This window comes from Xenopus tropicalis, chromosome 5 (genome assembly GCF_000004195.4).
Source record: "Xenopus tropicalis strain Nigerian chromosome 5, UCB_Xtro_10.0, whole genome shotgun sequence".
Classification (NCBI taxonomy): domain Eukaryota; kingdom Metazoa; phylum Chordata; class Amphibia; order Anura; family Pipidae; genus Xenopus; species Xenopus tropicalis.
Window position 1 is genome coordinate 55,712,814 of NC_030681.2, and position 62,199 is coordinate 55,775,012.

Sequence of the window (62,199 nt, forward strand, 5' to 3'; positions counted from 1 at the left end):
GGTAAACCTATACATATTGGGCATCAAACTGTTTAGTGGACCCCTGGCGTTCAAATTCAGGGTGTTTTATCTTGGTACCTAATGCTATGTGGGAGATAAGATGCTTCAAAGTGGAAGCTTTGAGGGGATTTTTGGAAATGTCATCAAAATTGCTAACTTTAGAAAAGCTGTGCGGCTTGGTACTTTGGAGTAGAAAGACATAGGTACCCATTTTAGATTCGGGGGAATGTGTACTTTCCAAAAATATATGACTTTCTGGGGTGAGCATACTTTTTACTAGCTTTATCCCACATATAATGATGTAAATGTGTTGATTTTGCAGAAGCTGAAATGACAGAAATGACAGTATATATGGGGGTATGTTCACATTCGGGCCCCTACATGCCACATACTTGGGTAAACCTATACATATTGGGCATCAAACTGTTCAGTGGACCCCTGGTGTTCAAATTCAGGGTGTTTTATCTTGGTACCTAATGCTATGTGGGAGATAAGATGCTTCAAATTGGAAGCTTTGAGGGGATTTTTGGAAATGTCATCAAAATTGCTAACTTTATAAAAGCTGTGCGGCTTGGTACTTTGGAGTAGAAAGACATGGGTACCCATTTTAGATTCGGGGGAATGTGTACTTTCCAAAAATATATGACTTTCTGGGGTGAGCGTACTTTTTTGTAGCTTTATCCCACATATAATAATGTAAATGTGTTGATTTTGCAGGAGCTGAAATGACAGAAATGACAGTTCATATGGGGGTATGTTCACATTGGGGCCCCTACATGCCACATACTTAGGTAAACCTATACATATTGGGCATCAAACTGTTCAGTGGACCCCTGGCGTTCAAATTCAGGGTGTTTTATCTTGGTACCTAATGCTATGTGGGAGATAAGATGCTTCAAAGTGGAAGCTTTGAGGGGATTTTTGGAAATGTCATCAAAATTGCTAACTTTAGAAAAGCTGTGCGGCTTGGTACTTTGGAGTAGAAAGACATGGGTACCCATTTTAGATTCGGGGGAATGTGTACTTTCCAAAAATATATGACTTTCTGGGGTGAGCGTACTTTTTACTAGCTTCATCCCACATATAATGATGTAAATGTGTTGATTTTGCAGAAGCTGAAATGACAGAAATGACAGTTCATATGGGGTATGTTCACATTGGGGCCCCTACATGCCACATACTTAGGTAAACCTATACATATTGGGCATCAAACTGTTCAGTGGACCCCAGGCATTCATATTTAGGGTGTTTTATTTGGTTACTTTATGACCTGTAGGAGATAAGATACTATAGACTAGAAGCTTTGAAGCGATTTTTAAAAAAAATCACAAATTTTGATAAAAACCAATAACTTTAGGAAAGCATTGCGACTTGATAGTTTGGAGTAGACAGACAGTTGTGCCTATTCTGTATTCCCCAGAATCTGTTCTTTCCAAAAATGTACAATTTTCTGGGATAAACCTTCTGTTAGTGGAATTTTGGCCTTGAAATCCAAAGTATGCAGTTTTTTTGGAGCAGTGCTTTGGGAATTTGGTAGTGTACTGCTGGGAGTTTTTGACCTATACAAGTGAGAAATCTCCATAAAACTATATATATTTGGTATTGGCACGTTCAGGAGACATGGGACTTTCCAAATCAGTTGTATATTCGTGCATAAAATAATTTTTGTTTCTAGTATGTGTGATTATATTATGGAAAATTTGATTTTTTTTGCATTTTTAGACATTTAGAAGCCTATATCTTGTTACAGAATTGGAATTACACAAAAATTCTACCATATTTTGAAAGCTTAGGTTGTTCTGAAAAAAACGATATATTGTTTTCCTTGGTAAACTAAAAGTCCCCCCGAGGAAAGGCCCCTAAAGTGAAACAGTGCAAAATGTTCAAAAACTGTCTGGCAATACAAGTTCCGCTTTGACCAAAATGGCTGGCAGTAAAAGGGTTAAATAATATAAAAGTATCATTAGTCAATATTGGTGGAAAGACTATTGGGTTTATTTCATTTTTAAATATTTTTTTAGTAGACATAGGGGCCTATTTATTGAAGTACGACAGGTACGAAATACTAATAATAAAACGTAAGTCAGCTTTTAATTATATAATTGCCTGATTTTACATACATTATATTTATGCAAAACAGGGAGTGAGCATTTAAGAAGAATTCAAGATATGATGCAATTTGTTGGCTTTCTTGGCTAGCTCCTAGAGTTTACAGGACCTATCTAGTGCATTTTAAACTTTAGTAAATGCCCTACATGATGTTCTCATGTTTAAGGGTGAAGACACACGAAGCTACTTAGTAGCAGCTACTTTTTCACTGCCACTAAACTCCAGAAAATCCCCTGCCATAGACAATACTGCGAATTGCCTCTGCTAAAACACATGTAGAGACAATTATCAGTAAATGATCTGCATTGTCTGTTTTAGTAGCTGTGACATGTAGCTGCTACTAGTAGCTCCATGTGTCTTCACTCTAAATCATACCTCCCAACATTTGAAAAATGAAAAGAGGGACAAAAAGATTTGGCGCGCATGAAGCGAAGGCAAATTTTTTGGCCATGCCCCAATTACCACACCCCATTTTTTTCAAAAATACTCCTTTTATATAGATGAAATGGCGGGATCAGATGCAAATGTGCTATTCCCTCATACTGTACTACCTAAGGAAAACAATATAGCAACTCCTACATATAAAATACAAATATAGAGAGAAGGCAGTCAGTTATAAGTGAGTTATAACTATGTATCAGTTTTGCACCCCATACACAGTAGCCCCCATACACAGGTGCCCCCCCATACACAGGTGCCCCCCCATACACAGTAGCCCCCCCCATACACAGTGTCCTCCATACACAGGTGCCCCCCCCATACACAGTGTTCCCCCCATACACAGGTGCCCCCATACACAGGTGCCCATACACAGGTGCCCCCCATACACAGGTGCCCCCCCATACACAGTAGCCCCCCATACACAGTAGCCCCCCCACACAGTGTCCCCCCATACACATTAGCCCCCCCCCACACAGTGTCCCCCATACACAGTGCCTCCATACATGCTGCTGCTTCTGCTTCTTCTTCAGCGTCTCCTCTCTATATGCGGCTCCTTGTTCGGAGGAGCCAGGCCCTGTTATAAGGTTGCGCTTGTGCGTGCGTGTGACGTCAATACGCACGGGTGCAACCTTATAAAAGGGCCTGGCTCCGCCGAACAAGGAGCCGCATATAGAGAGGAGCAACTGAAGAAGAGGAACGCCTGACAGTCCAGGTTTCCGCAGCGCATCCCGCTGTCAGGGATAGTACCATGAATGTCCCGCATTACGGAAATGCGGGACATTCATGGAACTATCAGGGACAGCGGGATGCGCTGCGGAAAGCTGGACTGTCCCGCGGAAAGCGGGACAGTTGGGCGGTATGCTAAATAGTGATTATACTATGGCATAAGTAGATATTACTAGTGTAAACTGGGGGTGGATTGTTTCCAAAGAAAATGAAAAAATTATGTTGTGAAGATTACTGCACATTCATTGTGTTATATTGTGTGCTTGTGCATTTCTTTTTAGTTCTCTCTCCCCTGCTCTAGTTTCCAGTTGCTGACAAATTTATTTTAGCATATATATATATAGTCATATTTTTTTCATCTTTGTCCTATTCATCCAACAGTGTCTTATACAGTGTCATGGCATGGTTGCAGGGTCACTTACCAACACAGCCAGGAAAAGTAACACTAAAAATTTTTAAGTAAAAAATCTATTCAACCCAGCCCAAATAATTGCCCTATCCTGCACACCATTTAGTATTTTGAATGCTTTATTAGAAAATAATAATAATAAATGGTGTGCAGGATAGGGCAATTATTGGGGCAGGGTAGAATACTTAAAACATTTTAGTGTTACTTTGCCTTTAAAAGCCTAAACAAGAATATACATACAAAAAGATAGATATATTGCTAATTAACTAAAACTGCACTTTGGCTGAATGTCTCTCAAGTTTGGTTTTTGGCTCCTGTGCTGAACTTCCAGGTACATGTAACATTGAGCTATTCAAGAATGGTACTCCTGCAGTTTCCAGGTTGGTCAATGACTGCCCACACTAATGTATTAAATAATATGTGATCACTTTGACAAGTATTTTCCTTTTAGGTGATCATGCACCAGTATTTTTAGGACAAAGGTATTAACTGAAATGGTGCGGTCGTGTTAAAAAGGTGTGGCCAAATAAAAGAAAAGAAATGGTCGTGTAAAAATTGGTGCAGTTGCATAAAAAAGAATTTTCATCACTAACAAAGACTAGAGATTCTCTGCACACTCCCATTATCAATGTATTAAGCCTTTTTAGTAGCTAAATGCACAAAATGTCTTAATGTCCTTAATGTATTGATAACGGGAACGTGCAGATGATTTCTTGTCTGTAAAATTGCAGAAGTACGTGACATATTCAACTATATTCCTCCCAAATATTCTAACATAATACCTTCTAAAGAAAATTAATGTTAATATGTAGGGTATTTAGAATGTGGATGCTGCTGGAGAACCTGATGCACAAGGTCTCAGTAAAGTGACCCTGTTAATAAGGCTTCTAGTTGGTGGAAGGATAGCTTCTTTTATAGCACACTCTAGGAACTTGAGATTGTACATTGGGGTGGCTCTCCAGGTAAAATCCTGCAGAATGAAAGGATTCCTGAGGTTAGTAACCAGAGTGGGGTATAAAGTCCCTTTTAGGCAACACTGAGAGATATGGTACACTGGGGGCAGACACCTGGAGGTGTCCATAATACCCATATCTAACTACTGTGGTGTGGTGGTCTTCCACAAACATTCAATGTTCAGTTTGCACTTCACATTTAGATGTACTTCAATAAATATACTGTTTCTGTTTAAGAACCATTGGAGTGCAGGAATAGTGTTATAGTACAGCCGGAAAAGCATCAGGAGTTAACATACCCCCACATCCATAGTACTAAGAATATATTAAGATATCATGTTTTTAATGCTAAAATGTACCGAAATACTTGGTAGAATGCTGTGGTTTATTTTTTAGTTCTTAAAACTGCAATAAACATATCAGTTTTTGGCAGTACAAGAAAGAACAGTATTTCTTGGTGAGTTTCCAACTTAGTGTTGATGTCTTCTTTACATGTTCCAAAAAAAGAAATGTTCAAGGTCATAGCTATTTCTCAGCAGTACTTCTGCAATGTGGATTTAAATCACTTTAGCATGCATAATTTTTATTATTGTATAAGTAGCAAGACTTTTGGGTTAACCATTAGAGAGATGTTTTATCTTTCAAACCAAGGATCTATTTAGTCCTTACAGATCTGTGACGTGTGCTTCCTTACTTATCTATATTTGGCATTGAACTTTTTCAAGGGTAATCAGTGTCTCAGTGTGCATCCATCATTATGGTGTTTTAAGCCAGTGGTCTGAACTCTAAATAAATTGCTTAACACCATCTACTTCCCAGAGATAATTCTCCTTCTTTGACTGATCTTCACAGAACAGAACTGAGTAGGACTGGGTGCTTAAGCAGGGCTTCTATTTATTAGAAGTGACATTTACCTGAAAATTGAATTTTACTATGATGTCAACAGTACTCATTGGTTAACCAAGCAAGGAATTATATGCTCAGCAATCCAGCAATCGTGCTGCATCTAAGCAGATTTCTTGGCCATCACTCCTTCTAGAAACCTTTTGGCAAAAGTTCGGAGAGACAGCCATTAAAAATGGTTTCACGAGTTGCAAAGCTTCTGGATAGGCATAGGGAATGCATTAATCAGGAACAGCAAAAGGATCTTAGGTGATCAGTACAATTAAATGAAGTGTTCCAAGTGGTGGGGCCACTGAATTTAGTAAGCAGTTTTCTGCATCTAAGCAGATTTCTTGGCCATCACTCCTTCTAGAAACCTTTTGGCAAAAGTTCGGAGAGACAGCCATTAAAAATGGTTTCACGAGTTGCAAAGCTTCTGGATAGGCATAGGGAATGCATTAATCAGGAACAGCAAAAGGATCTTAGGTGATCAGTACAATTAAATGAAGTGTTCCAAGTGGTGGGGCCACTGAATTTAGTAAGCAGTTTTCTGCATCTAAGCAGATTTCTTGGCCATCACTCCTTCTAGAAACCTTTTGGCAACAGTTCGGAGAGACAGCCATTAAAAATGGTTTCATGAGTTGCAAAGCTTCTGGATAGGCATAGGGAATGCATTAATCAGGAACAGCAAAAGGATCTTAGGTGATCAGTACAATTAAATGAAGTGTTCCAAGTGGTGGGGCCACTGAATTTAGTAAGCAGTTTTCTGCATCTAAGCAGATTTCTTGGCCATCACTCCTTCTAGAAACCTTTTGGCAAAAGTTCGGAGAGACAGCCATTAAAAATGGTTTCACGAGTTGCAAAGCTTCTGGATAGGCATAGGGAATGCATTAATCAGGAACAGCAAAAGGATCTTAGGTGATCAGTACAATTAAATGAAGTGTTCCAAGTGGTGGGGCCACTGAATTTAGTAAGCAGTTTTCTGCATCTAAGCAGATTTCTTGGCCATCACTCCTTCTAGAAACCTTTTGGCAACAGTTCGGAGAGACAGCCATTAAAAATGGTTTCATGAGTTGCAAAGCTTCTGGATAGGCATAGGGAATGCATTAATCAGGATCTTAGGTGATCAACAGAATTAAATGAAGTGTTCCAAGTGGTGGGGCCACTGAATTTAGTAAGCAGTAGAGATGTAGCGAACTGTTCGCTGGCGTTAAGCGATGTTCGCAATTTTGGGTTCGCCTTAGCTGGAGCCAAATTTTGACCTCTCACCCCAGAGCCAGCAGATACATGGCAGCCAATCAGGCAGCTCTCCCTCCTGGACCCCCCCCCCCCCCGGACCACTCCCTTCCACATATAAACCGAAGCCCAGCAGCCATTTTACATTCTGTCTGTGTGTGCTTGATAAGTTAGCATAGGGAGAGAGCTGTGCAGGGGTTTGAGGGACAGTTTAGGTAGCTTTGCTGACTAGTAATCTACTTTCTACTGCTCTGTATGTAGCTGCTGTGGGCATTTGTCCTGCTGATCTCATCTGCTGTAACCCAATAGTCCTTGTAAGGACTGCTTTTATTTTCTGATTACTGTTACTCTCCTTTTCATTGTGTACTGCAGCTCCGTCTGTGTGTGTTGGAGACAGGTGTGCTGGTCATAGTTGTGCACCAGCACCAACCACACATTCACATCATTTTTTTTTATTTGTGTTTTTTTACTTTGCTACTGTAATTTATAGAGCCCAGTGCTATTAGTCTAGCTGTGTTAGGGACTGGTGTGCTGCTCCTAGTAGTTCACCACCAGCACCAACCAGAGATCTTTTTTTTTTTTTCTTTTTTTTTCTTTATCTTACTGTTCTTTAACATGTCCAGTGCTGTTAGAAATGTAGTGTGATTTCTGCCCTTTACAGCACAAAACACAACGCTGTGTCAACAACGTATTTTTCAGAGAAATTTTTGCCCTTGATCCCCCTCCTGCATGCCACTGTCCAGGTCGTGGCACCCTTTAAACAACTTTAAAATCAGTTTTCTGGCCAGAAATGGCTTTTCTAGGTTTTAAAGTTTGCCTTCTCATTGAAGTCTATGGGGTTCGCAAAGTTTGCAAAAGTTCGCACTTTTTTTTTGTGAGGTTCGCTACATCTCTAGTAAGCAGTTTTTATAGTTAGCATAAAATTACCTCCTTGGATACTTCTCCTTTGTCCTTTATGTCTGTCTGATTTGAATGTGGTTTAGGCTAATGCCACACAAAGCATATGGTGCATACAACTATAAGTTTGTAAAGATAGTTTGTCATATTTCGTATGGGGCTGCCATCAGAAACTTTGGGGCTCTGTACAAGTTATTTATATGAAGCCCACACAGTAACAAATTTTTTTAGTGCAACATAAACAGTTGATGTTACCCTATAATAAGCAGTTCATATAAAGTGTTACATTAATGAGTGCACTAAGTAACAGTCAGTTTATTGGGGGTCAGTGGAGTTTGCCCTAACTTTAAACCCTACACTCTGTCCTGCCTCTGCTCTGTGCTGTCATTGCTTGACATGGAAGTTAAGTAAATTTTTTTAATAAGTTATGTTAACTGCATAAGTTTAGGGGAGCAATAATCTTGCTGTGGGATCCAATAACTAGTCAGTAGTTTATATATTTAAGTAGTAAAATTAATTAATATGCTAATAAGTCTTTTAATTGGGGGTCAGTGGAGTTTATACTTAAGTTATGTAAGTTTCTTTGAAAGTAACATAAGTTTTTGCATAAGTTACATAAATGGTGTATGTGTAGGGGCCCAGTGATCTTGCTGTGGGGTCCAATAACAAGTCAGTAGAAGTTTATATAAAAAGTAAAAGTCATTCTTTTAATCGGGGGTCAGTGGAGTTTACACGTAAGTTACACAAGTTTTATTAAAAGAAATATGTACGTTTTTGCATATGTTACATAAATTGAATAAATGTAGGGGTCATTCTACTGCTGAAAAGTTCATGTAGGAGATGCAAATAATTTAGTAAATAGATCTGAATATAAACACCTAATGTTACTCTATAATAAGCAGTATATATAAATAGTTAAAATGAATACTTAATGTGCTAGTAAGTGAAGTTAGTCAATTGAGGTGAGTGGAATTTACCTTAAGTTTTTTAATGCATTGGTGGTCAGTGGAGTTTGCCCCTGTCTGCTCCTGTCAAGCTTCTCTGCATTGTCTTTTGTTTGATATGCAAGTTTTGTAAGTGTCCATTTACGTTTTGTAAGATTCTGAGCAGTTTTTGCAGAAGTTACACAATTTGAGAAACTTTTACAACGTTGCTGGGTCCCCATTCTAAAGATTTCACCTCCCCGTTACCCTCTCTCCAGTGGCGATACCGAAAACAAGCCGGGCCCCCACCCACTCTTAAATGTGTGCCCTCTGCAAATATTAAGCATAGGGCGTTCATAACTTCGGCTGCAAGAATGGCTATAGAGGAAGTAGACCCCAGTTTACTGGGGTTTGTTAAATTAAGCCCAAGATTTGATACAAAGATGTAATACACATTAAAGGGGTTGTTCAATGTGCAAATCATACAAAACCATCCATGTGTTAGAAAACCTGTTTTTCTTACAAATAAATAAATAAATAAATAAATAAAGACTGATTTTTATACCATATAAATTAGTCCTTTACCGGTCTCTCTGATCAGATTGATGCTTACATCACCACTCCCAGGCTTTGCCTTTACTTGTTTCCTACTGGACATTGTTACTTCCCTACCCTGGTAATTCATTAGGTGAGCACCTTAACTAACTGCATAAGTTCAATGGTCATTGCTTGATTTCTACCTTTCATTTGCTCTTGTGTGCATTACTGTCTTATACATAGATTCAGAATTTCTCAAATCTAATATCTTTTTACTTTGCATTTCCTTTGAAACTTTTTTTTATATAAAAAATATGCAACTTTTTCTGAATACATGACCCCATGACAAGCCAGCAACCCCCCCCCCCCACACACACCATGCCCAAAAGTGACCAACTTTTCCCTCTGAATAATGCCATTCACCTGCACCCCACATGCCAAAAAATTACAGTTCTCTTCTCACAAACCCTCCATTGTACATATCTAGTATAAATAAATCTAAAGCAACTGGACTTGTTAAGTATTCATTGAAGACGTTTCACTACTCATCCGAGCAGCTTTTTCAGTTCAACTGACTGGTATGGGAAGTCATCAGCATATATACACATGTATTTACACCTCGAGTTTCAGATGTCACCTTTCTGAAGAGTTACAAAGTGCCATTGTGATTGGATTAGTGGAAGAGTATATATGCTGAGGACTTCACATACCAGTCAGTTGAACTGAAGAAGCTGCTCGGATGAGTAGTGAAACGTCTTCAATGATTACTTAACAAGTCCAGTTGCTTCAGATTTATTTATACTAGATATACCAGGATGAATGGAAATCTTTATAGTCATACCTCCATTATACAGCCTCCGACAAGACAGACTTTTCTTAACAAGTGACAGACCTCCTTCAACCCAGCTCTAACTTCATCATTCACAAACCCCTGTGAATCACGGACTTCTCCCTTCTCACATAGCAGCTCCCTGCCTTCTCCCCTCTCAAATCAAATCAAATGAGCTTTATTGGCAGGACCAAATACATTTACCATTTCCAAAGCAGGTAGAGGGTGTAATGGGTGGAGTTAGGGGGTCAGTATATGGGAATAGGGGGGGGGGAGGTTTTAAGAAGAAGGAAAGGCTAAGTCACTTGGGGGTGCCAAAATGTTAGGCACCCCCAAGTGACTTAGATCACTTACCTTCTACCCCGGGATGGTGCCCCTGTATGGAGAAAAAGCACCAGCCCGGGGTAGCAGCGATCGCTTCCTCCTTCCTCTCTCGCTGCGCGCGCATGCGCAGTAGAGTGAAAAGCCGAACTTTAACAGAGAAGTCGGCTTTTTCACTCTACTGCGCATGCGCCGGACTCGGAGTCTAGGGGAAAGGAAGGCGGAAGGAGGAAGCAAATCGCCCCAGGTGCCCCGGGCTGGTGCGGTTTTCTCCTAATAGGGGCACCAGCCCGGGGTACGAGGTAAGTGATTCAAGTCACTTGGGGGTGCTTAACATTTTAGCACCCCCAAGTGACTTAGCCTTTCCTTCCCCTTTAAGGGGGTGGGGATATGGGGTCAGTATATGGGGACAGGGGAAAGTCCTGTCTCTCGCAGTCTATGACAGTCTGTTATGTATTGTGCTGCCATTGTTACTGTCGGTGCCTCTTCTCCCAGTAGGATGCAGAGTTTTCTCTCTTCTTCTATAGATGGGAAGTCTGGGATGTGATGGGAGAGTCTCTGGCAGTGGGTGTCTCTCAGTGCTGAGTATTTGGGGCAGTGTAGCAGGAAGTGGGTCTCATCCTCTACTGCCCCCTGGTCACATCGCTGGCACAGCCTGCTCTCCAGGCTGTGGGCACTCAGTCTGTACTGGCTCAGGATCTGTCTGTCTTTGGGGTTCTGTACTCTTTCCAAGTATGGGGCCAGTCTGTATTCCCTCCCTAGTAATTGGTAGATAGTAAGCTTCTGGGAGTTTGCTATCTCATCCCTGTAATCAGAGATATATTACTCTTTAGACTGATTTATTGTTTGTGTTACTTGGCCTTTTGTCAGTGGGTGGGAGGCTTGGGTGGGCAGGGTACTGATGAGTTGTTTTAGGGCACAGGGCTTTCCCTGGGTCTCATTGTGCAACAAGGCTTTATGATGGTAGGTCATGGGGTTACTGTTGTGTAGGTGTGCCCAGTATGAGAGTGCCCTCTCCTGTATGGCAAACAGTAGGGGGAATCTGCCCAACTGGCACTTTTTGGGGTGCTGCGGTGGACCTGGAGGAGGTGCAAATTCCAGATGGAATATTTCTGTTGGGCTAGAGTCCCATTTGTGTCAGTCTGGGTAGGTGATCAGACCCCACACTTCGCTGCCGTAGAGAAGGATTGGGGCAATGACACTGTCGAAGATTTTAAGCCAGACTCTTACTGGGGGTTTAAGGTGGTACAGGTGTCTCCTGATGGCATAGAAGGTTCTGCACGCCTTGTCTTTTAGAGCAGCTACTGCTGGTTTAAAGCTTCCTGATTGGTTGATTTCTAGGCCAAGGTATGTATACCTGCCATACCCTTTTTCTTAAGCAGACAGAAGCCCCTCCACCCCCACCCCCCAATTCCCCACATGAAAATAACAGGCTGCTGTCTTCTCACATGCAGCCCCACATACACAGCAATACATGAACAAAAAAAAGTAATAAACTTTTCCTTCCACCTCGATCAAGTCACATAAAACCCTACAGATAATAGACGTCTACCATAAAGCATGCTGGCACACCAGGCCCCGAAAAGCAACAGATCTTTCTCTCCTCACATGCTAGCTCCCCCCCCCCCCCCCCCCCCCTCCTGAAAGCTGGGACTATGCAAATTAACCACCCTCACAGAACATGCTGAAGCATATGAGGGATCAGAGGCAGATTGACATGATATGTAGCCAATCAGAGTTAAGCAGAGTTTCTGCCAGCACTATGTGTAACATCATACAAGGAAGTACAGTGGTACAAGAAATTACAAAGGTGAACAACCCCTTTGATGTGTGATTAAAAATGCTTCATAAAATGTGTATAAAGTTCATTCTTTTATGTATTTTAAACTCAATAAGAGCATAAAATGTTATATAGTTAGGTTATGTTATGTTAGGTTATGTTAGGTTAGGTTATGTTATAACAATAGTTATATTGTTAGGTTAATGTTACACTTCTTGGATTAATGCCTGCTACTTGTAGGTTTCATTTTTTTTCCTATAGGTCCATAATGTTTTTAAATACACACACAAAACACTTTGCTCCAGCTAGTGATCTCATTAACCTTATATAACCTTTGCTCCAGTTTCAATTCTGTTACAAAAATATTTTAATTAAAAGAAAGTTGCACATTGCTGAATCTCTGTTATTTTGTGATTGCAGACAGTTTTCAATGTTAAATAGCAAGAGGAAAAAGCTAAGTGAATATGTGTAATTTTTGCTGGCATTTCAGTTTAGGTCTAAGCTGCTTAATTAACAACAGGCAAAGAAACCTCTAGTATTTTTGAAGGAGACTTAATAAGGGTTTTTACATTTCCAATGTGTATATATTTGTGCATGTGTGTACCCACAACCCTTAGGAATTACATTTGTTTTCTTATTTTCTACTGGTATTCATTTAGATTTGCAGAACAAATGGTTTCACTTTCTCCATGTAGTTTTTTTTATTTCAGAAATGGAGGGTTGAAACCTTTCAATTTTTCCATTTAATTTTTCCCTAGCAAACCATTTTTATCTTCCAGCTGGATTAGGATTCATTAAAGAGGGTGAGTAGCGGGATGAAAAATTGTCCAAACTCCAAAAAAGACAAGCCTAATGCAGGAACTTGTGATTTGGCTCACCTTGTGTAATTTGAATCACAATACCTTAAAGCAGGGGTCCCCAACCTTTTTTTCACCACGGACCGGTTGCAAGCTGAAATTCATTTGCACGTTCATGTGTGCCTTCTATCTGTGTCTCTATACGTGTCTTTATATACGCGAAGCGTAACTTTGAACTCACAGCGCTTTATTTTGTGGCTTTATATGTGCGCCACTTTGTGTCGCCTGCATTTTTACTGCGGGCAGGAACAGAGACGGCCCACGTGAAAGCTGTCCACGGCCCGGCAGTTGGGGACCCCCTGCCTTAAAGAATAAGTTAACTTTTTTTTTTTCTATCAGTAAAATTACTCTAAAAAGCCTTCAGAATTACCTACCTTTGTCCCAGCATTCTCTCTGACCTGGTTCCTCAGTTAGACGTTAATCCTTTCCTTTGCTTCCTTGTGCAGAGTGAAGCCCTGCCCCCACTTCCTGTTCAGTTCTCTCTTCAATTTGACAACCTGTTGTCAGAGTGGAGAGCCTTCTGTGCATGCCTGGAGGCACCAGGAGCTAGTCTGTGCATTAGCAGGGTTTTTGGTTTTTTTTTTTATGAGAGACCTGAACAGGAAATGGGGGCGGGGCTTCACTCTGCACAAGGAAGCAAAGGAAAGGATTAACATCTAACTGAGGAACCAGGTCAGATAGAATGATGGGACAAAGGTAGGTAAATTCTGGAGGCTGTTTAGAGTAATTTTACTGATAGAAAAAAGGTTTACTTATTCTTTAAGTCTACTAAAAAATAATTTAAATATTAATGAAACCCAATAAGATTGTTTTACCTCAAAGAAAGATTAATTATCTTAGTTGAGATCAAGTACAAGGTACAGTTTTATTATTACAGAGAAAGGTTTTAGATTTGCTTGCAATAGAGTCCATGGAAAATTGGTGTCCTGTAATTCAGAGCTTCCTGGATAACAGATCCCATACCTATACAATCAATTAAAAATTCCATGCCATTTTTTAAATGAACAATTTACTGTTAATCTTTGTCAGTTAGATAAAATACATTGGTGTGCCATACAGTAATGTGATAATAAAACAGCACCTTGTACTTGATCCCAACTAATTTATAATTAATCCTTATTGGAGCCAAATTAAACCCAACAAGCCTATTGGTTTTAATTACTGTTTAAATATTTTTTTTTTAGCAGACAAGGAGATCTGAATAACAGAAAGACCCCTTATCCGGAAGCATTCTGGATAACAGGTCCCATATCAGTACTTTTAATTCTTCAGGTGAAGGTGACTACCACAGATCCAGCATCAAGCTTTTCTATACTACTCTTTTTATATAGCTGTAAAAATAGTTGTGTATATATGGAGCCGTTTTTTGCTTGAGAAATACTGCATAGCTTGGTTTCAGTTCATCAGACTTTTTGTTGCTGCTGTAGTGCAGCTATGCCATATCTTTTAGAATTCTGAAAACTGCATATTCATCTTTGATATTTGTTTTGTTCTCAGAATCAATCTGCTAGGGCAGATATTATGTTCAGTGACCCAATAAAAACCTTTGCGAGTTATGCCCCTTGCTTACCCTTGAGCCCCTTTTGTATAGGGAAACAGAAAACATTGTTCTGGGTTCTTCTGAAAAAAAATAATCACTGGCATCATTTTTAGCGCTTGAAGCTTAACCTACTATGCATACATACATATATATATATGTATATAAGCATTATAATTTTTCTAGATGCTCCATTCATGGGGGGCACACAGGCTAAAGTGGTGATTAAGGATAACAGCATTACACACTGTTACTAGCACATTTTGTCTCCTTCACTTGTTTTTGCTCTGGGGTGCACTTAACCTTTAAATTTGATCTTTATATTGAAAAAAAATGCATTCTGTTTTACACCCAAGGCAATCAATGAACAGGGAAGCTGTTGAAGAGGACCTGTGTCCCTAAGAAAAAATTCTAAATCCTATTTTCTCATGTTAGCCGGGCAAAATAAATCTTACACTACATAAAATATTTAAATCTTGTTTCCTTCATTCTTTTAAATCCATGATTATAGCCAGTTTGTGTTTATCAAGGTAAGCTTGCATTATCCTAAAATGTCATGTATGTACCATAAAGGGGGCCTGATGCACCTCATGCACAGGTTACAGTTATACACAGTGACAGTGACAAATATTGTTTGCCACGATTTCATATATACACATATAGCCCAAAAAAATACATTGTTTCAATGATCAGAACCAGCTGGGAGGTAAGGTACAATTACAAATACCTTTAACATCTTGAAAATGTTTAAATAATGTAGTTTGAGATGTTGCTTACAATTACATTCTTTCATTAAGCAATATTTTATTTTTGTATTTACATCCTCATTAAAGTGACAGTAGGTCTCTCTTCTCCCCATTGAAATGCTCTTCAGTCTTCATTTTCCTAGTTGTCGCTTTGTATTTACAATCTGAATGGCTATCCCTTATTGGAGGGGTTTTCCCAACTATAAAATGTTTTAGTTATATTAAAGTAATAGCTCACCTTTAGTGTGATGCAGAAAGTGATATTCTGAAAGTCTGCGATTGCTTTTCATTTTTTTTTTCAGTTATTTAGCTTTTTGTTCAGCAGCTTTCCAGTTTAGTATTTCAACAGCTATCTGGTTGCTAGAGTCTTATTTTCACAGCACCCAACAGTGGTTTGAATAAGTATAGGAGATGCTCAGTAGGTATATAAGTAAAAAAAAAAAACATTACAATAACTCAAACTATAAAGAATAAATGATGATGACAAATTGCAAAGTTGCTAGGAATAGGATATACTAAAAGTAAGCTTTAAGGTAAACCCCCCTTTTAATGGCTCACTGGTGAAATATCATTGGAGGTGAACTGAGCGATTGTTTTTCATCTGTATAAACTTGGAACAAGCGGAATACTTATGGAAACTGCATCCTTGTACATTTATAGTTTATTTTTCAAGACTTTAAAATTTGATTTCAACTTTCAGGGCTTTACACAAAAAACTTTGGACTACAAAATTTTAGCACAGTTAAGAGTGAGACTGCACTGTATATCATATACAGGCATAGATCTTTTATCTGCATGAGAACCCTTGTGTCCAGTTCCAAACTTTAGGGCAAATGCAAAAAAAAAAAATGATTCAGAGCATTTTTCTCATCTGCCCATTTTCTAACTTGGCATACAAGTGACAACTGCCCCACAATGCCCATTTCTAGTGCTCTCCTGAGCACGTTTGCAATCTACTTTCATTTTCTCTTTTAAGAGATTTTAGCAGTTTAGCCTCCTAATACCAAGCCTTTCAGCTCAACTTTTGTCAGCAACTGTATGGTTAACTGAATTGCATGAAAATTGCATAAACAGGCCTTAAAGAGATACTGACACCAGAAATTAAACCTTTTTTTACATCTATCATAACATTGTCTTTGCATGACCTTCATTTTTGCCATAAAAGTATTTACCCAATGCTTTTATATTACCTATCTGATCCCCCATGTTCTCCTATAAGGGGGCTGCCATATTTGTGCAGCAGGAGTCCGTTAGCATTAGAAGCTGTAACTGACAGGCTGAGAAGGGACAGTCAGGTTGGCAAAACAGTCAGGTTTAGTAACTTCAAGTAACAATTATTTACAAAAGCAAATCTCTCAGCGAAAATCAATCAACATGACCTATAGGCAGCTTTTTATGTACATTCATATTTTGAGGAGTAATTTTTTAGTGTCAGTATCACTTTAAGGCTAATGCCACACATAGCAGGTTCTCTATATAGGACTCCCTATAAGGGCCAATAATAATTATCTATAGAATTTATCACCATAAATATATACTTCCTTAGTTGATATTAAGTAGAAAATATCATTGCCTTATTGTTACATTTAAATATTTGTTTAAATTAACTATGGCAAATAGCATTTTTGTATTTTACAGTTTTCTGTATAACTGGTTTCCAGATACTGTATACTTGTATAAATATAGTTCCTGAATTTGAAAAAAAAAGGTGATTTTGTGATCCTTTTCTCTCAGGATGTCTGTGGGACACAGGGACCACGGTATAGTATCTACCATCAGGAGGCATGACACTAAAAGAGGACAAGACCCCTGCTCCCTGCTGCTGTACCCCCTTCATATCCTGTCACTGCCAGTTTTGTCAGAAAGATGAAAATGAACTAGAAACGGAACAATGTACACAAAGGCAGAGAGAATTCCAGGGAAGCCTGCTTCTGGTGGGGGGTCTGTGGGATACAGGGACCAGGAGAACATGCCAAAGCTGTCCCAACAGAGAACGGGGTGAGAGAAGTAAGGCTAAGAGGCTAAACGACTGCAGTCTAGGGCAATGTAGGCTTTGCATATGGCTTTCCGTATCCAGGGGGATATGGTAGCTTTGGAAGCCTGGAAACCCCTTTGGGGCCTGGAAGGTAGTATAAATAGGGATGTGGGCACAAGGAAAGAATCGTAATATCCTGGTTAATATGAAAGAATGAGACCAGCCTCGGAACAAAGGGTAATCAGAACTGCTCGATTCGCCTGGAAGACGATATGAGAGTGCACTAAACTAACAGGCTGAGGCAATGGCCAGACCAGAGGAATGGTAGTCAAGGGTTCAAACTGAGGAGCCCGCAGAGCAGATAGAGATGGGATACCCCCTACAGGAAGGTGGTTACATCCGGTATGGTTGGCAATCGCTGCTGAAAAAGAATGGATAGAGCCGAGATCTGGCATTTAAGAGTGAGCCCAAGGAAAGACCCTTAGCCAGTCCCGACTGGGATTGGGGTGGTGAATCAGATCCTGAGTGAGATCGGGAGACTGGGGAAGATGCCAGGGATCTGACTTGCTAAGGGGCCACCAGATCGGTGAAGCAAGCCCTTCTAGGCCAGTAGGGGCCACTAGAATAACTGCACATCTTTCCACCTTGATCTTCTTATGATTCTGGGAGTAGGGGAAGTGGGAGACGGTCTACGATGTCCTGAAATTCCTGGGTCTTAATGCCCACTCTCCTGGATTCATTGCTGGCTTAGGCAGTCGGCTTGCCAGTTCTTGAGGCTGGGGATACTTCCTTTGACTTCACCCAATTTAGAATTCTGCTAACTGCTCTGAGAGCATGTTGGCTCCGCGTTCCCCCCTGATGATTCAGATAGGCCAATGTAGTGGCATGTCTTATTGAACCTTGATAGCCTGACCCTTTAGTTGGCACTGCTAGAGAGTTAGGCAAACTGCTCTGATCTCCAGGATGTTGATTGGGAGACAAGCTTCTGAGGCTGACCAAATCCCCTGGGCTGAAAGCTGGACTCAACCCTTCAGGCATGGTTAGGAGGAGCCATTGTGGTTCCTAGACGGGGGCGCCCCGTGTTAAGACACCAGGATAGAGAGACTTGTCCTGGATCCTTTGGGAAAGGCTTTTGCCTTTTTTGCCTTTGATCCAGAATATTACACTGCAGCTCCCATTGGTGGAACTGGACAAATGGAACTGTCTCGACTGAGGACACCATTGAGCCCAGGACCTGTATCTCAAATCAAATGGATGAATAAGATATAACAAGACATCGCTCGTCAGGTCTTGGATCCTGGAAAACTTTTCTGGTGGCAGGAAGACCCTTTGCTGTGCCTTGTTGAAGGTCATGCAGTGAGATGGAGTCAGCAGAGATTTTGCTGTATTGATCTTCCATCCCAGAGTAGTCAGGGTATTCACAACCAGGGAGATGTGGCCGTCGGAAGAGAAAGCACCTTGAGGAGATTGTCCAGGTACAGGGTGATGGATACACCCCAAGACTGTAGAGATCACAAAGCAGAGGGTAGACCAAGATGGAGAGTGGAGTGGAATGGTGCAAAAGCTGGATGGGTGTGGTTAAATGTGTTGCATGATGACATCATAATGTGTGCGCAAGGAGAGAGCTTCGGCTCCAGGTGGACCACAACTGTGGAATGCATAGGGGCGAGAGGAGGCTGAGAAGGCAACGTATCTGAAATTTCCTTTCTCTGGAGGTTGGAGTGCTGGATAGCTTCTGCAGAAGGTAGAGGCAGGAATTTCTGAATGACCCGCTCCATATGAGGCTTTCTGGCCCCAGTGCTCTTAATCCCATGTAAGGTGAAGCCTGATTGAGGGAACTTTGGTGGAGGCCCTTTGGGACAACCCCTGGTGCCAGTTTTGGTCTGGCCGCAGAAAAAAAAATCTGTAGATACCCTGTCTCTTCTAAGAAGACTAAAAAAAAAATCCCCCAAAAAACTGGAAGTGACAGGATGCAAGGGGGGTTATAGCAGCAGGGAGGAGGGGCCCTATCTGTTTCTTCTTTTCTCCTGCCTTTTTCTGGTAGATAATATACCATGGTCCCTGTGTCCCACAGACATCTGTAATAGAAAAGATTCATATTTCAATTTACATTTAACTCATGTTAAAGAAAACAGTACTCTGCTTCTGACCTGAATTTTCACAAAAGGGACCAGTGCAAGACTAGCTAATAAATAAGTGTCCTAGATTTCCTTTAACTTTTTGCAAAGTCGCAAAAAAACTGTGTAATTTGTAAAATTTTAAATTACACTTTTAAATTACAAAACATAAGTGTAAAAAAATAGTGTGGATAAGTCAAAGAACATCTTATGGAATAATATATTTAATTTGTTTATGGAGGAATTACTTTGAAAGCAAGACTAAAAACAGAAACAAACAAGATCACTCAAAATGGAAGCTATAAAGAGAAACAGACCAGGACATAATAAAATATTTGAAAGGCTTCAGATAATTGCTTTAAAAATAAAACTTACAGCCTCTTGACCCATACTTATTTTACAGAATAATAAATCCCATACTGAAATTTGTTCCAATATATTTTTATTTCAAACCTACAATATGTCAGAGTTCAACCTGGAGCAAATCTGCCTGTAAGAATAAGCAAAAATAATTTCCACACAGTGTGCAAAGTTGGTACTTACCCCACAAAACTTAAAAGGATCAGTAACATCAACAAATTAAAGTGTTTTAAAATAATTAAAACAATGTGCAGTTGCTCTGAAAAAAACTGGTGTTTTTGTTACAGAAAAGCTACTATATAAATAAGCTGCTGTGTAGCCATGGGGGCAGCCATTCAACCTGTAAAAATGGAGAAAAGGCACAGGTTACATAGCAGATAACTGGTAGATAAGCCCCATATAATGGAGGTTTGTCTGTTATCTGCTAAGTAACCTGTGCCTTTTCTCCTTTGAATGGCTGCCCCCATGGCTACACAGCAGCTTACTTATATAAACTATAGTAGTCTTTTTGAGGCAAACACACCAGTTGTAGAAATGCAGGGCAACAGTACATATATATATATATATATATATATATATATATATTGTAATTACTTTTATACACTTTCATTTTTTGGTGTTAATGTTCCTTTAAGCTTCAAAAAGTTGCTTTACAAAACATTACAAAAGAATATACCTTTAAAAAATGTGAGTGCCCATGGTTTATCAGTAATATTTAATCAAATAAGTTGTTACAGGCCTGAATTCATAAGGGTGCATGTGATTGAACATAAGCCCCGAGTGTAGACTCTACTGCTTATACAATTTTAAGAGTTTTTTTGTTTGTTTGTTTTTTTAAAAGGGTGATAGAGGGAATTTTAGCCACCCTTTTAATAGACATCAAACTGCAGAAATCAGGCTAATTGGCCACAGAATACCACTGCATAAAAGATTTGCCAAATGTTTACACACAATGTCTTAGCTTTACTTTCACCATAAACCCGTAAAAGGCATTACATCGATGACCACTGCAAAACAAATGGGAGGGGGAAACACTCTAGAAAATGTAAAAATATGTCTTAGTCATTTGAAATATTGTATATGCACTTTCTCCAGAACACCATTAATTTTATTGTTAAGGTGGTAGATTTAAAAAATCTTGCGCGTATTAGCATGTTTGGTGCAATTATAATCTCACAACAAAGCCTGAAAGCAGTCAGTTAGACCATCCCTTCATTCTTAAAGGGGACATAGCTGTGTAATAAAAGTTATTTGCAAATTAAACATGAAACCTGAATGATATGTTTATTAAAACATCCATACCTAGTCATAGAGGTGGGACAATCGATGTGTTACTTTCCAATCTGTGCTTCCTAGATGTCACTGCACTCCTTACTTCCTCCTCCCTACTCACAGTCCATCATTGTGTAGACCAGGGGTCCCCACACAGTCAAATGTAAAAAGACTTGGAGAGCAACACATGCACTATAAAAGTTCATAGGGTGCCAAATAAGGGCTGTGATTGGCTATTAGGGAGCCTCTATGCACACAATCAGCTTACAGGGGCTTCATTTGGTAGTAAATCATCTTTTTATTCAACCAAAACTTGCCACCAAGTCAAGAATTCAGAAATAACTACCTGGTTTGGGGGCACTGAGAGCAACATCCAAGGGGTTGGGGAGCAGCATGTTGCCCCTGAGCCACTGGTTGGGGATCACTGGTGTAGACTGTGCATTAGCATTATGTGCCCTATTCTGGGCATACGTTTTTGGGATAATACAAAGCTTGCCTTAACAGTGTCCACAAAATGGCACATGCCTGCTTGCTGCAATTGTAAATTCTAAGACTGAAGGAAAAAAAGTAAAAATATTTAATATAGTGTAAGGAAAGTTTATTTTGCTCAACTTAGCAGATAACAGATAAAACACTAGTGTATTCTACAGAACTTATCTGTTATCTGCAATGTAACCTGTGCCTTTTCTCCAGCTTGAATGGCTGCCCCCGTGGCTACACAGCAGCTTATTATATAAATTATAGTAGTGTTACTGTAGCAAACACACCAGTTTTACCAGTGCAGGGCAACAGTGCATTATATTTTTATTACCTTAAAGCTCTTTCATTTTTTGGTGTTACTGTTCCTTTAACACTGCAGCAAGCCAAAACCCTAGTCTTATACATTCTCTTTCAATTTATATTCTTTTATATAGATATGCAAAATACTTTTTTTCTACTAGTTATGTGCCAGTCACTTTAGGGCAATGGATATGTGGGATGTTTTGCCACCCATGTTAAAATTGCTGTCAACAAAACATTAGAAACTAACTTTCCACTGCCGGCAACATAAACTACTGAGTATCTTTGAGTATTTGCACAAGTTTCACACGATTACACTGACAAACCAACTGCAATTTATATTGCTGGAAATGGGAAGTTATTTTCTGGAGTTTTGACGCCCATAATTTAACTCATGCTGCAAAACATCCTGTGTCTCATTGACCTTAAGAACAAATGAAGCAATGTTAGTGCTACTAAAACTGGACAAAAGCACTTGTGTTAAACTCTAAGCTGTACAAAAAGCCATAGCTAAATCAACACACTAAAAAGGAAAAAGGGAAGTGGAAAACTTTTCAGATTTAGTCATTTTTATCCTATGACTAATAAGACTCCAGTGAGAAGCACAAACTGAAGCAGACAGCATAGTTTAACACTTTCCGACATGAGATCAAAAAAGTTTTGTTTCACTTCTAAAGATCACAAATTGCTGTAGATATACTGGTAAAAGCACCCTTTACTATCAAAGTGGAGTCAAATTAATATTTAGACAGCAAGGAAAAGAACCGATACACACTTTTCAGGTTGCAATCGCTAAGGTGTTAGTTTTGAATGCTAGCTTAAGGGTCAGTGCAATATGCTTCCCACAAATTATAGCACTGCAACATATCAGTATGACCAACATGCTGGTTGGATTAGCAGTCTAAAAAAAAGTGTGCCTTTGTGGGAAAAAAAAAAATAGATCCTTATATGAATCACTTGTCATAAGTCAGTGATTGGAAAAATAAGCAATATATAATAAACATGTAATTATAACTCTGCCTGCGCAATGCAGTCAACTTATATGGCTTTAGACAAAAGGCCAAAAAGATAATTGGATTCAACACCAATGGTTAGTCTTTTTAAACCAATCTCTGAAATAAAGTTTCAAAACCAGTATGGCTTACACACGATAGCTTATAGTTCAGTAAATAAGACAGGCATATTGCATTCCATTCATGCCAACTTCAGAACTGGCCAGAGAAAAAGTCCTTTTAAGGCCCTGTTTCATAACCTTGAGCCCCCAGATGTTGGATGGTGCTGGCCAACTCCATGCATGTTTTAAATCTTAAATATATTTTGAAGAATCCTTGTTGTAATCGAACAATATAAAGAATCGGCACTCACCAATATCGGGGCAACTGCTGGGTGCTGACAAAAATAATGCATCAAACTCAACAGTAGAAAACACTCACAGCTACAGCATCAATCAAGTCAGTGATTTATTTCAGCATACCATCTACGCGTTTCGATCACCACAGGATCCTGATGACGATCCTGTGGTGATCGAAACACGTAGATGGTATGCTGAAATAAATTGATTGATGCTGTAGCTGTGAGTGCTTTTTATCGTTGAATTAATATATATATATATATATATATATATATATATATATATATATATATATATATATAGATATAGATATATATAGATATATATAGATATATATATATAGAGAGAATTGGAATGACAGCACTCGCAGGTTTTTCACGAAGACGTCAAGTAACTAATTAAATAAATGTGAGGCTTTATTTAGTCCGATGTTTCAGCTCCTATCAGCTCCAGGTAGGAGCTGAAACGTCGGACTAAATAAAGCCTCACATTTATTTAATTAATTACTTGACATCTTCGTGAAAAACCTGCGAGTGCTGTCATTCCAATCCTATACATTTACGCTTTCTGCACTGGCGCCCAGGTATTATCTCCTTTCATGGTGTGCAGCTTGCCTGCAACTTATATATATACACATACATACATACACACACAAATGCAAAAGGTGATGGCACTCACTGACACAATCGGGAGCCAAAAAAGTAAACGTTTCATTTCCTTACTGGAACTTCATCTAGTAAGGAACTGAAACATTGGATGGTTCATTATTGTTTATTTTTTTGGCTCCTGGTTGTGTAAAATCCTGTGAGAGTGACGTCACCTTTTGCATTCGTTTATATGCCTTTTGCACTGGCACCCAGGTCTCAACACCTGGTAATGGTGTGCTACCATTTGGACATATATATTCTCATGAATAAGTAATTTTCAATAACTAGAGCATTAGCAGGATTTTCCTTGTCTTTACACTAGCTGGAATACACTGCACCCACCCACAGCAATGAACACAACTAATCAGTTAATTAATTACAACAGAACAAATGCTAAAAAAAACAGCTTAGTTTTGAAAGGGAACAAAACATTAATTACTGGAATTTTAACATTTATTGGTTTATTATGCAAAAAAATAGAAACTGCCATTGTTACATTACATATCAAAAGCAATGAGATTTTATTAAATCCAAGATATTTGCTCTTTACTATGCCAGTTATTCAAAGATGGTACATAATACAGTTATATACTGCTTGCTTGAGCTGCATTACTTGCTTTCTAACAACAGCTAGTAACTATAAAATAAAGTTTTACAAATAAATGCATCTGCCTAAATATTTATGGTAAATATTTCAGGATTGAATGTATTACATGAGACCATGTATACAATGGTAGAAATCAGGACTCATAATGAAGTTACAAACACCCCCATAGCCCAAGTTTTAATCATCTATCTAGATACAGAACTGCCAATGGGTTTCTTGATTTTTTACAATTTTTTTTTTTTTTATATAAGTGAAGAAGCACTTATCTCTTAACACAATTAACAAAATGATTACATTTTGTGAAAGAAAACCTAAAACGGTTTCTTCCCTAAGAAGGTGGTCCAAAACATTAACATATTACAAACACTTAAAGATGGTTTCTTGAAACTGTTTTTTTACCAGAAACTGTCATTTTACCAGAATTTTGAGAGTGGCAGAAACCAATATACCAAATGATATGAAAGCAAAATACAAAGGCAATTGGTTGTGCAAAATATAAAACAAATGATACTGGCATCAAATACATTATTTAAAATGTGCGCGCCTAGGGTTATTACAGAATATTTTTGATTTGCTATACTTTTTTTTAATGTGTTATATAGGGCATGTGCTTAGTAGGGGATTAAAGGAATACTGTGTTACTCTGTGCCTTCCACAAATGCAAGAAAATGGGGCATAAGGTCAGTAACAGCAATTAATAAATCCTTCTGATACGGAAAGGTTAACGTTCAAACTGCAAAGAATAAAAAAACACTACCCCTTCTGAACACTGAAGAGGAGACTGGACTGGTGTGTTCTAATAAGACTACCATGTTCACAATAATCCTTTAATGGTGATTGTCACTGAACAAACTGCATTAAGAAAATACCCATTCTAAAGTCATGTGTTTATTTAACCATGTCCATTAGCACCTGTGACTTATGAGCAGTCTTGCCGACTAACTCTTTTTTGCCTCCAAAATGTTGTGGAGAAAAAAAAAAAACAGCAAATAATCATCATACTCAAAATAGTGCTTTGGTGAACAAGAAAATTGTTTTTTAATAATCATTACCCAGTGGTTCAAATTACAGCAATAAATTCTACAATTAAAAAAGCTTAATCTCAAAGAAAAGGACTTCAAAAATGAGCATGAAAGAGTAACCAGAGACAATTTACAATGTCATAAAATGTATTTGGCATTTTTAACAAGTGCATACAAATACAGCTAAAAGCATTTCTGTTTTTCCAAGTGCTCTAAAAAGCATCTCAAGTCACAGCCTACACTGAACAGTAACTGTCACTGGATAAGAACAAATACTTGCAAATAACATTAACAAAGAGGAAATACCTTTTGAATCAGTACATACCTTTGTCTTCAAAAATAGAAACACAATGTATTCAAAAATTAAAAATTATACAGCCATGTTTATGCAGTCTACATTTCCCTTGTCTTGGGTATATATAGATATATATATACACACAACTCAAGAAGTTTTAGTTAGAGATAATGGTTGCTACCAAGCTAAAAAAAGTCAAGAGTCCCTTTCTTTTTTCACTTTTACATCCCCGGCAAGAATGGTGGCAATTTCTCCCTGCATGAAGGCCCATGGTACATTTGATCCCACCAAGGGGCATTTCTCCCCACTTGGACAATATACTTCTCCGGATGATCCTTGTTGTTTAATACTTTGCCTTGAACATGGGAAACAAAACTTATGAGAAGGTACGGAAGGGCACTGTACAAAATGTGTGTCTTCAAGACGCTCATGGCAAAGAGTGCAGCATAATGGTATACTGTTTGGTATAGAAGAGTCGGGAATGCTTTGAGGATGCCCTTGTTCCATTCCTGCATGGGATGATGTTCCTCCACTGGGAATTTGGCTTGGCACATCCCTGGGAGCCATTCTTCTTTGGTTCATAGAAGATGGTGATGGTGGACTGCTACTGTTTCTTCTTGTTGTAGAATGCACCTGGTTAGCATCTTTTGATGCATGATTGCCACCAGCGTTATCAGCGACTAATATCAGAGCAGCCATGGGTGACTGGCCATTTTGTGCAGCTTCTGGTGGTGTTGTACGGTTGGAATGAGGAGAAACAGTAGAAGGTGGAGATATAAAAGATGGGCTAGCCATTGTAGAAATTTTAAGGCTCTCTGCCGCTGGCAGCCACGGTTGTCCTTCTCCATTCATTTTGACAGAGCCACCTTCCCCTTCTGGTTCTGGCGATGGTTTCCTTTTTCTACCACCACGGGCACCTGAAATATGGTGAAAGGGGAATAAGATTAATACAGACTTAAGAAAATGTGTTTCTTTAATCTATAACCTTAACTTAACCTAACTATTGTACCATGAGCTCTTTTAAAACTGCCAAAATACACCCAGTTAATAGTGAATGATGGAGGGAGGGGTAATTCACCTTCTAAGCATGTCTATCAGTTCTATTGTTTCTTTCAATTAATTTATACATTTATCTATTTTTCTAAGATTAGTTTTAACTTTTAATGTTCCACCTTGTGCTTTCCAGTAGCAGCTGTTAAAATAAAATAGTTGAAGATTTCTTTAATTGAGCCCAACCAAACTGAGCAGTGGTTGTCAAAAAGTTTCAGCTTAAAGACCCCATTGAAGGACCAACCTTAGCTCGTGAAATGGGTGCAGAAATAAGATTCAGAATTTGTCATTCAGAAATAATTCCAAGAATATCTAGGGAAGCAATTAAATACTCACTAACCAACCTTCAATCTGGGTTTTGAAGTGTAGCTAGGAGAGCAAATGGCCTTTCCTCCTATTCCTTACCTTACTGAATTTCAGGTTGAAAAAAAAATAATTTGGAAAGTAAACTACCCCTTGTAAGCAGACTTTACTAATCAGTTCTTCAATCACAGAATTTAATCTAGCTGGTAGGTCCTTCTCTACATTTTTCATTTTTCCCCACCAAAGATCAAGTGCAGTCTGGTCATATACCAACTGGTCAATGAGTGTTAATGGGGAACCATACTGTACCAATTGACTAACAAAAGCAATTAAACAAGTCTTGGGGTGGTGCCAGATGAACTACTTTTTTTATGACCATTAGCAAATGCTGTTCTTACTGTGCTGATACACAGTCGAGTTCTGAAAAAGGAAAAGTTCCTTAGCAACACCCACATGTAACTGGGAAAAACAGCAGGCTCTTAAACTCCAAAAGCAATTGCCAGCACTGCAATACTTTGTTAATACCTTCTCCTACTTTGAGCCTGCACTCACATGCTCCTCACATGAAAACCTTAATCAATGTTGGAATGAACAAATCCACCCAGTGTCCTATAACAATGGATTGGCCACTGCAGTTCCTGTCAGTAATCACAGATAAAAGGGCAGATTGAGGCAACTGGCCGCTTCCCAACATCGGAGCAAATTTGACATCTGACATTAGTTTCTTTAACCTGCAGATCATAATGGCACAGGATCTTGGGCGATTGTGCTGCTATATAACAAAACGGCATAATGTTGTCACTGGATCATTAGTGTTTTCCCATTAGTTAAAGGAAACACCGTCATGCTTGGTACTTCTGAAATAGATAATTAGATTACCAGTATACAACCCCCTACCTTCCAACTTTGTTTGACTGGTTTATACCAGAAGTCTATTGTGCAAGGAGATACCGGTGCACTGGTAATCTACCTACCTGTCAAGGACCAAACATGGAGCTGCAGTTTTAATTTCTCTAATTTTTCTAATTCAATAGGCAAAAAGAATGCCCAGAACAAGCCCTATTCACTGAATTTATGTTGAAAAATGGATAACTGTGTTGTTTGGATCCATACTTTCCCCATGAATATTCAGACAAGTTTTAATTGTGCACTCCGCTGTGTAGCCATGCTTGTTGGTTTTAGGGGATGCAATCAAATCCATAGACATTATAAAACTCACAAAATTACACTAACAAATATCTGTTGTATTAAAAGGAACTGCATGTTAGAATCAGTTCCTTTTAAATAGGATATGAGCAGATGCAGCTGACCCACCACTGATAACTGGCAAATAAGCCCATCTTGTAACACACCCATCAATGACGTCAGAATCTCAACAATGACTGAAGTTTTCGGAGACAGCAAGAAAGGGCCTACGTTTAAATGCTTGGTTGGTGACAAAATGGGGAACTCTCATTTGTAAACTTAAAGCACAGGTTTAAGTGCAGGGCAAAGTGAAAAACACACTTCTGTATTTTACGGGTCACATTACAAAATAAAGCCTTTATGAAAAATATACATTTCTAACATATGCCATTGAACTGTCCCAAAATGAAAGGCTGGCATTTAACTACTGAAGTCCAATCCTAAGGCTTGTATGAGCCACCAAGCTCACACACAAAACCAAGGGCACACAGACATACAAGGTTAGACTAGATATTGAATACACATAGGCATGTCTCTTGCTGACACACTTATCTCTGTTATAGTCTCATTCACATTCTCTGTGTTCACTGGTGTGATCTGGAGAAGGACCACACAATGCAAAGATTAAATTTGCATCAGTGTGCTCTTGGGATAAATTATAAGGCAGCAGACCAAAATTAAGAGTAGCTTCTTTTTACAGGAAACCAGCAATCAAAATGCATCATGTGCCTAAACACAAAGGATCATGGCACACAATGTATTCTCAAGCACCCGAACCTGGGGGAGGAGCCTGTCACTAGTATTAATGGAAACCGCCTGTCACCAGAAACACTGGCAACAGGCGGCTTCCATTAAAACTAATGACAGGCTCATCGGCAGGATTAGGGAGCTTTTCCACAAGCTGAAAAACGCTGACAGAGAATATGTCCTGTGTGCCATGAGCCTAAAAGGTCAAGAAAAAACAATGTTTTAAACCTTATGAGCAGTGGGTTTTGTAGGCATCAAAAAACTGCCTGAAATTTAAGGCAGATAAAAAAATATATATAACAATTAGGAGTTTACAGGTGATAGAAATAACTAGTATGTCAATACAAAAAATGTCTGTCTTAATTCCAGTCAGAGGGAAAAAAAAACCTTAACAGAAGATGCAAACATAAATTTAATCTGTTTGAGAATGACAGTGAAAAAAAAAAAAAGTTCAAATTAAAACTACCCAGACGAAAGATGCAACACTTTATTACGTGCCTTGCCACCTACAGCTGCTGTTTCTAATTAAGGAGCAAAACCCCCAAAAGGCTTTACTGGAAATTCCCCGTTTGCAGCTGTTTACAGAAACCACCCACCTCATGCTTTCTATTACTGTTTTTTTTTTTTTTAACTCTAAAATTTGGTCCACATTCCTAAAGTTTATTAAAACTAATAAATTCTCACATCTGACCAATAAATCACAACAAACTGATTTAAAGCAGAACAAAAGATGTTTAGAACCTTCATAAAAAGAGAGTTAGGTTTCTCAAATCCAGCAAGACAACAACTTTATTAGCAAACAAAATGTTAATTTAAAAAAAATATATACATTAATAAAGAATTTGCATTAAAGTCTGCATACTCAAAGTTTAGCATTATTTCTGCAAGTGAACAGGTAAAGGTCAACTATGATGCTAAAAAATGAGTCATGACAGACTGCTGCGGCCTGCAAAGGTAGTGACACATGGTAAAATGCAGAGGTTGCAGAACAAAAGTCACAACAAGCTAAGAGAGCTCCCTCCCCAAATAAGGGCAGGCACATGTGATCTGTACTTATACCACAGAAAAAAAAAAAAAAAGAAAGAAACCTGTGACTGAAATCAGACCAAACAGGTGGATGCCATCAACAATACAATCACTGACTGACCTCCATAACATACACCTCCCCCCCCCCCCCCCCCCAGTGGTTGCCATGTTTGTACTGGTTTTTATAAACTATAAAAGAGACAGTATATCAATCAGGTCAGGAAAGTTCTTGTTTTAACCAATATCCACATTAAATAGGCAAGCAAAACTGATAAAAGAAAAATTAGATGATCGGAAAATTCAACATAGTCATCACTACAATGGTTGAATTTTCACTCAAAAGGCAGGAAAGACATATGTTTACATTTATGCCAGATTCTAAAATCTGTCAAAAGTGTTCACGCTATATTATTCCCATAAACATAAATTGCTTTCCAACTTTAACTTCACACATCAAATACAGAAGATTCGTATACACTGCAATGGATTAGACTTTTTAAAAAAGCAGCTTTAAAGGGACAAGTCTTATTAAAATGTTTTGAATGTCTTAACAGCAGGCAAACAGGCCCATACAAGAAAACCATCCACAAAAGATATGTTAAATATTCACTAGATGGCTCCTACCCCTTACAGTGAAGTACAAATTCTGTCTACTGCAACTGATGGTGAAATGTGAAAGGATACCTTATACACACACACTTACTAAGAGTGGAAATTTCCATTCCTTATACATACTGCTTCTGACAAACAGTGTAAGAACTGGTTATTGCTATTCTGATTAGTAACCCCTATTTTAAACCAAATATACTATGTTTATTCTTAAAGACATAATACTGTAAAACATTTAAAGTTAGGGTGACGACAATAGACAATGCTGATCATTTACTGATAATTTTCTCTGCATGTTTTAGCAGAGGGATTTCTCAGTATTATATATGACTGGTTATTTTCAGGCATTTAGTAGCCATGACAAGTAGTTGCTACTGAGTAACTGTGTGCCTTCACCCTGAAGTAGCAGGGCATATGTTGAGCAACATGTCATTAGAAAATGACCAAATCTGCCTACACAAAGTTCTAATTGCCCCCCCCCCCCCCAAAGAAAAAACTAAACAATTAGCAAGCTGATAAATAGCAATGAAATGGGTGGAAGTTTGACAATGCCCAGAGACTATGAAAATCTAAAATCATTTCAGCCTTGTCCCTGAGAGTTTTTATCCAATGAAGGTTTGCACACAGAGATACAGCCATATAAAAGAGAAAACGAGTAGAGAAGCTAATCTTACTAAACAGTAAAAGGGCGAATGACTAAAACAGAGGAAACTTTAGAAGTCCCCGACCCTTGCAAATTGCTAGATCAGCAGATAAACACGTTGCATGTATGCTGCGGGTCTGACTTTAGGGCAGGGCACAGAGCCTGATGGGTGCACCCTTTCGGTGCCGGCATGTCCTGCACATGGCATCCTATACTCCAAGCCGTGTGCCAATAGCAGGAATGTCTGCACTCCCTTCAGCCCACCTATTTAGCAAGAGACCGCAGTATCAGTGCAAGGCTGAGTTCACGACCATGTAAAAAAGCCCCGTTACATTTATGTGAAATACGAATTTCCCTCGCTACAGTCTAGGTGCCAACCATGAACACATTGGAGAGCCTCATACCAGATTTGGAAGCGGGGTTGTTGGCTTCAAAGCTCAGCACCCTTCCGGGCCCGGGGTCCTTCTTGAATTTGGAGTCAAAGGGCGAGTGGCTGTGCTGCATGGCCATCAGAGTGTCCCTGACCGTCTTGGGCTTGCTGATCCACTCCTCGGCCCTGCTCTTGTGGTTCTCGCCCAGCTCTGAGTAGCTGTCGGCCCTGTGCTTCTCCTTGCCATCGTGCTCACTGCTGGAGACAGAGCCCGGCCGCTTGCCAGACAGGTCCGCAGAGGTGGTGGCGGCGGCGGCTGCCACCAAAGAGGCCGCAGAGAGTCCGACTGGTGTCCGGCCGCTGCCAATGGGGGCGCCGTTCATAAGTGCGCCGAGGGACTGAGGCACCGAGCTAGTCCTGCGCGGGTTGGGGCTCTGCCGGTTTAGTTCCGGCGGCTCCTCTGGCTTCGGGAAGCCGTTGGGTAAGAGAATCCCATTCACTTGCCTGCCAACGCCATATTCCGATCCCAGACGAGGGGGCGGCGGTCTCTCCAGCGAGTAGCGGTCCAGGCACTGCGGAGGAGGGGGCTGCTGCGAGGTCCGTGTTACCCCCTCGGGGCCCCCCATCGTGTGCCCGATCTGCGCCATCTCCTTTGCGCTGAGCTGCGGCTTGACTGAAGAGGAGGAGGAAGATGACGAGGAGGATGAAGGCGAAGGCCCGGGGGACCTGCCCTCCTGGAACCCGTGCGCCCGCTTCAAGTGCCGGGCCGTCTCGATGACAAACTCAATGCGATCGGCCCCTTCGTAGTTGACGCAGCCCCGGCACACGGGCTCCGTGAAGTCCCAAATCATGGCCCATGGCATGCGTGGCAGGTCGCAAAGGTAACACGACTGCCGCCGGGAGGCGGCCACCGTCGCCGACGACATAACAATAAAATTATAATCCACCGTTTATTATTTGTGTGTGTTCTGTCCAGTAAATAGGTATATTCCAAATTTGGAAATCGGCGCAATTTTCCTCCCCTGCAACCCGTATGATGGATGATCCTTGCACTGAAAAGAAAATGGTCGGGCTCAGCCTCGAGGAGCGGGGCGGCGGCGCCCTCCGCCTCGGCTGCTGCTGGCGATTCCGGCTTGAAGCATACACACTACGCCCAGCTCTGGATCCACGGGAGGAGGAGGAATTATTATATATTTTTTTTCTGAAGTGCTTCTCCCTTCTCTCGCTTTCCTCAGCTGCACAGCTCCAGGGAGGGAGGGAGAGGAGGGGGGAGGGGAGCCGGCCCGGTGATAGGCTGCTGCTTCAGTCACCAGAGCGGCCCCCCCTTCCCTGAACTGCCAGGAGCTCACAACAACTCGGGGCTAACCCTTTCGTGCACTTGGTGAGCGCCGAACAAATATAATGTGTTGCCGGAGCGAAACAGGAAAATGTCCTCACGTATGGGACAGTAATTCTACAGCCGCCGAAGCCACTGCTGTAGTTTCCCGCCTCCCTCTCTGGCCGCCGCCGCAGCTAGCAGTGCCGCTAAAGGGTGGTGACGTCACGGTCGAGCCAACCGTTGTGATTCCAAGTTCTCTGTTTACTTGATTCTTCGACAGTCCCCGGCCAACCACCACCCCCTCCGCGCAGGCGCACTTAGTGTAACTGACGTACCCGCCCACGCTTCTTCACCCTATTCTCCCCACCCCCCCCCTTCCGTCTTCTTTGAACTGCTGCCAAGACAACAAACAAGAGCTGCAACAGGACGAGAAGCACTGACTCAGTTACTATGCCCTGTTGCAAGAGCTGGGAGAAAGGAGGCGGAGGGGAGGGAGAGGAGGAAAAAGACTTGGATGCGCGTGATGCAAACGTAGGCTTTAATTGTATTCGCAGAAATGAATTTATAGTTCATTTTGTGGCAGTGAAAGCCCACTACCTATGGCCTGGGTCTCCGCAGAATACGGTCCAATTACACGCATACCCTTTCGCGCAGTACAATAATTGGGGGTCCTGAATAATGTCTAAGTTGGATTTTGACATTTAATTGTGTGGTTTGTCCATGGGGCAAACATAAAAGGGACAAAATCGCCAAATTACACCATGTATATACTTTCTCTTTAAACGTACCCAATTGTGCCACAACACGCCATATTTAGTGCGAGTCAGTCCCTCAGGTGTAATATCAAAGTGAATGGAAAGAAAAACAGGCAAATAATGATTAACCAATGTGGAGTCGAGGGAAACCAAAGTCCTTCCAGAAATATCCTGCTCCTCGCCCTCCCTCTCATGTGCACTAGTTTCAGGCAAGGCCCGCCCTCTCCCAAAGGACACTCTTTAACTACTTGTTCACTTTATAAACTCGTTATCCAGCCAGCATTTATCACTGTTGGTTTTTCCATTCCTTCTGCAATTAAAACTGGAAAGTGCCTTATTTTCCTCCCTCTCCTCCCCCCGCCGCCGCCTGGTATTAAGGGTGCTGAATCACTTAGCCAAGGGCGCTTGAGTTAGCAGGAAAAGAGCGAGGTCAGAGCAGAGAGTGCAGCGAGCGGCTTACAAAACACATTGCAATTGTAACGTGTGCTGTGGGGGGAGGGGGCGCTAGTCCCTTAACCCCCTCTCTTCCGTAATGATTCATGAGGGAACCTTCAAAGGTTCTAATGAAGGAATGAAACGCGAGACTGAGTCAGTGAAATAGTAAACGTCACTGTAAGGTTCTCAGTACAAACCCATTGAAACGGCCTTACAGAAAAACCCCCATGTACAGTTAACTTCGATCAGTGGCATAAGTACAGCGAGCACACAGCCCTAATAATAATGATCTATACATGTATCCATATTACTAGCTACTCTTTCCGGCCCACCCTAGAACCCCAAGCTATGATACTCTGTAGCACCCCTTCCCGTATACTTGGCAATACGAGCGTTTGCAACGTCAGCCCTATTTTATGGAATATTTACTCTATGGCCCGTGACAGATTACACGTTGCTTAGCAAATCTGTTTATATTGTATGGCGAGTTTCACTTAGCAGCCCCTTTACACTGATTTCTTGTATATCCCCAAAAACCTGCCTTGGTTAACGCATAGGCAGCATCAGATACTGACTGCATTTGTTACACTTGCACAGTTCGCCCACCCCAGATGTTTAATAATGTAACGTTGTTTCAGCCTGTATCCAAGGTGAAGCTTCCATTCTTTATTTCAGTCACAGTTCAACGGGCTCCAAACGCCTTGGACAATGCCCAGATTCTATGTCGGGGTTCTTGCTGTGTGCAAATAACATTACAGCTCAATGAGTCACGGGCTGCTTGTAAAGCAGATTTTTTTTCTGCTTACAGTAAGACATTCTACCCAGCATATTTATATTCGCACACGCTGTGAATCACCAGCGGGTACATAAGCCTAACGTCTAAGCACTGACAGTCGATCGCCACATCTAAGCTCGGGGAAAAATCTCCAATCCACATTCCATCGATCGCTGGAAGCTTTCCCCCTTCTCAAGGTCTTCCATGCTGAGCATGATAACGCAATGCTTGTTTACGTGAGCCAGAGTGGATAGGGTGGGGGAGCAGGCTTTAGAGAAGGTGGCTCATTGCCAGTGCTGCTGGGGTTCGGCTCTGGGCATGCTCAGTTGCTATATGACTGCGTGCCTGTGGCACTGGGAGCCTGACATTCCAAGGAGAGCGAGAATGTCAGTGCTGCGTCACCACTCACATTGCTAATACCAGCTATCATTTCTCTAGCGCGGAGCCATCCAAATATAGCATGTGCTCTGCTGGGAGCTTTATATAACCTGGGCTGCTTTGGCTCACGTTGCAAACAGACTGAAAAGACTATTGTTACACGTTATTGATTGTCCCCAATTTTCTTGTTACTAGTCTGAAACATTAAAGTGAAATAAACGAACGCATTTGTGACCCTAGCGTGCTCCTGAGGGGCCGCTGCTTTCCGCACTGGCGCGCAAACTCATTTCTGTTGTGGCGTGCAAAAGGTTAGCTGGATTCCAGGAATATGCGCTGTGCATCTGTTCTCTTCTAATACTTGGGCGTGTTACGTATTTTTCTCATTTCAACACGCAGGGGAGTTACTATGTTTCTTTTCAATGGAGCCAAAGTTTCAACATGTTGTGGGTGGATTGTTGTTATATAAGTAAGCAATATTTATATGAAGGAAGTTGGAACCTGTGCCAGGTTAGGTTTCTCATGTCTGGGATCAATGAGCGAGAAAAAAACCCCTAAGCTGCGTGTTACAAAGAGTCGATTGTATTGTAGGTGCAACAGCAGGATTGGTAGCTCTGCCTGAGGCAGGACTTTTCTGCTGACGTATCAGAGACATAAAATGCTTGTATGAAAAGGGTATTTTTGTGTTAGAAAAACAATATCTCGTGTTACACATGGGATTTTTTTTAAGCTGCAGTCCTCTAGACATTTCGCTGACTAGCACTGCATCTGGATATGTCCTTGGGAATTTCCAGAAAAGCTAAGTAAATATCCTGCTCCCCTTCGGCTCAGGTTTCAAGCCCTGACACATAGCAGCGTCCAAAGTTCTGGTGGATGTTTAACCAATGCATGCACCGAGTTCATGCTTGCTGCTAGTTTGGAAATAAAATACAACTCAAGCACATTTCTGTGAGGATTTGAGAAAAGAATTTTCAAAGTTTTATTATTGAAAGGTCTGGAAACAAGATAAACCTTTAGGTATTTAGTTCCCCCTCTCTTACCGTCAATGAAAGTCTGGAATGTATTATTTTCCATGCTGCGGCCTTGATTAAACATTATGTCCCAGTGTATAGTAGTATCTCATATTTTTGCTTCTGTGTGCAGTTGCAATACAGAATCTTTTGCTTTAGAACACTGGCACTGGGTATACTCACAAATAAAAGTTTTTTCACCTTCAGTACCAGTCCTAGTTAAAAGAAGCAAAGCTGTTTTATCCCCATCTTGCATGAAAATGTTAGTGCCACAGTTTGAGACTTTTTTTTAGGTTGCAAGGAGTGATGTATACTGGGGCTGAATGGCACTTGTTAGCCATTTCTAAAGAGCCTTACATTAAAAAGAAAAAAAAAATGACATGCTTTTTTTAAAATGCTATTATATGACCATCATCCTAAGCATCCCTGAAATGAAAAAAATATTTCACAGGATTCAGAGAAATGAGCAGTTGTTCATTACAGGTGTGGGTATAATACATATCAGCACTTCTTTATGTATTTCATTACCATGCTTTTATTGAAAAAGAGCTATGCATAATGCTTGGGTTTCTGCATAACTACATTTTTATATTGCTTTAATGTTGCTCGATCTTCCATATAGCAAGAACCAGATCATGAAATCTCACTGACCTTCATTCTGTGAATGGAGAGTGGGCGGTAGCTGAGACAAACAGAGCGAGTCCATGCTGTTCTTCTGTGACTCACTCCGACAGGCAGGGCTTATTAATGGTTGTAAGGTACAGTCTGTGTCCCAGATTGTAGCGTCTTGGGGCACAAAACAGCTCCTTGCTGCCTTCTGCCCCCACAATAAAACAAGAAGTGATTTTTCCATAAGAGATGAGAGTATTTTGAGTGAGAGAGAGTAATTTAATTCTCCTTCTTTTGACAGTATACCATAAAACATATATGTATAACAAAATCAAATAAAATATTTGTAAAGTTTTCATTTTAACAAGTTCTGTTTTTTACATTATCCTACTTCCTTCCCTGGAACAGCCTAATGTTGGCTAATTTCAGTTACCAGAGCTTGAAATCGCTGCCTAGTTTGCAATATTTAATCATGTAAAGGTGGCAAACATGACCTTTGTTATTGTGTTACCACAGTTACTGCAAGAAGAGATTGGAATCCTTCCAATGAGGTCGCCGAGCTGCCTTTATGAGCAAAGCTCCTGGGTGAGGCAATGCGTCTGAAATTTGCAAAAGGAACACACAAGGCAGGAATTGTAATTGCTTTTCATCATGTGATGTCTTATAAAAGAGGAAGTTTAAAGGTTTAGTCACGTACACTCTGTACTCATAGGCAGACTTTTTTTTTCTTGGGCAGGCCCAGTTAATGAATGCATTTTTACAACTGTATGAGATTGTTTGAAAACCATAGCCTTGGGTAATGTAACCACTGCTGAATAGTCTGTAGGAAACAAATCACATATTTAATCCTGACTTTTTAAAATAAAAAGTGTTTACATGTGTAAATGATGTGCAGATTTTTCCCATCATACAACTGTACGGTACATAATTTGTTTAATAAACAAACATGTTTACCCACTTATGTGAAACCTCTATAGGAGCTGGCATTTTCCTATTTACTCCTCTGTTAACTAACCTAAGGAATGTTGGGAAATGTAATTTCAGCAGCCACTGCAGCAAGCCAGAAGCACAGCACTATATGTGATGAGCATACTGCATTGAGTGTGTGGTTTTAGTGAGTGTGCCATGCCAACCAACATTGCCCTTTTATATAAGGAAAATATATGTAAATCAATAATAGCAGTAATTGAGAGTGAAATGATTAGAATGAAATGAAAAAAGAGAAAAACATTATGGACCCCCACCTATAAAAAAATATGTGGGTGCTCATGTATTAAATTAAGTCATACTAAGGGGCAGATTCATCAAAGTACGAGTTCGAAACCCAAAATGGGTAAAATTCGAATTAGATACGATAATTTATGATGATCAGAAATGTCACGAATATGCTTACGAAAAAATCATAATAGTCATTGCGATCCGAAAGTCACGAATTTTTGTATCCGAACGATCGTAAACAGTGGTAAAACCTTTCTGACTTTGATCCTTCTGTGCATGTTTTTGGAAGCCTCCCATAGGACTCAATGGCACTCTGCAGCTCCAACCTGGCCCAAGGAAAGTCACGATAACAAAGCTTTAATGAATCCAAAACTTTTTAACTCGGCGCGACAAATAGGATTTTGTCACACAGGTATGAAAAAGTATTGCAAGTTAACAAAAAGTTGAAAAAAATGCGCACAGTACAAAAAATACGATTCATTTGTATTCTTCTTGTGTGTCGTAAGGGTGCAAGATAAATAAGTTGTGACCTATCCAGCTGTACACATATTGGTGGGGAGATATGATCTTCAGTGTTGGAATGCAAAATGTGTCTTGCTGGTCACTGAACTGTCACTGGGCTGCATACCACTGGTGAGAGGTGATATTTTCTGTTGCTATAAGTGTGATGTTTTAAATGTGTGGTGTGTAAAAAAACTGGACACTGTTTGCAAAAATGACTTAATATATAATGAATGTAAACTATTTGGCAACCTTATTAAATGCTGTACTATGCAAGACTGATTATATACTTCATAAACTACCATAAGCTATAGGAGCTTTTACCGCTGTACTGTGTCTAAACCCCTACAGAAATATTACAATATATACTTTTTTCATAGGTACACTAGAATTTTGTTGGGCTATGTATTTATATTGTTTTTACATTGTTGTTAAATTATGAGAATTATTTTCTGTTTACTTTGTATGTCACACTTAGGGGCACATTTACTAAAATGCGTTTTTTTTCTGGCCTTGAAACACAGTATGGTAAAAATATAAAAAGTAACCACAATAATTTCTGAAGTTCTAAAATGTCTCGACAATGCTTTTGTCGCACGTACGAAAATATCGCAATTGCGTTCCGAAAGTCACAAAATTTTCATGCCGAAAAGTTTGTTAACAACACAAGAACCTTTCTGGCTTTGATGCCTTCCATGTCTGGCTTTGGAAGCCTTCCATAGGACTCAATGGCACTCGACAGATCAAACCTGGGCGAAAAGATAGTCCCAATGAAAGTGTAACCAAAGCGTTAACGAATTCCGAAATGTTCATATTCTTTGCGCAAAGTATGATTTTTTTCTGTGGAAATTTACAGAAAACCACGAAAAACTTGTGACATTTTAACAAACTTTTCGCATACATGCCTGTTCTATGATTTATAAAAAATACGAATATATCTCAACATTGTTTAGTAAATGGGCCACTTAGTCATACTATAGATGTTATTTATGGTATAGTGACAAAGATGACAGCATTATCAATAATCACTCATATAGCTTTTTAAAAAATGATCCATCAGATCTGCTCCTTAACACAGTTTAATTTAGTTGTTTTTTTAATGCAAAATGTTGCATTATTATGTTTTTTGATGTGTGGTTAAAATAGAAAAAGGCATGTAAAATTCCCTAAATGCATTTCCTATTTAAGCATTCAGCATTTACCTAATTTATATCTGTTATTCTGTGCTCACAAACTTTAATAATGTCCTTGACTTATAGAAGACAGTGTCTTTCAGAGGACAGGACTGGAATCTTGAATTGCAAAAAGTATTCTTGAACTGCAAATGTCAGCAACACCAGAGCCAAGTATTGTGGAAGCAGCCTACTAATGTTACATGTTGAACAAGGAGGTTCATGCAGAATATGCTAGCTGAACTGTCTGGAGTTGCTGCACTACAACAGAATGCACTTGTTTGCAGAAGGTTTAAGAATCACGACATACTTGACACCAAAGTCTGAATGTCAGACAGTACATATCAGTATACAGACTGTGATACTTGGGGTTTTGTGTATATTTTTTACTTTCAGCTTTTACTCATGCTTACAGTAAAGCTAGTGAACATCTTAGGTATGGTGCTGGAAAGTCAACCAGTACAAAGGAAGTATCGTTTATACCACATTTATTTTTAAGCCATACTTGTGCTTATTATTAGTAACACCCCAGCTTTCCTTTCCAGATGGTATTCTGGTTGCAGATACAGTCACCATTTTGTGATGTTCTGTGTGTCTACCAATTTTAAATGCACCAGGAAGAAGTGTGTGACACAGCTCTGCCATTTTTGCTGATGTAACCTAACATTTATGTTTGCCCTTGGTTTGTCTGTGAGCTTCATTTTAATATTATATTTTCCAGTAGTACAAACATATATCTTTCAAGAAAGGCTTTAGTTATTTGAGCTGAATATTTATAGAGACATAAAATGGTCAGGGGTATACTTCCCCTTTAGAACAAGGGTCTTGTCAGACTTCATTATTAATTAAAATGTTGATTACACAATAAATCGCATACCTGGATATACAGGTGAATAAATAGAACACAGGCATATATTTTCTGTTTCAAACTGTACTCATACCACAGGGGACATGTCTACAACACATATAACCCAGCTGTGTAAAACTGGATTTAGTTAAGTTGTCATGTTGTAAGGAAAATAATGGGGTTTTATATAGGACAATAATAATACTGGAAAACCTTGTTTTCAGGCAGCAAAAGATTAAAACAAAAAATAGGAACACGACCCTGATTTTACAACATATGAAAAAGCAAGAAACACTAAAGCTAGCAAGCCTGTAATTTTTTCTTTCTACTATATCAGCACTATTCCCCATCATTCTTAGCCACAGCTCTAATGAATGTCATGAGAACAAATGGAAACCTCCTTATGTTTTTTTTTAGTTCATTTTCCAAGTAAAAGTGAAAGAGATTCAACAGAACAATAAATGTGGCCACAGGAGAAAGTACAGCAAAGTACAAGGAATGAATAATTTTAAAAATCATAACAAATACAGAAATTACAGTAGGTAGGTAAACAATGCATGCTACTTGTAATTTACAGAGAAAATAACCTACATGATTTACCATTAAAATGGAACCTTCAAAATTACAATACAAAGGAAGCTGTCGTAAAAAGAAATTTTAATTTAAGTTCATCTTGTGGAAAAGAAAACTTTCGAAATATAATCAGTTAAAAGTTCTTTTTTCATGCAGTAGTTTGAAGTACAGTCATGAAGTTGAACAAGCAGTCTAAGGGGCTGATTTACTAATCTACGAATCCGAATCCCGAATGGGAAAAAATCGGATTGGAAACGAACATTTTGCGACTTTTTCGTCACCGGCGCGACTTTTTCGTAGCCGTTACGACTTTCGTGAATTGTCGCGACTTTTGAATAGCCATTACAAATTTCGTGAATTGTCGCGACTTTTTCATAGCCATTATGCCTTTTGTGAATTGTCGCGACTTTTGCATAGCCATTACGACTTTCGCGAATTGTCGCGACTTTTTCATATTGAGCGCTCAAAAAATTTGCGATAATTCGCGAAAAAGTCGCAAAATACCGATCATTACGAAAAAAACGCATTCGGACGCTTTTCGGACGTTCGTGGATTAGTAAATGTATAGTGTAATTAAAATTTGACTGATCTAATCTAACTAGAGATATTCAAAAAGGGATTTATTAATGAATTAATTAATAATTTTATTTTAAAATCGGGGTTTTTTCATTACAAGGTAATATTCATAAAATTCCTAAAACACCATATGGTAGTCTTTATTATTTACCTTTGAGCATATTACCATAGTCCAGCATCTTGTCTGGATTGTCATTTAAAATAGGCCCAAATAACCCACACATAAAATAGTAATTTAGTTAAAAAGAGACACGTCCATCAAATTTATTCATTTTGTCTATGATTCAGAGGCGCCGCCCAGTTTCTTGGTGACAGAATGCCGTAATCACGTAATCACATCTTGCTTTGGTGCCAAATTCAACATAAAAGGACGCTGGGACCTGGGTTCAATGCCCAATTATAGGCTCAACACCTGTGCATCCCTGGCTGCGCTATAATTCCTCATTTATTAATTTTTGGCTCCTCACCTTCCTGGTTTCATTTCTGACTACGATTGAGTGACCTTATCTTTTGCCTGGAAATGACCACAAGCTCTCCTAACCTCATTATTACCGCAAACTGGATTAATACTTGCCTAGTCTGTACACCAGCTTCCTTCTTGGTCCCTACCCCAACCTGCTCAGAGTTACACAGGATACAAATAAAGTGTCTATTTGTGCCTTCTTACAGCAATTTACTTTTGTTTTGAGTTTACTTTTGATTGCAAAGTCCAAAATTCCATTAACAATATGCTTTATGCCGGAAAACTATATATTTATTAGTAAATGTGCCTTTTATTTATTTTTTTCTGTTATTTTGTATTTCCTGTGTCTTGCTACTCATTTCTACTCACATTTTACAGCAACTTCATACCTCCCAACATTTGAAAAATTTTGTTTGACCACGCCCACTTTTGTGGCCACGCCACAATTAACACTACCCATTTTTTTCTAAAAATACTCCTTTTATATAGTTGAAATGGCGGGATCAGATGCAAATGTGCTATACCCTCATACTGTACTACCTAAGGAAAACAAAATAGCAACTCCTTCATATAAAATACAAATATAGAGAGAAGGCAGTCAGTTATAAGTGAGTTATAACTATGTACCAGTTTTGCCCCCCCCACACAGGGGAGACAGTACCCCACATACACAGTGCCCCCCAGGTCCCCCATAGACAGTACCCCCCATAGAAAGTGCCCCCACTTTACCCCATAGACAGTGCCTCCAATTTCCCCCATAGACAGTACCCTTCATACACAGAGCCCCCCATACACAGTGCCCCCATACACAGTACCCTTTATACACAGAGCCCCCCATACACGGTACCCTTCATACACAGAGCCCCCCATACACAGTGCCCTTCATACACAGAGCCCCCCATACACAGTGACCCCATACACAGTACCCTTTATACACAGTGGCCCCTATACACAGTGCCCTTCAAACACAGAGCCCCCCATACACAGTGCCCTTCATACACAGAGCCCCCCCATACACAAAGCCCCACAAACACAGTGCCCCCATACACAGAGCCCCCCATAAACAGTACCCTTTATACACAGAGCCCCCTCCATACACAGTGCCCCCCATACATAGAGCCCCCCATACACAGTACCCTTTATACACAGAGCCCCCCATACACAAAGCCCCCCAAACACAGTGCCCCCCATACACAGAGCCCCCCGTACACAGTACCCTTTATACACAGAGCCCCCTCCATACACAGTGCCCCCCATACATAGAGCCCCCCATACACGCTCCGACTCCTTGCGCTGCTTCTCTCCTTATGTGGCTCCTTCGCCGGCGGTCCCAGGCCCTTTTATAAGGTTGCGCCCCGTGTACGTGTGACGTCATTACGCACGGGCGCAACCTTATAAAAGGGCCTGGGACCGCCGGCGAAGGAGCCACACAAGGAGAGAAGCAGCGCAAGGAGTCGGGGCGCTCAGCTTAAGCCCTCTTATCCCGCTATCGCGGATCGTTCTATGAATGTCCCGCATTTCCGTAATCTATTACGGAAATGCGGGACATTCAGGGAACTATCCGGGACAGCGGGATGCGCTATAAAAAGCGGGACTGTCCCGCTCAAAGCGGGACAGTTGGGGGGTATGCAACTTATCTCCTACATGTTTTAGGCATTGAGATAAAAGTTGTAGATATGAATATGATGGGTCTTTTGAACAGTTTTATGCCTAGTATGCACAGGATTACTAAAGTACCTGGCTATCACTTCAGCTACTGCAAAATCAACACAATTGCATTTGTTATGGGGTTTTTTTTGGTACAAAGTGGGCTTTAACCTACCCAAGAAAAGTTAAGTTTCTGACAAAAATGTTACTGTTTGTAAATGGTCTAATTCCTCTGAGCGCAACTATACCAAATATGTGTAGGCAACCCACTGTTCTTTTCTAGGAGACACCCCAGCATTTAAGTGTCATAATGAACGTCTAAAAGTGAAATACCCATATAATCTGTATAGTTTTAGAAGCTACGATCCTGTAGGTTTTTAGATTCTGCGTACTTAGTTTAAATGGAATAAGGGGTGTACACTTCAGCAAAGAGCTGAGATAGGCTAATTGAGGAGCTTCAATATATGAAGTCTCTCATGACCAGTCTCATTAGGGGGTATAGCTGAAGCATGTTTGTTAAAATGAAGAAAAATGAGCAAAATGATAACGGTTTCTTGACATTACATTCATAGTGAATTATGTTGAAAAAAAGACACATCCTTCAAGTTTACCTTTTAATCTATATGAAACCTGCCTAACTTCCAGTTAATCCAGAGGAAAGCAGAAAAATCCCAGCTAAAGCCTCTGCTATATTTCTTGATGGAGATGTGTAAACAAATCTTTACAAAAATTAGGATGTCATCTAAGTAGACATCCTAATTTTCAGTAGGTCTCTAAAGATGTTAATGACAAAGAGCATATGGACAGTTACCCATAGCAACTCAATGCTAGCAAATCAATGATTCACTTTTTTTAGCCAGCTGCAGGTTAAACAGTGAAAGCAAACATTTGATTATTGCCCAGGTGCAAATCTGCCCAATGTTTATAAATGAGCACCACTGAGTTCTTAAAATGGTCAATTACCACTCCTGATAACATTAAATGAAAAGCACCTTGAGTGACACACATGGCGCAGCAAAAAACAGACTTTCCTTTGTTACCAATTCTTCAACAACTGTGCATTTCAAATTATTAGAAGCTTTGACAGCAGACAGGACTGCTGGTTTTCCCTGACAACGGCAGAAGTCAAACCCAACTTCCCCCCATGTGCTGTAGCCCATAGGGCAATGGCATGTAGACAGGGCTGTGTTATTAAATGGGCAAAAGGGGCATCTGCCCAGGACCCAATGATTTGGGGGGCCCATTGTGCCACTATATCTTTTTTAAATTACATTTATTTCCTCTCTCCATCCCCCCTCCCTCTTAGACAAACCCCATGCCTCTGCTTCTGCCCTCCTCACCCATGCTGCAGTGCCCCTGTCTTTGTACGCATACTGTTGTGTTAATCCCCTGCTTTTCTGAGAAAATACAAGATGGCTTCGTGTTCTACTGTGGAACACATGGCCATCTTGGATTTTTTCAAAGCCATTTAACCAGGCAGAAAAATGCACCACTCAGAAAAGGAAGGAAAGTAGAAAACTTGGTTATTGACATTCTGCTTTTGCAAGATTAGGTAATGCTTTAAATCTATCTGCTCTTACTGGCATGTCTGGAGTTAAATTGAGTTTTTAATGGCTATTTTTCAGTGATCTTACTGACATGTATGGAGTTACTGGCGTGCTTATTGGACATTTTTCAGTGATCTTTCTGGCATGTGTTGAGTTGATAGGGTGCTTATTGGACATTTTCCAGTAATTTAACTGGCATGTATGGAGTTAATGGTGTGCCTTTTTTCCAGTGATATTACTGGCATGTGTGGAGTTAATGGTGTGCTTATTGGCCATTTTCATGTATTGAGCTGAATACTTCAGGGAAAACAACCATCTTGTTACCTGCCTATTGTTCTCTAATTAGGCTGCTGGGGGGGGGTTGAAGATTTGAAACCACTTCAGCTTGCAGCGCAGTAGTAAAGAGAGCCTAAAGTTTATCAGAGCACAAGTCACAAGGATGAAGGGACTTGGAAAAGTGAGAAAATGGCTGTGTCATGTCAAATGTAAAAAATATTAAATAAAATATGTTTGCTCTTTTAAAAAATGGATTTTGTTCCAGGATTTGGCTCAAGTTGCAATTAACTCATTTTGGAGTCTAGGGCGTAACAATGAGAGAGCACCAGGCAGGTACCTCTCCTGTCTACCCCTAGTCTGCACAATAACAAGCGGCGAGGGCAATGACTCCCCCCCTTGCAACGGCATTGCGCATGTGTGAGGGAGCACGTGCACACAGATGATGTGGGGTTGGGGTGGAGGGCGATTGCAAGGGCGAGGCAGCTGACCAGGTTGCCTAGGGCACCATTCCGGCTTGGGCCGGTCTCTATGAGAAATTGTCTTTAATCGTTTTTTTTTTGTATTTTTCTGTTTTACGTCCTGATTTATGTACAGTCATATGAAAAAGTTTGGGAACCCGTCTTAATTCTTTGGAGTTTTGTTTATCAAAAGTAGTTTTCAAAGTAGCAACTTCCTTTTAATATATAACATGCCTTATGGAAACAGTAGTATTACATCAAAACTTAGTTGAGCCTCCTTTTGCAAATGTAACAGCCTCTAGCTGCCTCCTATAGCCTTTGATGAGTGTCTGGATTCTGGATGCCAGTATTTTTGACCATTCGTCCATAAAAAATCTCTCCAGTTCAGTTAAATTTGACGCTGCCGAGCATGGACAGCCTGCTTCAAATCATCCGATAGATTTTCATACCCCCCCAACTGTCCCGCTTTTCGCGGGACAGTCCGGTTTTTATAGAGCATCCTGCTGTCCCGGATAGTTCAATGAATGTCCTGCATTTCCATAATAGATTACAGAAATGCAGGACATTCATAGAACTATCCAGCACAGCGGGATTAGCCGGGTGCTCCGGCTTCGTCTGCTGCTTTACTTTTGATGCTGCTCCTTGTGCAGCGCAACATGTCCTCTTATAAGGTTGTGCCCAGTGTGTACGTGTGACGTCATTACGCACGGGGCGCAACCTTATAAAAGGGACTGTCACTGCCACATAAGAAGCAAAGCAGCAGAAGAAGCCAGAGCGCCTATGGGGGGCACGGTCTATGAGGGCATTGTGTATGGGGGTACAATCTATGGGGGCATTGTGTATGGGGGGTATGATCTATGGGGGCATTGTGTATGGGGGGTACTTTCTATGGGGGCATTATGTATGTGGGCTACTGTCTATGGGGTCAATTGTGGGCACTGTCTATGAGGGCACTTTTTATGGGGGGTACTGTCTTTGGGGCACTTTCTATGGGGGCACTGTGTATGGGGGGGTACTGTCTATGGGGGCACTGTGTATGGGGTTTACTGTCTATGGGGGCACTGTGAATGGGAGGTACTGTCTATTGGGCCATTGGGGGCACTGTGTATGGGGGTACTGTGTATGGGGGGGCAAAACTGGTACATAGTTATAACTCACTTACAACTGACTGCCTTCTCTCAATTTTGTATTTTATATATGTAGGAGTTGCTATATTGTTTTCCTTAGGTAGTACAGTATGAGGGTATAGCACATTTGCATCTGATCCCGCCATTTCAACTATATAAAAGGAGTATCTTTTCTTTAAATGGGGTGTGGTAATGGAGGCGTGACCACAAAAGTGGGTGTGGTAAAAATTGCTGTGCTGCACACGCCAAATCTTTTTATCCCTCTTTTCATTTTTCAAATGTTGGGAGGTATGGATTTTCCAAGTCAGGGGACTGTGACAGCCATTCCAGAATATTGTACTTCTCCCTCTGCATAAGTGCCTTTGTAGATTTTGAACTGTGTTTAGGGCCGTGACACACAGGGAAATTAGTCTCACTGTGACTAATCTCCCCGCAATGCCAACCCAACGGCTAGAATGTAAATTGCCTGTGGGATGGCATACGCGGCGCTGCGATTTGCCGAAGTTGCCTTGAGAGGAAACTTCGCCGGCTTTGGCAAATCACGGCCCCACATATGCCATTACATTTTAGACGGTGGGATGGCATCGCAGGGAGATTAGTCGCCCATGACAACGGAGATTTGTTGCTGCGTGACTAATCTCCCCATGTGTCAAGGCCCTTAGGGTCATCGTCTTGTTGGAATATCCAACCCCTGCGTAACTTCAACTTTGTGGCTGATGCTTGAACATTATCCTGAAGAATTTGTTGATATTGGGTTGAATTCATCTCACTCTCGACAAGGACCCCAGTCCCTGAACTAACCCCACAGCATGATGGAACCTCCACCAAATTTGACAGTAGGTAGCAGGTGTTTTTCTTGGAATGTGGTGTTTCTTCGTCCGCCATGCAAATCGCTTTTTGTTATGACCAAGTAACTCAATTTTTGTCTCATCATTCCAAAGCACTTTGCTCCAAAATTGCTGTGGCTTGTCAAAATCAGCTTTTGCATACAACAAGCGACTCTGTTTGTGGCATGAGTGCAAATTGCGTTGAATTGCTGGATGTACAGATACACCATCTGCAGCAAGATGTTCTTGCAGGTCTTTGGAGGTGATCTTTGGGTTCTCTGTAACCATTCTCACAACCCTCCGCATAAGCCACTCCTGTATTTTTCTTATACAGCAACTGTGCCTGTGGCCTTCCATTTTACATTCCTAACAGTTGAAAGTGACAGTTTAAAACTCTGAGATAGCTTTTTGTAGCCTTCCCCTAAACCATGATACTGAACAATCTTCTGTTTTCAGATCTTTTGAGAGTTGCTTCCTCTTCTGACTCTCTCCAGCTTTCAAAGGGGTCACTGACCCCAGCAGCCAAGAAACAATTGCTCTGTGAGGCTACAATTTTGTCGTTGTTGCTTTTTATTACTTATCTTTCTATGTATGGCATCCTCTGTTCATATTCCAGTTTCTCTCAAATCACTGCCTGGTTACTAGGTTCAGGCTTTTAAATTATTTGCATTCTTCTTCTGACTCTTTCCAGCTTTCACATGGGGGGGCCCTAACCCCAGCAGCCAAAAACTATTGCTCTGTAAGGCTGCAATTTTATTGTTATTGTTACTTTATATTACTTTTCTTTCTGGTTAGGCCCTCTTCTATAAATATATCAGTCTCTCATTCAAACCAATGCCTGGTCACTAAGGTAATTTGAACCCCAGCAACCAGATAGCTGCTGAAATTCCAAACTGGAGAGCTGCTAAACAAAAAACCAAATCATTAAATAACTGCAAATATGCAAATAAAAAACAATGAAGACCAATTGCAAATTGACTCTTTTTTATTTTTATTTAAAGGTGAACCACCCCTTTAAACTTCTTCAGAACTTTATCCATATACTTTCCAGAAAAAAAACATGGCTCACTCTTTGCAGAAAGTTATCTTCAAGTTTATTTGTTTTTGGGGGAACCTTGCATAAAAAGAATCAATCATGACCAAATTCATGATTTTAAATGGAATTGCATCAAGAAAATCACCCAGTTGTGTCTAATAATGTGTTTTTTTCTAAGAAAAAAGTGCTCACTGCACTTGTGGACTTAAATGAGCCCTAATATCTAGCATTGCCACCCAACCAAAGAAAATTAACTGCTGGTCTCTTTAGATGTATAAAGAATTATTGTAGCTATAGGCTACATTCCCTGGAGGCCTCCATAATGCTGGGGGGAAACACTGCATTGTGGTTTGCATCCAAAACTGCACCTGCTACAAGTAATGACCCTAATAACATTTTTTTAACACAATTGTGTGTTGCAGATACCTAGTCTATCATTTCTTATTCACCTCTTAACAGCTTTAGCAAAAAGAACTTTCCAAAATTGGAGTCTTTAAAAAATATTAATAAAAATATCTAATTTAACAATGCACTTTATTAAAGTGTTTTCATATACATTTTGTGTATAATGATGCAACATTTCTGCTTATTGTAGACAAGGGACTTATAGTTATCTCAAATCTGTAACCATGCAATATTAGTTGTTATTTGCATTTGTTCTATTACAGAAAAACAACTTGATTGTATATGATTTTATTGGTATTTAAGCTCAGGTTAAGATGTTAGATAAGTGCAAACATGATAAATCTCAAATGATATTGAGGACCAAATGGAGAGGGTAAAACGTTGTAAAGGGCACAGGTGCAAATAAGATGCACATACAGTATACATATAAAGGCTAAATTAACCTCTTCACTTGTCCTTATTTCATTATTGCTTAAATTTATATTTTAATTGTTTTGCAGTGTTTAACCAAATTTACTAATAGCCACCAAACACCTTTGTCAAAAACTGCTAAGAAAAGTAGTAGTATTAGTTAATGCAAGTTGATATTTATTTATTTATTTACATATTACCTTCATATTTTATCATATTTTTCAAAATGGTAAAATAAAAATATAAAAATTCTCTGCCGATAATCAATATAGAAGGTAAATGGGAAGCAATAAACCAGCATTTTTACAGATTTGATTTTTATCGTATACCAGCCATTAATTATGTTGGGTTGAAAAACCCAACATACCGTTCTTCGACTTCATTTTATTCTTCTGCTTTTTCTTCTTCTTCTTCTTCTTCTTCTTATTCTTAGCGCCCCCCATTTTCTAAACGCTACTCCTCCTACAGTTTTAGGGGTACAACACCCAAACTCCCCACACTTCTTTGCCCTATAGCGGAGCAGGTTGCTTGTGCTTTTCTAAGCGATCCCGCCCCCCGTATATTTTTGTGGCGCCGCTCTCAATTTTCCCATTGACTTTCACAGGGAATATTTTCAAACTGCTGCCACACTTACAGCTTTGAAACTACAGCCCCCAAACTTGAATAACATAATAATGGGGTCACCCCGAGTGAAACAGTGACATTTCTTGGATGACCCTAAAGTGGGAGCAACAGCCAATCAAATTTCACCCATTGACTTTCATGGGGAAATTGAAACTGCCGCCAAACTTAAAGCTTTGAGGCTACACTCCCCAAACTTGAATCACATAGTCATGGGGTCTGCCTGAACAAAAATATGATTGTTGGATGCCCAAAAGTGGGTGGAGCTGTTAACAGCCAATCAGATTTTACCTATTGACTTGGCGGAAATCCAATCTGCTGCCATTCTCACAGTAATAACACCGGTGTCCCCAAACTTTGCAGAGTTAGGCACCAGGTTACTGTGGTTCAAGGCTAGAAAAAGTGGGCAGAGCCACCAACAGCCAATCAAATGTTACCTATTGACTTTCAATGGGAAAATCCAACCTGCTGCCATACTCATAATATTAATAACAGGGTCCCCAACTTTTCAATGTTGGTCACTAGAGGACTGCAGTTTTCGTTTTGAAAAGTGGGCGGAGCTGCCAATAGCTAATCAGATTTCACCTATTGAATTTTATTGGTTTGATGCCAGGGTTCCCAAACTTTGCATAGTCATTGGGTGACTACATACTCAAGGTTAGAAAAAGTGGGTGGGCCGCCAAAAGCCAATCACATTTCTTTCATTGTTTTCAGTGGGGAAATTTTAACTGCTGCCGTTCTCACATGTTTAATGTCAGGGCCCCCAAACTTTGTACAGTTTGTGACTGGGTGACTATGTTCCAAGTTTAGAAAACAACAGGCAATCAGATTTCAGCTATAGATTTCATACATTTACATTTAAACTGCTGCCGTTCTTTAAATATTAATACTAAGGTCTCCAAACTTTGCAAAGCTAGTCACCAGGTAACTGCAGTTCAGAGTTAGAAAAAGTGGGTGGAGCCAATCAGATTTTAACTATTGATTTTCAATGGGGAAATTCAACTTGCTGCCATTCTCACAGTATTAACACCAGGGTCACTAGGGGACTGCATCATTTATTTAATTTTTTGGTTTAAATTTAAAATGCTCCCTTCTCACACTATTTATGTCAGGGTTCCCAAACTTTGCACGGTCAGTCACTGGCTGACTACGTATTCAGGGTTAGAAAAAGTGAGCGGAGCCACCAACAGCCAATTCATTTCCACCCATTAAATTTCATTGGTTTATATTTAAAATGATGGCCTTATTTAAGTATTAAACTTTCCAATGTTAGTCATTGGGTATTTGCCCTTCAAAGTTAGAAAAAAGTGGGTGGGGCCACCAACATCCAATCACATTTCACCCACGTGTATTACTTTCAATGGTGAATTTAGAATGCTGTCAGTCTCACGATTCTTTGCAAAGTTGCTCATTGGGGGACTGCAGTTCAAAAATAGGAAAAGTGGGTTGGGCCGCTAACAGCCAATCAGATTTCCTCCATTGAATTTTATTGGTTTAAATTTAAAATGCTGTCATTCACACCCTATTTATGCTAGGGTGCCCACTGTTTGTCACTGGGTGACTTCGACTCAAGGTTAGAAAAAGTGGGCACAACCACCAATCACAATTTACCTATTGACTTTTATTGGTTTAAATTTAAACTGCTGCCATTCTTTAGCTATTAATCCTAGGGTCCCTAAACTTTGCAGAGTTAGTCACTGGGTAACTGCAGTTCCAGGTTAGAAAAAGTGGACGGAGCCACCAACTGCCAATCAGATGTCACTTATTGACTTTCAGTGGTAACATAGTAACATAGTAAGTTGGGTTAAAAAAAGACATATGTCCATCACGTTCAACCATAATGCCTATATATAACCTGCCTAAATGCTAGTTGATCCAGTGGAAGGCAAAAAAACCCCATCTGAAGCCTCTGAATTTGCCGCAGGGGGGAAAAAAATCCTTCCTGACTCCAAGATGGCAATCGGACCAGTCCCTGGATCAACTTGTACTAAGAGCTATCTCCCATAACCCTGTATTCCCTCACTTGCTAAGAATCCATCCAGCCCCTTCTTAAAGTTATATAATGTATCAGCCAGTACAACTGATTCGGGGAGGGAATTCCACAACTTCACAGCTCTCACAGTAAAAAATCCTTTTTCGAATATTTAAATGGAACCTCCCTTCTTCTAAACGGAGTGGGTGCCCTCGTGTCCGTTGGAAGGACCTACTGGTAAATAAAACATTAGAAAGGTTATTATATGATCCCCTTATATATTTATACATAGTTATCATGTCACCTCTTAAGCGCCTCTTCTCCAGTGACCCAACTTGGCCAGTCTTTCTTTTCTAACCTTTCTAACTCAATAGTGTCCCATTTGAGCACTGGAGACCAAAACTGAACAGCATATTATAGATAGGGCCTTAGCAGCGCTCTGTAAAGGGGAAGAAAAACCCCCTCCTCCCGTGAATCTATACCCCTTTTAATACAGCTCAAAACCTTGTTTGCCCTTGCAGCTGCTGCCTGGCATTGCTTGCTACAGCCGAGTTTATTATTTACAAGGACTCCAAGGTCCTTCTCCATTATGGATTTGCCTAGTGCAGTCCCATTAAGGGTATAAGTGGCTTGCATATTTTTACATCCCAGGTGCATGACCTTACATTTAACCACATTAAATCTCATCTGCCACTTAGCCGCCCAGATTGCCAGTTGGTCAAGATCCTGCTGCAAGGATGCCACATCCTGGATAGAATTGACTGGTCTGCAGAGTTTTGTGTCATCTGCAAACACTGAAACATTGCTTGTAATACCCACCCCTAAGTCATTTATAAACAAGTTAAACAAAAGTGGACCCAGTACAGAACCCTGAGGGACCCCACTGAGAACCTTATTCCAAGTAGAGAATGTACCATTAACAACCACCCTCTGTACCCGATCCTGTAGCCAGTTTTCTATCCATGTGCAAACGACTTCACTAAGACCAATAGACCTTAGTTTAGAAAGCAGTCGTTTGTGGGGAACGGTATCAAATGCTTTGGCAAAATCCAAATAGATTATATCTACTGCATCCCCACTGTCCAGGTTCTTACTTACCTCATCATAAAAAGCAATTAAATTATTCTGACATGACCTGTCCTTCATAAAGCCATGCTGATTACTGCTCATAATGCCATTCTCCAGTACATAATTTTGAATGTGATCCCTTAACAAGCCTTCAAATAACTTGCCCACCACGGATGTCAAACTTACAAGATTATAATTGCCAGGCTGAGATCTTACTCCCTTTTTAAATATGGGAATGACATTCGCCTTCTTCCAGTCCCTAGGTACCATACCTGATGAAAGCGAGTCTGAGAATATCAGAAACAAGGACCACTGTAATTCTGCCCCTAGCTCCCTCAGTACCCGAGGGTGTATTCCATCTGGCCCAGGTGCCTTGTTTACATTTATCTTGTGTAACCCTTTAAGCACCATATCCTTTGTCAACCACTGTGTAGTTGGAGCTGAGGCAACAGTGCAGCTATTGGGTGGGACTTGGCCCACTGGCTCCTCTACTGTATACACAGAAGAAAAGAACTGGTTAAGCACATCTGCCTTTTCTGTATCCGCTGTAACCATATTATTACTATAACTCAATGGGGCCACACCCTCAACCTGCATCCTTTTACTATTAATATACTTAAAAAACTTTTTGGGGTTAGTCTTGGCCTCTGTCGCAATGCGCTCCTCATTTTCTATCTTAGCCTTCCGGATTGCTGAAATTTGGTGAAATTTAAATTGCTGCCATTCAGACACTATTAGAACCAGGGTCCCCAAACTTTGCACAGTGGTTTTTAATATATGACTGTGATCCAAGGTTAGAAAAAGTGGACAGAGCCAACAACAGATCAGATTTCATTCAGTAACTTCACATTTTTCAACCCAACATGAAGTTTGTTCTCAAACTTCCCTTTCTAGTTTTGATATGCTGGTGTACTCCCCCTAATATTTAGCTTAAGTTTTTTCTATTTCTTCAGTTATGTCTAGATAGAAATTCTGGTGATTTTTTTTTATAATTCTGGTGGGTGTTTTGGACCTTGTTTTGATATCAAAAAATATCAGCTGAAATGTTATGTATATTTTTCACTTAAAAAAGAGTGCTGGTCTGCTTTTGCATTTGTATACAGGTGTATTTTACTCTGACAGGGAAAGAGAAGTGTTTTAATTTTTTAGTGTGTCTGAAGCAGGAATTTGTCTTTTAAAAACAAGTTTAGTTATTTCTACAGACAATTCATCTTGTCCACTGTTTCGAAAGATTACAAACAGGTTCAGCAAGTTCTACAGAGGACATATCTTTTAGTCAAATATTTGGGCATGGGGGGGTGCTTTGTGGGACATATTATTGCAGAACTCCTCTACACTCTCCTTAAACTGACAACAAAATTGATTGTTGTTAAAATGAGTTGTGAAAGATTTGTGGGGTTTGCCATCCACTATAAACCATAAAATGCATTTCAAAGTTTAATTTTGAGACACAAATAGTAATTCAAAAGTAGTCCATGCCAACTTTAACTGCTGTGATGCAAACCCTAAAAATTGTGCTACAATGATTACCTTCAACAAACTATAGACAAATAATAACTGATTACCCTAAAATTCATAAAATGACTTTTCAGAAATCTATTTAACTTTAGGGAACCATTTGGAACTTTTGTTGGGATTTCACCTCCAAGAAAGGGTGGTTACCATGGACTATCATTCAACCTTATCAGGAAATGGCATTATTAGTAAATATTCTTTATAAAGCGCTGTATAATGTCAGGTGTTGGGTTTGTAACTGAAGCATAATAAGCTTTTTTTTCTAAGGCAACACTTAAGATTACTTAATGCCTTTACATCCATACTACTGGTATATGTTTGAAACTAAAAACATGTACTGTATGTATGGTTTTTGTGATATGTTACAGTGGAGCAATTATCCTAAAAATACTCTGTCCTGTAAATTTGGCAATATCAGCTTTACTTTCCATTACTAGAAGACATTACACAATGTCAGCATTTGAAATGTTTGGCTTTTAATATTCTCTTCAAGATATAACCTTTTTAAAGTTGCTGTAAGTATCATGATTTCTAATAGGAAAAGAAATGTAAATGATTCGTACTTCTTATGCCACTTCTTTATGTGGTACCCCCACCATGATGGGTTTTGATGGAAGTGGTTTTTATTGGTGTTTGAATCAACCATAATGCGAACGACTACATTGCAAATATAAATTATTGTGCCTGTGTATAATTGCCCATGCAGCACTAAATTCTTTTCATCTGGCCTGCACTCAGTAGAAGCAGAAAGAAAATTCATAAGGTGATAATTTACAGTATAATTTCTTATCACCAAGATGACTTGATCGTGAAATTATTAGAAAGTATAAGGGCAGAGCAATTGCAGATTTCATCTGACACTATTGTTCTGGGATAGGACGGGTTTTAAATTTCAGTCAGGAAAAAAACCTGTAAATAGACATGGCGGACAGATAGACATCATTATTGTTAACTGTGTGAATTTAAACCAAAAAGTAGACATGTAGAAACCAATTTATAACAGCAATAACATGCATGTCATTTCCTGTTATGAACTTTACTAATTTTGCAATTTTACCCATGTTGCTTCATTTTCTTTTTTTAGAAGATTCAAATTAGTTGGGAGTCTGCTGAGTTGTACAAAATGAGTTGTACAAAATGAGTTGTACAAAATGAGTTGCACAAAATGAGAAACATAAGGTGATCTAACATAAAATAGATTTTAAAACATTAGCAAATGTACATGTAAAAGTTTCCAACCTTTGATATTTTTATTTTTTAGGGCGTATAGTGATAATATTTTTATCAGTACGGGTATGGGATCCATTATACGGAAACCTATTATCCAGAAAGTTCTGAATTACAGAAAGGTCAACTCCCATAGATTCCATTATAAGCAAATTATTCTAATTTTTTAAAATAATTTTCCTTTTCTCTATAATAATAAAACAGAAGCTTGTACTTGATGAGAACTAAATTACCTTAGTAGAGACCATTATTTGAATAGGAGAGGTCCTGAAATGAAAATAAAGTTACAAAAAATGACAATAACAATAAAACTAAAGCCTCACAGAGCAATAGTTTTTTGGCTGCTGGGGTCAGTGACCCCCATTTCCAAAGAGTTGGAAGAAGAAAGCAAATAATTAAAAAACTATAACAAATAAATAATGAAGACCAATTAAAAAGTTGATTAGAATAGGTCATTCTATAACATACTTAGGGGTTGATTCACTAAACGCTTATCGCATGCTTTTTTGCGTTAAAAAGCATGCGAGAATTAAGTCCCGATTCATTTCGCATGCGTTATTTACCCCGCATTGCGTTAATTCTCGCATAGAAATAATACTAACGCATGATTCACAAACACATATGAAGTGTTAAACGCGCCAAATATCACATTAGTCTGTGCGAATATTAACACCTACGTCGGGCAGGCGGTACTTAAAGAGAATTGTGGTTCGTGAGCTTTTGGCAACACAACATGGACTTTGCAGTGGGATTTTTTCAAGTATATGTTGGCCCTAGAGTGATGCATCCTCCAGTTTTCAGGGAAATGGTCATTGTCAGAACAGTAGTTTTCCGAAAGTAATGGTTACGTGCGTAAAATCGTGCGCTAATATAGCAAGCGGGGAAATATATTGCACGCAGCGGGAAATAACGCACGTGGCAGGAATTAATGCAAGAAAAATGCTCATCGCGAGTTAAATAACGCAAAGAACATCGCGTCTTAAAGGACAAGGAAAGGCTAAGTCACTTGCCAAAATATTAGGCACCCCCAAGTGACTTAAATCGCTTACCTTTTACCCCGGGCTGGGGCCCCTGTTTGGAGAGAACATCACCAGCCCGGGGTAGCTGCGATCAATTCCTCCTTCCTGCTTTGCTCACGCAAAAGTTGGCTTTTCACTCTACTGCGCATGCCCCAGTCCCAGGAATTTGCCGGCAGAACGAAGCAGGAAGGAGGAAGCGCTCGCTACAGGTACCCCGGGCTGGTGTAGTTCTCTCCACCAGCCCGGGGTACAAGGTAGGCGATTAAAGTCACTTGGGGGTGCCTAACATTTTGGCACCCCCAAGTGACTTAGCCTTTTCTTGTCCTTTAATTATGACGCTTGTTCTTTTAGTGAATCAAGCATTAAGTTGCAAAAAATAAGAAGCGATAACATTTTTAACACATGCTATAAATAGTGCTAATTTAATCGCCCTTTAGTGAATCAAACGTTAAAGGTTTAACGTTTAAATTTTTTTTAGTAGACTTAAGGGTACATTTACCAAGATGAATTTTTTTTCTGCCCTTCAAACACGATATGATATAAATTTAAAGTAACCACGATAATTTATGAAGTTCTAAAATCTCGACAATTCTTTTATCGTCTGTACGAAAATATCGCAATTGCGTTCCGAAAGTCAAAAAATTTTCGTGCAGAAGAGTTTCTTAAACTCTTCTGGCTTTGAGTTTAAACCTTTCTGGCTTTGATGCCTTCCATGTCTGGCTTTGGTAGCCTTCCATAGGACTCAATGGCACTTGACAGATCAAACCTGGTGAAAAGATAGTCCCGAAGCATTAACGAATTCCGAAATGTTTGTATTCTTTGTGCAAAGTACGATTTTCTTCGTGGAAATTTACCAAAAAACGTGTGGAATTTTAACGAAATTTTTGCATACACGCATTTTCAAAAGTTTATTAAACAGGCCCCATATTATGGAAAGGGCCCTTATCCAGAAAACCCCAGGTCCTAAGCATTCTGGATAACAGGTCCTATAACCTGTAATAATTTATTTCCTGAACAGGTGTACTGGCAAATGCAATGGACAGTATCAAGAAATACTTGGTCTTTCTAAGCAAGAAAGTTAATAGTTACTGGTATAAATATTAATAAACATAGTATAATGTTGATCCAGATTGTGGTCTGTCATTTTGTAGTCAAAATGGATTTTTTTTAATCTTTTTTGTTTTTTTTTTACTCTCCACTAAATCATAAAAGACTGTTGTAAAAAGTCAGGTATGGGAATAAAACACTATTGTAAGGGAGCTGTTAGAAATCAATAGGTTTGCATGTAGGCTTGGTTGAAAAGGTGAGATTTAAGGCAACATCTGAAACTCTGCAGGGTATTTATTTATGTATGTCCTGTTATGTATTTATTTCCCCAGAACTTTACAGAGGTTATACATCATTCAAATTTGCCCTGCCCCAGAGGAACTTACACACTATGACACACAGTGGTCAATTTAGTCATAAACCAATTAATCTGCCAAAGTGTTTTTGGCGTGTGGCGTGTTTGAAGAACACCCTCCATTAGATGGGTGTCTGATATTGTATGGCAATGAATTTCACAGGTAATAAACTGCTCTAATAACATCCTACAAGCATACACGTGGGGTGGTCACTAGAGAGGAAAATGTACAAGGTCATTAGACTAATGAATCAGTTAATTTGAAGAAAACCTAGAGATAGGTGGTATAAGGTAAGGTACAGCATTGCTAAGAGCTTTATAGGAGAGGGTCAGCAATTTAAACAATGCAAGAAGGTGTAAGTAACCAGTGTAAAAATTTGCAGAGGGGTACAGCAGAAGTGGTTTGATTGGTGAGGTAGATTGGTAAGTTATAAAGCTGCATTTTGGATCAAGTGTAGAGGGGATACCTATGAGTGGCTGGCCAATAAGGGGGGGATTTCTGTATTCTAGATAGGAGATGATTAATAAGTGAACTGGCATTTAATGGAGAACGAAAGGTACAATCATTGGGGGGTGCTAAAATGTTGGCCACCTCCCAATGACTGTAATCGCTTACTTTATACCCCAGGCCAGTGCTCCTGTTTGAAAAAAAAACGCACCAGCCCGGGGTGGCTGCGAGAGAGTGATCCTCTTCCTTATTCTATCCTCTGCGCATACGCAGCTGAACAAAAAATGCTGTCTTTTTGACTCTACTGTACATGCGCTGGCCCTGGGATTCCAAAAATAGACAAGAGAATAAAGAGGATCTCTCGTTTGCAACTACCCAGGCTGGTGCGGTTTTCTCCAAACAGGAGCACCAACTTGGGGTATAAGTTACGTGATTAGTATCACCCCCCCTGTGATTTTATCTTCCTTCTCCGTTCCGTAGTTTACTGATTAAGAAAAGGGAACATTTTTCAAGGGTTGTCTGTAAGGAATAAAGGAGAGTGCAGGATCAAATGTGTCAAAAAAGGTAGTGAGTCTATTTACTGGAAATGATAATGTTTTGTTTATTTATTAATAGGTGAAAAACACTGTCCCCCACAGGGACCTTTGTGTGAACCAGTGTACAAACACAAAATTTAAATCCCCCCATGGCGTTTTAATACCAAGTATAACACTGTGTATATATATATATATATATATATATATATAATCCAAGCAGAAATCGGCACTCACCGCTCCAGAGGCACTCGCCGGGTGCTGACCAAATAAATAGACAGCAGGTTTATAGAAAGCACTCACGGCATCAGAATGTAAAGTAAAAAAGTTTTTTCGTTTATTCAATCATCGCATCAACGCGTTTCGATCCTAACAGGATCGTCATCAGGTTGATGACTGCCATCCCGCGTCTGCCATCCGGCGGGATGGCAGACGCGGCGGGGCGATTTCGGGAAATCGCAGAAAAAGCCTCACGAGTCTTTTTCGGCGATTTGCGCGAAATCGCGCCGCCGCGTCTGCCATCCCGCCGGCGACTTACATGTTCGCCGGTGGGATGGCAGGGGGAAGGCAACTCGGGGAGATTAGTCGCCCGCGAGCAGGGAGTTTTGCCGCGGGCGACTAATCTCCCCGTGTACCCGAGCCCTTAGTAGATTAATTAAAGAGATGGCAGATATAATGGTGGTCAAATAGACAGTAACCAAAACAATTACCAAGAAAGGAAAGATGGGGAACTTCCGACATAACTTTCAAAACATTGTTTTTTAACTGGCAGTTCTGCTGCTGTAACACTAATACTACAGTAGTTCCTATTAATAGTATAATTTCTAGCTCACCTCTTTTGTCAGACATTAACTCTCAGCTTTTAAGTGCCAGAAGGTACTGTTCTTTGCTCTGGGAAAATTATTTTGATTTTTTTTTAAAGGTGCTGAGTCACCAGCCTTATAAGGACAGGAAAATTTTCATGCTCTGTGGAGTTTGGCTCTTAATTGATGGGTGCACAATGTAGTTTTGAACTTGTTAACAAGTTTTTTTTAGAACAGAAGCCCCTCTTTATGTCAAGAAGCTTTATGCAATGGGATGAAATATAAATGTTAGTGCATATATCAAAAATACAAATTACATACAAATGACAGATACAGGAGGCGATGAGGGCCCTGCTCATTTGAGCTTACAGTTTAAAAGGAGAAAGGGTTATGAGGCACACAGTGAGGGGACTAAAGGTGCAATATCCTAGATATTTATATGTTGTAAAAGGCATACTGCACAACACTCCTCATCAAACAAATTTACTAGAAACATATTACAGTGCTCTAGTAAATGTGCTCCCTCTTCTAAAGCTTTGATGGTGTAACACAAAAGATTTATTATGTAGATAAAGATTCAAACACTGTGTTTGTGTAAGGTTGGGAACTGGCAAAAACTTAATCCAAATGACTGTGACTAAAGCTGTAAACATACCTTCGAGCTCTGTCCTTGATCCACAAATAACCTCGAAGTTGGCAATGAAAGTGAAAGTGTCTCAGTGTTTGCTGATGACACAAAATTATGCAAGTTGGTAAGCTTAAAACAGAATATTTCTTCTTTAGAGATATATTTAGACAGCAGAACTGATTTCAATACTAATAACTAACAGGAACTAACAGAGCACTTTAGAGCAGCAATAAGCAAGCAACTCACATAAATATATATAATATATATCTTAGTAAATTAGGCACAATGTAAATCAGCTGGGTGCAAGTGCACTGTAGAGCCACAAATGCACAAGAAAGGTAAAGAAAACAATATGCAATTATCTTAGAATTCCTTTTCATGATGGTAATAAGAAATAGCTTAAAATGTGAACTTTGGCTTTAATAGCATCGAATAGTGAGAACCCCACAAAAGGTGTGCATTCTGGGTAACAAGGAATACCAAGAATGAAAGAAAGCAAGAAAAAATAGAAAAGTGTAAATACTGTGGCATATTATGCTAAAGTGCTACAACTGCTCCACATTTATTCTTAAACTATAATGCTTTTTATACGTTAATAAAATTATATTCTATTTGTTTTACTCATTTACTTAGGGGCTGATTTACTAAGACACGATTTCGAATCCGAATTGGAAAAATTCCGATTGGAAACGAACATTTTGCGACTTTTTCGTATTTTTTTAGATTTTTTCGGCGTCTTTACGATTTTTGCGTAAAAACGCGAGTTTTTCGTAGCCATTACGAAAGTTGCGCAAAGTCGCGATTTTTTCGTAGCGTTAACACTTGCGCGCAAAGTCGCGCCTTTTTCGTAGCATTAAAACTTAAAAGGCGCGACGTTTCGCGCAAGTTTTAACACTACGAAAAAATCGCGACTTTGCGCAACTTTCGTAATGGCTACGAAAAACTTGCGTTTTTACGCAAAAATCGTAAAGACGCCGAAAAACTCGCGTTTTTACGCAAAAATCGTAAAGACGCCGAAAAAATCGCAAAAAATACGAAAAAGTCGTAAAGATGCCGAAAA

At 39.8% G+C, this 62,199-nt stretch overlaps 1 protein-coding gene across 1 annotated transcript; it reads right to left on the minus strand.

The window, feature by feature from the left end:
* Positions 1–25,443: 25,443 nt before the first annotated feature.
* irf2bp2 (interferon regulatory factor 2 binding protein 2) lies at positions 25,444–33,058 on the minus strand. The gene is made up of 2 exons (NM_001001988.1): positions 31,577–33,058; positions 25,444–26,526 (listed from the first exon to the last, which is right to left on the minus strand). The coding sequence occupies exons 1-2, from the start codon at positions 32,466–32,468 to the stop codon at positions 25,805–25,807; spliced, it is 1,614 nt and encodes a 537-aa protein (NP_001001988.1). The 5' UTR covers positions 32,469–33,058; the 3' UTR covers positions 25,444–25,804.
* Positions 33,059–62,199: the final 29,141 nt, after the last annotated feature.

Coding starts and splice junctions, on each gene's coding strand:
- irf2bp2 (NM_001001988.1), bottom strand. CDS start 32,468: ATGTCGTCGGCGACGGTGGCCGCCTCCCGGCGGCAGTCGTGTTACCTT. Junction 26,527..31,576: donor CAACCCCGCTTCCAAATCTG/GTATGAGGCTCT, acceptor ACCATATTTCAG/GTGCCCGTGGTGGTAGAAAA.